General features: G+C 44.4%; 1 long non-coding RNA gene across 1 annotated transcript; it reads right to left on the bottom strand.

Annotated features, from left to right (window-relative positions):
* Positions 1-39,350: 39,350 nt before the first annotated feature.
* LOC141105334 (uncharacterized) lies at positions 39,351-52,487 on the bottom strand. Its single transcript, XR_012235575.1, has 2 exons — positions 51,767-52,487; positions 39,351-39,709 (listed from the first exon to the last, which is right to left on the bottom strand). It is a non-coding gene; the product is annotated as an uncharacterized lncRNA (long non-coding RNA).
* Positions 52,488-72,089: the final 19,602 nt, after the last annotated feature.

Raw genomic sequence — 72,089 nt, 5'->3', positions numbered from 1 at the left:
ACACAGCTGCACCCAAGACATGATCCTATTTAAATTCATCAATGCAACTGATATTATCATGAAAAATATTATTTGTAGCATTTCCAGCAACACAGCTCACCACAATGCTACAATTGTAAATGTAATTTACTGCAACACATACGTAGAGTTACATAATTAGGCTGAAAAAAGAAAAGTCCATGTAGTTCAACCAATAGAATAAAACAAACACATAAATATTTTGAAAACCTCTGTTTACAAAATCCTATACTACACCTGATCTTGAGGAAGGCAAAACTAATCCTTATAAGGCTCTGTTCGCCATAGGGCAATTTCTTATGTGATTTGAGTTGCATAGTATCACATGACAATGGAAATCATATTGTTTTCAATGGTGCCCATGCACATCAATGCAACTCAGCACAGCATGGTTTTAGAAAAGGTTGCTGTACCACTTTGGTGTGATTCCAGTGTGGTTTTGGTCCCATAAAAGATACAAACCACATCCAAGTATCCGAGTTGCACTATATAATAGCACTGAAAGTTGAATTAAAATCTGTTCTCACGCTGTGTTTAAGGCAAGTTTATACACTCTTATACACAGTGAAAGAGTGATTCACTGTGGAGGATTACCTTCAGGTGACGACAGTGTTTTTTCACCTATTTTACATTCACCTGGAAAGAGCGACCCATTGCGGAGGAGCACTCTTCAGGTGACGAAAGCGCCACCCACCCCTACACTCATATAACTTCTACTATTGGTACTCCGGTTGGAGCCCCAGCCTACACCTAAGCGTGGAACCTAACAAATATTATAAAGCATTAAACAGTTTGCTCCAGCAGTGGAAAAATAAAATCCTTCCTGATCTCCTAAGGCTTCACCCTGCCTACATTTGACGCGTTTCGCGTTTTCCCACGGCTGAGGGTCAAAACGTTCCTATCCTGAACGTGATATTTCCGCATTCAGGAGAGGGAGATTGATGCTCATTTAACCATGACAGCTCCTGAACTTTGCTAAAAGCCTATGTGTACATTGACATATAGGCTTTTATGGAGCTGAGTTTAGGAGGTTTGGCAAAAAAAATGCCAAAAGCTCCTTAACTCAAGTTTAGGAGCTGTAGTGTACATGAAGCCTTATGCTGCGTACACACGATTGGATTTTCCAACAACAAATGTTCGATGGGAATTTGTTGTCGGAAATTCCGACCACGTGTAGGCTCCATCGGACATTTTCCGTCGGAATTTATGCCAAACAAAATTTGAGATCTGGATCAAAAATTTTTCGACAACAAAATCCATTCTCGTAAATTCCCATCGTGTGTACACAATTCTGACGCACAAAGTTCCACGCATGCTCTGAATCAATTAAGAGACAGAAGTGCTGGGTCTGGTAAAACTAGCATTTATAATGGAGATAGCACATTCGTCACGATGCAAATTTTAAAATCTTTTAAATGCAGCGCATTCTCTTCTTCTTTATAATGCTAGAATAATGAAGTTGTTTTGCTGCTGATTAGGGATGAGCCGAACACCCCCCGGTTCGGTTCGCACCAGAACCTGCGAACGGACCGAAAGTTCGCACGAACGTTAGAACCCCATTGACGTCTATGGGACTCGAACGTTCGAAATCAAAAGTGCTCATTTTAAAGGCTAATTTGCATGGTATTGTCCTAAAAAGGGTTTGGGGACCCGGGTCCTACCCCAGGGGACATGTATCAATGCAAAAAAAACTTTTAAAAACGGCCGTTTTTTCGGGAGCAGTGATTTTAATGATGCTTAAAGTAAAAAAAAAAAAGTGAAATATTCCTTTAAATATCATACCTGAGGGGTGTCTATAGTATGCCTGTAAAGTGACGCGTGTTTCCCGTGTTTAGAACAGTCCCTGCACCAAATGTCATTTTTAAAGAAAAAAATCTCATTTAAAACTGCTTGCGGGTTTAATGTAATGTCGGGTCCTGGCAATATGGATGAAAATCAGTGAGACAAACGGCATGGGTACCCCCCAGTCCATTACCAGGCCCTTTGGGTCTTGTATGGATATTAAGGGGAACCCCGCACCCAAATTAAAATAAGGAAAGGTGTGGGGCCACCAGGCCCTATATACTCTGAACAGCAGTATACAGGCTGTAGGTTTGTTGTTAAGTAGAATCTCTTTGTAATTTTGAACGGGTACATTTTTAACGTGTTTAGCTCCAGCCAAAAAATCTTTTTTAAGCTTTTTGGAAAACATAGGGAAGGGTTATCACCCCTGTGACATTTGTTTTGCTGTCTTTCCTCCTCTTCAGAAGATTTCACCTCACTTTTTGTCCCAATGGATTGGAAAGCATCAGTGGAAAGGAGAGATGTTTTTCCCATATTAACTCTTACAGGAGAGAATTTCCCTTCCTAGGGGTAGATTTATTCTCACTTCCTGTTGTCTCCTTCCGTTTGCAAGTAGGAGTCGTTTGTAAGTTAGTTGTTTGAAAGTAGGGTCCTGCCCTATATACTCAGCAGAAATTTGGGCCTTAGGTGTTGCTGTGGCCACAACACTGTAAGCCCTCACAGGGCTCTGCTGTGAAATATTAGATCAAGAATTGTAATTACATGCCCCTGTTGAACAGGAGCTGAAAAATTAGGCCTTAGGCACTGGTGCTGGTGCCACAACACTGCAACCCCTCACAGACACTCTAGTTGGAATGCAGGAACGAGCCCTGCTGCAAAGTATTGCATCAAAAATTGTAATTACACGCCCCTGTTAAACAAGGGCTGAAAAATTGGGCCTTAGGCACTGGTGCTGGTGCCACAACACTGCAACCCCTCACAGACACTCTAGCTGGAATGCAGGAACGAGCCCTGCTGCAAAGTATTACATCAAAAATCGTAATTACACGCCCCTGTTAAACAGGGGCTGAAAAATTGTGCCTTAGGCACTGGTGGTGGCACCCAGAACCAAAAATGTTCTTACAAGCTATCAGCGTGATGATTGAGGAGGAAGAGGATAATTACTCAGGGATAGTCACTCAGCATCAGCATAGGCAGTCTTTGAAGGGATCTGAGATTTCAAAAAAAATTATTCGGTTACATCAGCATCAGGTGCTTGGTAGCTGGTGGTGATCCAAGACTCATTCATTTTTATGAAGGTCAGTCGATCGACCGAGTCAGTGGACAGACGCACCCTGTGATCGGTTACCACGCCTCCAGCAGCACTGAATGTGCGTTCCGAAAGAACGCTGGATGCAGGACAGGCCAGTAGCTCAATTGCATACTGTGCAAGCTCTGGCCAGTGATCCATCCTCAAGACCCAGTAACCCAGAGGATTTTCGGTGGGAAAGGTGTCCAAGTCTGATCTTGCCCCTAGGTATTCCTGCACCATGTAAAACAGACGCTGGCGATGGTTGCTGAAACCGATCATACCTTGGGGCTGCGGACCAAAAAATTGTCTGAACGCATCGGTCAGACGGCCACCTTCTCCACCGCTCCTTCTTTGACTGACCGAAGCCTCAGCAACACGTTGTCCAGAAACAGGAGTTTGTAACCTCCCAGTCTCTGGGAACGCGTTGCACAGACCTTTCTGCAAGGCCTCCCGAAGATGTTTCATCCTCTGCTCCCTCTGCGATGGCAAGATAAGGTCCGCAACCTTACCCTTGTAACGTGGATCAAGGAGGGTTGCCAGCCAGTATTGGTCCTTCTCCTTGATACCACGAATACGAGGATCCTTACGCAGGCTTTGCAGGATCAGGGAGGCCATGCAGCGTAGGTTTGCTGAGGCATTCGGTCCGGAGTCCTCTGGGTCACTAAGGACGACATGGTCCGCAGCCACCTCCTCCCAGCCACGTACAAGTCCATGTGTTTCTTGGGACTGATCCCTTAAAGACTGCTGCTGATGCTGAGTGCCAGGCTCCACCTCCATACTGACACAATCTTCCTCCTCCTCCTCCTCCTCCTCCTCCTCTTCCTCCTCGTCCTCTTCCTGTGTGATCGGCGGGCACGCAGGAACACTGTCTGGATAAAGGGGGCCTTGAGAGCTAAGGAAGTCCTCCTCTTCCTGCCTCTGTTCTGCCTCAAGTGCCCTGTCCATTATTCCACGCAGCGTGTGCTCCAACAGATGGACAAGGGGGACAGTGTCACTGATGCATGCACTGTCACTGCTCACCATCCTCGTGGCCTCCTCAAATGGTGACAGGACAGTGCATGCATCCCTGATCATGGCCCACTGGCGTGGGGAAAAAAAACCAAGCTCCCCTGACCCTGTCCTGGTGCCATAGTCGCACAGGTACTCATTGATGGCCCTCTGCTGCATGTGCAGCCGCTGCAGCATGGCCAACGTTGAGTTCCACCTGGTGGGCATGTCACAGATTAGGCGGTTCTTGGGCAGGTTAAACTCCTTTTGGAGGTCCATCAGCCGAGCACTGGCATTATATGACCGGCGGAAATGCACACAGACTTTCCTGGCCTGCCTCAGGACATCCTGTAAGCCCGGGTACCTGCCCAAGAACCGCTGCACCACCAAGTTAAGGACGTGAGCCAAACAGGGCACATGGGTCATTTGTCCCTGTCGGAGGGCAGAGAGGAGGTTGGTGCCATTGTCGCAAACCACCATTCCTGCCTTAAGTTGGCGTGGCGTCAACCACCTCTGAACCTGCCCCTGCAGAGCTGACAGAACCTCTGCCCCAGTGTGGCTCCTGTCCCCCAAGCACACCAGCTCAAGCACCGCATGGCATCTTTTGGCCTGCGTACTTGCGTAGCCCCTTGAACGACTACGGAGCACCGCTGGTTCCGAGGAAGAGGCCATGGAGGAAGAAGAAGAGGAGGGGGTGGAGGAGAGAGGTGTGTCACAATCATTAGCATTTTGGAGGCGTGGTGGCGGAACAACCTCCAACACTACTGCACCTTGTCCTGCATCCTTCCCAGCTGCCAGCAGAGTCACCCAATGCGCCGTGAAACTTAGGTAACGTCCCTGTCCATGCCTGCTGGACCATGAGTCAGCGGTAATATGCACCTTACCGCTGACCGCCCTGTCCAGCGAGGCATGGACATTGCCTTCCACATGCTGGTAGAGAGCCGGAATCGCCTTCCGTGAGAAAAAGTGGCGTTTGGGTACCTGCCACTGAGGAACCGCACATTCCACAAACTCACGGAAGGGGGCAGAGTCTACCAACTGAAAAGGCAGCAGTTGAAGTGCTAGCAATTTTGCCAAGCTAGCATTCAACCGTTGGGCATGTGGATGGCTGGGAGCAAACTTCTTTCGGCGGTGCAGCAGCTGGGGCAGGGAAATTTGCCTGGTACAATCTGACGTCGGTGTACCAAAATCAGATTGCCCACAAGTACGTGGCTGTGACACACCTAATTCTACACCTTCATTCCTCTCAGTGCAGGTCTCAGAGAGGACTGAAGGTCTAGTGGGGTTGGAAATCTCAGCTGATGAGGAGCAAGCAGAGGTCCTCTTTGTTCTTTGGTGTGGGTCTTTTAGATACGCTTGCCAACGAACTGCATGGCAGGTCAACATATGTCTGGTCAAGCATGTGGTACCCAAGCGGGAGATGTTTTGGCCACGCGAGATACGCTTGAGACATATGTTGCAAATAGCAGCGGTGCGATCTGATGCACTCGTCTCAAAAAAGGCCCACACCAAAGAACTTTTTGAATAACGCGCAGAGACTGCAGCGCCCTGCACATGTGGAGCTTTGGGGTGTGATGCAGTCAATGTGCTGCCCTTAGGCTGGCCCCTGGAGGGCATCCTGCCTCGTTGGTGATGTGCCGCCTCCTCCTCCTCCTCCTCCTCCTCTCTCCTATCAGGCACCCACGTTGAGTCAGTGACCTCATCATCCCCTCCCTCCTCATCACTGGAGCAAACCTGGCAGTATGCTGCAGCAGGGGGAGCATGACTGCCAGATTGCTGTCCTTCTTGGGCACCCCCTCTGTCCGTGCTCGTGTTACTGCCTTCATCGAGCTCAGTATCATCATCAGAGCCTTCCAAACGCTGGGCATCCTCCTGGAGCATGTACCCAATACTGTGGTCAAACAGTTCGAGGGACTCCTCAGGAGGACATGGTGGGGCTAGGGAAGGAGTCACTGATGACATTGAGCCGAGGGAAGAGGCCGCTGCTTTGCCAGTCAAAGTACCCTGGGCATGGGTGAGAGAGGATGAGGAGGATGAGGACGGCTTGGTCATCCACTCAACCAAGTCTTCCGCATGTTGCGGCTCAACATGGCCAGCTGCCAAAAAAAAGGCCAAGCGTGTCCCATGGCCACGTGCTGATGAGGATGCACCGTCTCCACGACCAGCACTAGACACAGAGCCTGCTTGCCCTCTCTTATTGGCTTGTGACTGTCTGCCTCTCCTTCTTGGCCTTCCAGACATACTAATGGCCTGTAGCTGCACTAAGCTGGGATATATATATATATATATATATATATATAAATATATATGTACTGATACTGCAGCTAGCAAAATCAACTGCCTGCCTGTAGTATGAGAACACCACCAACCTTCTACAGGTAGCTTTAGCTGAACACTGTGAGGTGGACGCACCCCACTAACTTGTAGGTTTAGCAGAACACTGTGAGCAGGACGCACTGCACTAACTGTAAATAGTCTAGCTGTCTGACTGTGGTACTAATAGGATCAAAAGAACACCAGCAATTTTCTTCAGGTAGCTGTATTTACTGTAACAAGACAAGCCTGCCTGTCAGTAAGAAGATAACAGAAACCGATCTAGCTGAACACTGTGAGCAGGACGCACCCCACTAGCTTGTAGGTTTAGCTGCTCACTGTGAGGTGGACGCACCCCACTAACTTGTAGGTTTAGCTGAACACTGTGAGCAGGACGCACCCCACTAACTTGTAGGTTTAGCAGAACACTGTGAGCAGGACGCACTGCACTAACTGTAAATAGTCTAGCTGTCTGACTGTGGTACTAATAGGATCAAAAGAACATCAGTAATTTTCTTTAAAATACTGTAACAAGACAAGCCTGCCTGTCAGTAAGAAGATAACAGGAACAGATCTAGCTGAACACTGTGAGCAGAACGCACCCCACTAGCTTGTAGGTTTAGCTGAACACTGTGAGGTGGACGCACCCCACTAACTTGTAGGTTTAGCTGAACACTGTGAGCAGGACGCACCCCACTAACTTGTAGGTTTAGCAGAACACTGTGAGCAGGACGCACTGCACTAACTGTAAATAGTCTAGCTGCCTGACTGTGGTACTAATAGGATCAAAAGAACACCAGCAATTTTCTTTAAAATATTGTAACAAGACAAGCCTGCCTGTCAGTAAGAAGATAACAGGAACGGATCTAGCTGAACACTGTGAGCAGGACGCACCCCACTAGCTTGTAGGTTTAGCTGAACACTGTGAGGTGGACGCACCCCACTAACTTGTAGGTTTAGCTGAACACTGTGAGCAGGACGCACCCCACTTACTTGTAGGTTTAGCAGAACACTGTGGGCAGGATGCACTGCACTAACTGTAAATAGTCTAGCTGCCTGACTGTGGTACTAATAGGATCAAAAGAACACCAGTAATTTTCTTTAAAATACTGTAACAAGACAAGCCTGCCTGTCAGTAAGAAGATAACAGGAACGGATCTAGCTGAACACTGTGAGCAGGACGCACTGCACTAAATGTAAATAGTCTAGCTGCCTGACTGTGGTACTAATAGGATCAAAAGAACACCAGTAATTTTCTTCAAAATACTGTAACAAGACAAGCCTGCCTGTCAGTAGGAATATAACAGGAACGGATCTAGCTGAACACTGTGAGCAGGACGCACTGCACTAAATGTAAATAGTCTAGAAGATAACAGGAACGGATCTAGCTAAACTGAATACAGTGTATATATATATATATATATGCAACACCTGGGATGCATATATATATACACAATACACTTTAAGTGCAGCTAACTGACTGACTGTCCTGCCTAATCTAGCTAACTCAAATGAAATGACACTGTCTCTCTCTCTCTCTAAGCACACCGGAACACACTGCACAGGGCCGCCGTGCAGGCGGCCTTATATAGTGTGGGGCGTGTACTAAATCCCCTGAGCCATAATTGGCCAAAGCCTCCTTGGCTTTAGCCAATTATGGCTCTCTGTTAAGGCGGCGCTGTGATCGGCCAAGCATGCGGGTCATAGTGCATGCTTGGCCAATCATCAGCAAGCAATGCACTGCGATGCCGCAGTGAATTATGGGCCGTGACGCGCCACACGAATTTGGCGCGAACGGCCCATATCGTTCGCAATTCGGCGAACGATCGAACAGCCGATGTTCGAGTCGAACATGGGTTCGACTCGAACATGAAGCTCATCCCTACTGCTGATATCCACACAGAGTTCTGACAACCTGATTTCTTTATTATTTCTCGTGAATTCATTAATATTTTTTTTTCCATCGGATCTCCATAATAAAGTTTAGAATTTTTGTTTATAGTGTTTTTTTTTATCCAGATCTCCCATTTTTTTTTATAGTGATCTCCATAATTTTCTCTTTCGTTTTCTGTCAAGTTACCACAACGCCATTATTATCTTGTATTTTTTAACCTCATGGAGACTGGTTGGTGTTGGTGTCCCTTATTAATTTGACATTGTATTTTTGAAATGTACCTGCCTATTCACAAACAAACTGTCCTTTTTGAAGTAAAACACATAGGCAAGTATTTGTGAAAAATAAATAGCCATTTATTATGGGTCATAACAAAAGGAAGAGGAAGGCAACGCTGGAGAAACTGGTGAAATTTGCGAAGCCTTTATACCCCAGGGCAGATATCAATTATTTTACAGTCAAAATTGGTAGCCTGAGGAGTCTTTATAATAGTGAGCACAATCCGGTCCAGGACTCCAAGAGATCGGGAACAGCAGCAGATGGCATATTTGTCCCCAGGCTGTGGTCTTACAACAGCCTGCGTCTTTTCTCAGACCAGACTGAACCCAGGCCATCACTCTCTTGTCTTTCTTCCATGCTTGCTTCCAGGCTGTGGCTCTGGTGTTGGAGTTGTGGCAGGAGGTGGAGGAGGAGGACCATGGTTGAACACACAAATGTGGCTTTGTCTTGTGAGTTTGCCGCTCAACCCCTTATTTAGGGATTGTAACATATCTTCCTCACATAAGAGGCAGTGGCCCTCCTCCATTTCCTGCATTTTGCAGGCTGCCATGTAGGCATAGTCCTCTGGAGCATAGGGGGGGGTTCTGAGGGCCGCAGTAGCCTTCCGAAATAGGCCAAGTGCTGCATCCTCCAGGTTACTCCTCTTCCTGGGACTTTTTTTTTGGAAGGCGGAGGAGAGGGACCTTGGATTCAGGCACGCTACTGGGCCCAGCCACCTCCTGGCTGAGACATTCTTGTGTATGAAAAAGGGACATAGTTTTAGTTTTTGATTCATCAATCACACACAATTTTCAGCTCATGACTGTTGCAAATTGAATGTTAATAAATAGAAGACTATCATTCTGACCCCAGCATTTTTCATTCTTGTCCCTATCATTTGTGGCCACTACTGTCTATTGATATATAAAACACTTTGTAAAATCAGAAATTACTGATCAATAATAACATCTAGTTAACATCATTAATTATTTGACTAGAAATATGTTGAACAGTGCTATACCTGGCTCAAGCTGGGCTCCTCCACTTCTTCCTGGGTGGAAGGCCCAGGTTGGACGTCGGAAGCCTCAGCTGAGGTGGAAGGAAGCCTTGAAGGAAGATTGGAGAGTGCTGGTCTGGCTTCAGTCTGGCCTGCCAGAAAATGCAGTCTGTCATAGTACCACAGCCTGGGTACATAGATGTCATCTGCTGCAACTCCAGATCTCTGGGAATCCTGGACCTTCTTGCGCTCCCTATTATAAGTGCTCCTCATGCCACCAATTAGGGCCTTCAAATAGGGGATGTCTGCTGCGGGGATCTGTGGCTTCACTAATTACAACAATTGATCCAGCGCTGCCTGCCTCTTTGTTTTATTGTTATAAAAGGGGTGGTTTACCTGCCACAGACAGGGCAGCTCCCTGTACATATCAAGGAATATGGGGATAAAGTCCTCATCATTGAATAGATCCATTTTCTCTGCAAGACAAAACACAGGACAAACCCTAATGTCAGGCTAAACTCTCCTAATCTTGTCCCAATATAGGCCTCAATCTATAAGCAGTATAGGCCACTGATGCACCAAATTAACATTGTACCTTCGTTCTAATGATTGATGCTTCCGATACTCCTTCCTCCGCTCACACATCGTACGCTCGTGTATTACGCTTTATATACACTGCGCATGCGTGAAACTCCGCCTGCCCCTGACGTTCTTTCTAGTCTATTACCCATCTCTTGTCTTTCGGCGCAGTGGGAGAGCACATGGCAAAGAAAGTGCAAGTGCATGAAGAGAAGAGCAGCAACGAGGAGGACGACGAAAAGGCCGGAGCCACAAACATCCCGATCCAGGAGATTTAAGGCCTCTAATATGTCCTTTGTAGAGATGGTAGAGATGGTAGAGATGGTGGAGATGGTGGAGATCTTGAAGAGGGCCGACCATAACGGGAAGCATGGACCTTACCCAAACCCAAATGTGAGGAAGGCCAAGATCATGACTAAAATTGTGAAAAGTCTGCAGGAGAATTTTGGGGTATGGCGATCCAAGGATCAACTGAGGAAATGATGGTCAGACCTCAAATTGAGGGAGCAGGATAAGTACAGAAGAATCAAGAGAGTGCTGCAAAAAAATAAGTATTTTGTCGTGTGTTCCTATTATTATTATTATGTTCGTACTGCTCCACATGCTTTTCTTTACTGTTGCACAGTTTAAAATTGCAAGTTTCAGGTTCGTGGGCACAGTAATCGTTCATAGTAAACATCATTCATTTGCCCACTAAAATACGATGTTTTTGGCAGATCCAGGTTAACTACATTTGTTCAGGCCTATTGGTATTAAAAGATGTTTGTTGTCTAGATGGGTTTGTAACTAGAATGAAATGCAAACTTGATTCAGTGTAAAGAGAGGACACTCAGCAATTGTTGACACATCTGGACGCAGGAGCATTAGTGTGGGACACCAGAACACCCTTTTTAGGGTGTCCCATACAGGTGCTCCAGTGGATACTATGGGTGTCTCCATGGGGAAAAAATGTACAAAAAAGGTAAGTATTCTAACTTTATAGAGGGAAAAAAATAATGTCTTCAGCTTGGAAGTCTGCCAAAAAAGACAATTGTACGACACTTCCAAGCAATGTTTCATTTTACTATTTATCGCATCAAAGATTAGGGATGAGCCGAACACCCCCCAGTTCGGTTCGCACCAGAACCTGCGAACGGACCAAAAATTTGCACGAACGTTAGAACCCCATTGATGTCTATGGGACTCGAACGTTCAAAATCAAAAGTGCTAATTTTAAAGGCTAATTTGCATTGTATTGTCCTAAAAAGGGTTTGGGGACCCGGGTCCTGCCCCAGGGCACATGTATCAATGCAAAAAAAACTTTTAAAAACGGCTGTTTTTTCGGGAGCAGTGATTTTAAGCATGCTTAACAGCTTCAGCCCCAGAAGATTTTACCCCCTTCCTGACCAGAGCATTTTTTGCGATTTGGCACTGCGTCATTTTAACTGACAATTGCGCGGTCGTGCGACGTGGCTCCCAAACAAAATTGACATCCTTTTTTTCCCATAAACAGAGCTTTCTTTTGGTGGTATTTGATCGCCTCTGCGATTTTTTTTTTTTGCGCTATAAACAAAATAAGAGCGACAATTTTGAAAAAAACGAATTTTTTTTACATTTTGCTATAATAAATATCCCCCAAAAATATATAAAAAAACATTTTTTTTTCCTCAGTTTAGGCTGATCGTATTCTTCTACATATTTTTGGTAAAAAAAAAATCACAATAAGCGTTTATTGATTGGTTTGCACAAAAGTTATAGCGTTTACTAAATAGGGGGTAGTTTTATGGCATTTTTATTAATATTTTTTTTTTTACTAGTAATGGCGGCGATCAGCAATTTTTATTGTGACTGAGACATTATGGCGGACATGTCGAACATTTTTGACACATTTTTGGGACCATTGTCATTTATACAGCGATCAGTGTGATTAAAAATGCACTGATTACTGTGTAAATGACACTGGCAGTGAAGGGGTTAACCACTAGGGGGCGGGGAGGGGTTAAGTGTGTCCTAGGGGAGTGATTACTAACTGTAGGGGGATGGGCTAGCAGTGTCATTACGCTGATCACAGCTCCCGATGACAGGGAGCTGTGATCAGTGACACTTGTCACTAGGCAGAACGGGGAGATGCTATTTACATCAGCATCTCCCCATTCATCCTCTCCGTGAGGCGATCGCGGGTATCCCCGCGGTGATTGAGTCCACGGGACCCGCGTCACGACTCACGGAGTTCCCGTCTGGCACGCGCGTGCGCCACCGGCGGCGCCAACGCAATGGCATGGCGGGGAATTCAAATGGACGTACAGGTACGCCCATTTGCCCAGCCGTGCCATTCTGCCGACGTACATCGCCGGTCGGGAACCGGTTAAAGTAAAAAAAAAAAAAAGTGAAATATTCCTTTAAATATCGTACCTGGGGGTATCTATAGTATGCCTGTAAAGTGGCGTGTGTTTCCCGTGCTTAGAACAGTCCCTGCACAAAATGTCATTTTTATAGGAAAAAAAGTCATTTAAAACTGCTTGCGGCTTTAATGTAATGTCGGGTCCTGGCAATATGGATGAAAATCAGTGAGACAAATGGCATGGGTACCCCCCAGTCCATTACCAGGCCCTTTGGGTCTTGTATGGATATTAAGGGGAACCCCGCACCCAAATTAAAAAAGGAAACAGCAGTATACAGGCTCTGTACTCTGAACAGCAGTATACAGGCGGTGCAAACAAGACAGGGACTGTAGGTTTGTTGTTAAGTAGAATCTGTTTGTAATTTTGAACTGGTACATTTTTAACATGTTAGCTCCAGCCAAAAAATCTATTTTAAGCTTTTTGGAAAACATAGGGAAGGGTTATCACCCCTGTGACATTTGTTTTGCTGTCTGTGCTCCTCTTCAGAAGATTTCACCTCACTTTTTTGTCCCAATGACAAATGTTTTTTGAAAATTTGGGTTTTTTTGTGAAACAAGGATTGGTGATAAAGCATCAGTGGAAAGGAGAAATGTTTTTCCCATATTAACTCTTACAGGAGAGAATTTCCCTTCCTAGGGGTAGATTTCATCTCACTTCCTGTTGTCTCCTTCCGTTTGCAAGTAGGAGTCGTTTGTAAGTTGGATGTTTGAAAGTAGGGGCCTGCCCTATATACTCAGCAGAAATTTGGGCCTTAGGTGTTGTTGTGGCCACAACACTGTAAGCCCTCACAGGGCCCTGCTATGAAATATTAGATCAAGAATTGTAATTACATGTCCCTGTTGAACAGGGGCAGAAAAATTGGGCCTTTGGTGGTGGTGCTGGTGCCACAACACTGTAAGTCCTCACTCGCTCTTGGTGGGCGCAGAAACAGTCCCTGCTGTGAAATATTAGATCAAGAATTGTAATTACATGCCCCTGTTGAACAGGGGCTGAAAAATTGGGCCTTAGGCACTGGTGCTAGTGCCACAACACTGCAACCCCTCACAGATACTCTAGTTGGAACGCAGGAACGAGCGCTGCTGCAAAGTATTGCATCAAAAATTGTAATTACACGCCCCTGTTAAACAGGGACTGAAAAATTGGGCCTTAGGCACTGGTGCTGGTGCCACAACACTGCAACCCCTCACACATACTCCAGTTGGAACGCAGAAACGAGCCCTGCTGCAAAGTATTGCATCAAAAATTGTAATAACATGCCCCTGTTAAACGGGCTGAAAAATTGGGCCTTAGGCACTGGTGGTGGCGCCCAGAACCAAAAATGTTCTTACAAGCTATCAGCATGCTCATTGAGGAGGAAGAGCATAATTACTCAGGATAGTCACTCAGCATCAGCATAGGCAGTCTTTGAAGGGATCTGAGATTTCAAAAAAAATTATTCGGTTACATCAGCATCAGGTGCTTGGTAGCTGGTGGTGATCCAAGACTGATTCATTTTTAAGAAGGTCAGTCGATCGACCGAGTCAGTGGACAGGCGCACCCTGTGATCGGTTACAAAGCCTCCAGCAGCACTGAATGTGCGTTCCGAAAGAACGCTGGATGCAGGACAGGCCAGTAGCTCAATTGCATACTGTGCAAGCTCTGGCCAGTGATCCATCATCAAGACCCAGTAACCCAGAGGATTTTCGGTGGGAAAGGTGTCCAAGTTAGATCTTGCCCCTAGGTATTCCTGCACCATGTAAAACAGACGCTGGTGATGGTTGCTGGAACCGATCATACCTTGGGGCTGCGGACAAAAAAATTGTCTGAACACACCTTCTCCACCGCTCCTTCTTTGACTGACCGAAGCCTCAGCAACATGTTGTCCGGAAACAGGAGTTTGTAACCTCCCAGTCTCTGGGAACGCGTTTCACAGACCTTTCTGCAAGGCCTCCCGAAGATGTTTCATCTTCTGCTCCCTCTGCGACAGCAGGATAAGGTCCGCAACCTTGACCTTGTAACGTGGATCAAGGAGGGTTGCCAGCCAGTATTGGTCCTTCTCCTTGATACCACGAATACGAGGATCCTTGCGCAGGCTTTGCAGGATCAGGGAGGCCATGCAGCGTAGGTTTGCTGAGGCATTCAGTCCGGAGTCCTCTGGGTCACTAAGGACAACATGATCCGCGGCCATTTCCTCCCAGCCACATACAAGTCCATGTGTTTCTTGGGACTGATCCTTTAAAGACTGCTGCTGATGCTGAGTGCCAGGCTCCACCTCCATACTGACCCAATCCTCCTCCTCCTCCTCCTCCTCTTCCTGTGTGATCGGCGGGCATGCAGGAACACTGTCTGGATAAAGGGGGCCTTGAGAGCTAAGGAAGTCCTCCTCTTCCTACCTCTGTTCTGCCTCAAGTGCCCTGTCCATTATTCCACGCAGCATGTGCTCCAACAGGTGGACAAGGGGGACAGTGTCACTGATGCATGCACTGTCACTGCTCACCATCCTCGTGACCTCCTCAAATGGTGACAGGACAGTGCATGCATCCCTGATCATGGCCCACTGGCGTGGGGAAAAAAAACAAGCTCCCTTGACCCTGTCCTGGTGCCATAGCACAGGTACTCATTGATGGCCCTCTGCTGCATGTGCAGCCACTGCAGCATGGCCAGCGTTGAGTTCCACCTGGTGGGCATGTCACAGATTAGGTGGTTCTTGGGCAGGTTAAACTCCTTTTGGAGGTCTGCCAGACAAGCGCTGGCATTATATGACCGGCGGAAATGCACACAGACTTTCCTGGCCTGCCTCAGGACATCCTGTAAGCCCAGGTACCTGCCCAAGAACCGCTGCACCACCAAGTTAAGGACGTGAGCCAAACAGGGCACATGGGTCATTTGTCCCTGTCGGAGGACAGAGAGGAGGTTGGTGCGATTGTCGCAAACCACCATTCCTGCCTTAAGTTGGCGTGGCATCAAGCACCTCTGAACCTGCCCCTGCAGAGCTGACAGAACCTTTGCCCCAATGTGGCTCCTGTCCCCCAAGCACACGAGCTCAAGCACCGCATGGCATCTTTTGGCCTGCATACTTGCGTAGCCCCTTGAACGGCTACAGAGCACTGCTGGTTCCGAGGACAAAGCACAGGAAGAGGCCATGGAAGAAGAAGAAGAGGAGGGGGTGGTGGCGGAACAACCTCCAAAACTACTGCACCTTGTCCTGCATCCTTCCCAGCTGCCAGCAGAGTCACCCAATGCACGGTGAAACTTAGGTAACGTCCCTGTCCATGCCTGCTGGACCATGAGTCAGCAGTAATATGCACCTTACCGCTGTCCGCCCTGTCCAGCGAGGCATGGACATTGCCTTCCACATACCGGTAGAGAGCCGGAATCGCCTTCCATGAGAAAAAGTGCCTGCCACTGAGGAACCGCACATGCCACAAACTCACGGAAGGGGGCAGAGTCTACCAACTGAAAAGGCAGCAGTTGAAGTGCTAGTAATTTTGCCAAGCTAGCATTCAACCGCTGGGCATGTGGATGGCTGGGAGCGAGCTTCTTTCGGTGGTGCAGCAGCTGGGGCAGGGAAATTTGCCTGGTACAATCTGACGTCAGTGTACCGAAAGCAGATTGCCCACAAGTACTTGGCTGTGACACACCTAATTCTACACCTTCTTTCCTCTCAGTGCAGGTCTCAGAGAGGACTGAAGGTATAGTGGGGTTGGAGATCTCAGCTGATGAGGAGCAAGGAGAGGTCCTCTTTGTTCTTTGGTGTGGGTCTTTTAGATACACTTGCCAACGAACTGCATGGCAGGTCAACATATGTCTGGTCAAGCATGTGGTGCCCAAGCGGGAGATGTTTTGGCCACACGAAATACGCTTGAGACATATGTTGCAAATAGCAGCAGTGCGATCTGATGCACTCGTCTCAAAAAAGGCCCACACCAAAGAACTTTTGGAATAACGCACAGAGACAGCAGCGCCCTGCACATGCGGAGCTTTGGGGAGTGATGCAGTCAGTGTGCTGCCCTTAGGCTGGCCTCTGGAGGGCATCCTACCTCGTTGGTGATGTGCCTCCTCCTCTCTCCTATCAGGCACCCATGTTAAGTCAGTGACCTCATCATCCCCTCCCTCCTCATCACTGGAGCAAACCTAGCAGTATGCTGCAGCAGGGGGAGCATGACTGCCAGATTGCTGTCCTTCTTGGGCACCCCCTCTGTCCGTGCTCACGTTACTGCCTTCATCTAGCTCAGTATCATCATCAGAGCCTTCTAAACTCTGGGCATCCTCCTGGAGATTGTACCCAACACTGTGGTTAAACAGTTCGAGGGAGGACATGGTGGGGCTAGGGAAGGAGCCACTGATTCCATTGAGCCGAGGAAAGAGGCTGATTTGCCAGACAAAGTACCCTGAGCATGGTGAGAGAGGATGAGGAGGATGAGGACGGCTTGGTCATCCACTCGACCAAGTCTTCCTCATGTTGCGGCTCAACACGGCCAGCTGCCGAAAAAAAGGCCAAGCGTGTCCCACGGCCACGTGCTGATGAGGATGCACCGTCTCCACGACCAGCACTGTTGCCTCTAGACACAGAGCCTGCTTGCCCTCTTTTATTGGCTTGTGACTGCCTCTCCTTGTTGGCCTTCCAGACATACTAATGGCCTGTAGCTGCACTAAGCTGGGATATATATATATATATATATATATATATATACATATATATATATATATCTATATATATATATCTATATATATACATATATATATAGATAGATATATATGTATCTATATATCTATATATATATATATATATATATATATATATATATATATATATATATATATATATATATATATACCTGTAGATATATATGGATATTTATGTATCTATAGATATATATAGATATATATAGATATATATACTGATACTGCAGCTAGCAAAATCAACTGCCTGCCTGTAGTATGAGAACACCACCGACCTTCTACATGTAGCTTTAGCTTAACACTGTGCAGAGCTCGCAAAAAACTAACTTGTAGCTTATTTAGCTGCCTGCGGTAGTGATAGGATCAGGAAAACACCACCAACCTTCTACAGGTAGCTTTAGGTGAACACTGTGCAGAGCTCGCACCACACTAACTTGTAGTTTTAGCTGAACACTGTGCAGAGCTCGCAAAAAACTAACTTGTAGCTTATTTAGCTGCCTGCGGTAGTGATAGGATCAGGAAAACACCACCAACCTTCTACAGGTAGCTTTAGGTGAACACTGTGCAGAGCTCGCAAAAAAATAACTTGTAGCTTATTTAGCCGCCTGCGGTAGTGATAGGATCAGGAAAACACCACCAACCTTCTCCAGGTAGCTTTAGCTGAACACTGTGCAGAGGTCGCACTACACTAACTTTTAGTTTTAGCTGCACACTGTTCAGAGGATGCACTACACTAACTTGTAGCTTTAGCTGAACACTGTGCAGAGGTCGCACTACACTAGCTTGTAGTTTTAGCTGAACACTGTGAGGAGGACGCATTACACTAACTTGTAGCTTTAGCTGAACACTGTGAGGAGGACACACTACCCTAACTTGTAGCTTTAGCTGAACACTGTGCAGAGGTCACACTAAACTAACTTGTAGCTTTAGCTGAACACTGTGAGGAGGACGCACTACCCTAACTTGTAGTTTTAGCTGAACACTGTGCAGAGGTCGCACTAAACTAACTTGTAGCTTTAACTGAACACTGTGAGGCGGACGCATTACACTAACTGTAAATAGTCTAGCTGCCTGACTGTGGTACTAATAGGATAGCTGTAAATACTGTAACAAGACAAGCCTGCCTGTCAGTAGGAAGATAACAGGAACGGATCTAGCTAAACTGAATACAGTGTATATATATATATATATATATATATATATATATACACACAACAGCTGAGATGCATATATATACACAATACACTGTAAGTGCAGCTAACTCACTGACTGTCCTGCCTAATCTAGCTAACTCAAATGAAATGACACTGTCTCGCTCTCTCTCTCTAAGCACGACGGAACACACTACACAGGGCCGCCGTGCAGGTGGTCTTATATAGTGTGGGGCGTGTTCTAAACCCCCTGAGCCATAATTGGCCAAAGCCACCCTGGCTTTGGCCAATTACAGCTCTCTCTACTGACGGCGCTGTGATTGGCCAAGCATGCGGGTCATAGTGCATGCTTGGCCAATCATCAGCCAGCAATGCAGTGATTTATGGGCCATGACGCGCCACACGCAATTCGGCGAACGGGTGAACAGACGATGTTCAAGTCGAACATGGGTTCAACTCGAACACGAAGCTCATCCCTATCAAAGATCTGTGTGCTAAGTATACCTTTTTTTTATTCACATAGGGGAGAAAAGACTCGGGACATCTGAGGTCACCAGGGACCCCCAACCTCCTAAAGAAAAGGAAATCCCCACACCACAACCATATGATGTGGAGGAAGGAGAGGTTTATGAAGTGGGCGAAATAGTGACCACAACAGGTGAGTGTCTGAGAGCACAGCAGATGTATGGCTGCATATTTATAATACATGTTGTGTTTTTTTATTTTAGGTGATGTGGATGTTGTGGAAGAAGAATCTCATTTCACAAGTGCAAGTGCACACGTCCTCATCGTGGGGGGACCATGGTGTGCAATCATGATTTACAGAAGATCAAGGAAGACATCAATGATGTGGAAAAAAGACTCAAAAACATCATTGATGTTTTAGGCAGAATCTAAAACACCCCAAAATTATTCTAGTTTGTTTGTATTTTTTGTATTTTAACACATTTTAAATATTTTTTAGAAAGCCACATTTTGAAGATGCACACAGTGTGTCAACATGTGCTGTCTGCCATTATGGGATATCAAGGTACGCGTTTTGGGGGTGCAACCCCTTCCTCGCAATTAAAGTAGATGAGAGGAAGGGGTTGCACCCCCGAAACATGTCCATTGATCTCCCATGATGGGAGCTAGCACATGTTGACCTTAGGCATGGGATCAAGAGGGAAATCCCCATTTGGAGTCTCAATTTGTGTGAATCTTCAAAATTTGGCGTTCACAGGGGTGACATCACCCCATCTGATGAAGGCAATATTAACACAGTTTGGACATACTAATGTCTGATATTGCCTTCACTTTGTCAAAATTGAACTTTGTAAGTTCCTGAGTTGTGTATTGTTTTATGGTTTTAAACATGCCTGTTTTAACACAAAAAAGGCTATTTGTACTATCAAAAAGAAAAATGTTATTACTAAAATATGTTGGTTTGTTCAAAAACCCTTTTCTAACGCACATGTGAATGTGCACAGAGTAAAAAGTTTTCTACTGAACAATGTGTGGCTTCTTCTTTCAATGCTCAAGATCATTTTTTGGACTAAGTTGGTGTTTACAATTAAATGGGGGTTATTTACTAAAGGGAAATCCACTTTGCACTTCAAGTGCACTTTCAGTGCAGTTTCAAGTGCAGTTTCATGTGCATGTTGCAGTGCACTTGGAGTGCAAAGTGGATTTTCCTTTAGTAAAAAACTCCCACAGTGCTTTAAAATTTGACACAATCATGCCATTTTTGACTCACCAAAATTCATTCATGGTGCTGAAAATGATGAATATTTTTATCGGTAATACATTAAATACATTAACAACAAAAACAAGGTGTGTGTGTAACCCACAACATAATAATATTTCGCTGAAGAAGAGATTGTCACCTCATGTATTAAATAAATTACATTTGCACTATTGAAGAAAATGGCCAAAAGGAAAAGCCCACTGGAAAACCTAGGAGACAGCTAAAAGAAACACAAGCAGTAAATCAAATGAAATCTTATTTCACTTTAACTAAAATATCTATTTTTAAAATGTTTCTTAAACATTTTCTGGCATTTCAATGGCCCCCCTACCCGCAAAGTACTCAACATACTTCTGTCTTACTTCGCGGGCGCTTTGGGGGGGCAAGCCAGGACGGCCAGCTTCAAGCGCCGTCAGGGTTTCTTGTTGAAGTCCGGCCTCAGGCCCAACTGAGGCAACATAGTTAATTGAATTTCTTCTTAAATCGTTGTGGAGAATGCAGCATGCAAGGATTATATGGTTAAGTTTATATTCCGCCATGTTGATTGCCATAAGGAATAGGCGGAACCGGCTGGCCATTATCCAAAAGCGTTCTCCACCACTCTTCTGGCTCTGGCCAGCCGGTAGTTAAAAACCCTCTGGTCCAGGGTGAGGTTCCTCATGGCTTCAAAACGGTCGGCAGGTCAGACCGAACTAATAGAAAGCACTGTGAAAAAGTCCTGAGAAGAGCGAGCTGAAAATCAGAAGCGAGCGTACAAGAACGCACTGGGAATCAAATACGTAATATAAAATACGCACTGAAAAACAACTGTGAACTGACTACATGCACTGAAAACCAGATACGAACCCACAAGCACAAACTGAAGATTAATAACGATCGGAAAAGCACAAGGCTGAAAAGCGTGAATCGTCTCTCACCAAACTTCTACTAACACGAGATTAGCAGAAGGAGCCCAAAGGGTGGCGCACTTGGTATTGAACTTCTCTTTTCTAGTGGCGTCGTACGCGTTGTACGTCAGACGTTCAGATATTCCGACAAGATTTGTGTGACCGTGTGTATGCAAGACAAGTTTGAGCCAACATCCATCGGAAAAAAAACATGGATTTTGTTGTCGGAATGTGAGATTGTGTGTACGCAGCATTAGGCTATTGGATATTCCCTGGATCGACAATCTTTTTGTAATTATTTATAAATGCTATTAGGTACACTGAAGTTTCTGAAATTCAGACATCAACTCCGAACCCTAATAATGGCTATGGGAGCTGAATGTTAAAAACAGTAATGGGCATATTCCTCTTTCAAAATGTTTTATTTTCAAAATATATAGAATACAATTCGATACATTTAATAATTGTTTTCAAGGTTCATTAAAACCAAAGCCTGGATAATGTCATATTCATAAAAATAAGCTATTGACAACAATAAACATAGTGAAAAGGCGTATTCCATAATGGCCATATTATAGGAAATAAAACAATGGATGGTCAAACAAAAGCAATTATACAAAAATCCAGTTTGGAAGGGAGCAGTGATTTTAATAATGCTTAAAGGGTGAAAATGAAAAATTCCTTTAAATAGCATGCCTGGGGAATGGCCTTAACCTGCATATGACAGCTCCTAATTGCTTTGTTCTGTTTGTAAACAAAGCACATGGGGACTCTCTATATCATTACCAGACCATTATCCTAGATGAGGGTCTGGTATAGATGATAATGAGGTTCCCCTTGCCCCCCCCCAAACACACACACAAAAAAGCCATTGGGTCCCCCCTAAATTTTAAACACGACCCATATCTGTGTACACAGCCTCACAAGCCAGGAAAGGGCAGGGGTGAGGCATCTGCCTGCCCCCCCCCGAACCATACTAGTCCACACGCCTTCAATATTTGCCTTTAGCACATGCTTTCAGCACTCCCTGCCAAAGCACCTTGTCCTCAGGTCGATAAGTAAAATGGCCTTTCCCCCCACTCTTGTCACTACCTTTCCTGGCCTGCCTTCCTGCTTGTTTGGATTAGAGTCTGGTATTGATTTTAGAGGGAAAGAAATCACCAAACCTCTGAACAGCAAAAATTTGAACCGAACCCGGAGCTCATTACTGAACTGCATCTCTAGATAAGAACAGATTAATAGTGATGAGCCAAACTGCCCTGGTATCAGTTTGTAAGTGGTTCAGTGAACTTCAAAGATGGGCCTCACTTTGCCTACTGATTCTGCTACCCCACTGCTTAGCTATTGCCAATCCCAACTTGTTCCTCAGACTCTTCCTCTTCCTGTTTTTGTAACAAGTTGCTCTTGTGTCCAGGCTCTGCCCAGTAATCAGTGGTTTCCAGCTCCACTCACCTGTCTTTAGCACCTACCCAGCCTTGTCACTCATGCCATTCTGTGCCCTTTACTCTCTGTCTCCACATTCAGAAGTGTTGGGTGGGAGAAATTAGAAAGTGGTCATGAGGATCAAAGAGTTAATCCTCAAATAAGAGGAAGAAGATTGTTGCTACTCCTCTGGCCTTGGTTTTCCTTCAGCTACCTAGTCTCCACCAGGTACAACCCCTGGCAAAAATTATGGAATCACCAGTCCCTGAGGATGTTCCTTCAGTTGTTTATTGTTGTAGAAAAAATGCAGATCACAGACAAGGCCAAAAACTAAAGGTATTTCAAATGGCAACTTTCTGGCTTTAAGAAACACTAAAAGAAATCAAGAAAAATAATTGTGGTGGCCAGTAACAGTTAGATTTATAGAACAAGCGCAGGGAATAAATTATGGAATCACTCAATTCTGAGGAAAAAATTATAGAATCATGAAAAACAAACAAACAAAATAACACTCCAACACATCACTAGTACTTTGTTGCACCACCTCTGGCTTTTATAACTGCTTGCAGTCTCTGAGGCATTTACTTAATGAGTGATAAACAGTAATCTTCATCAATCTGGCTCCAGCCTTCTCTGATTGCTGTTATCAAATTATCTTTGCAGGTTGGAGCCTTGTCATGGACCATTTTCTTTAACTTCCACCACAGATTTTCAATTGGATTGAGATCCGGACTGTTTGCAGGCCATGACATTGACCTTATGTGTCTTTCTTCAAGGAATTTTTTCACAGTTTTTGGCAAGATGCATTATCATCTTGATAAATGATTTCATCATCCCCAAACATTCTTTCAATAGATGGGATAAGAAAAGTATCCAAAATGTCAATGTAAACCTGTGCATTTATTGAAGATTTAATGACAGCCATCTCCTCGGTGCCTTTACCTGACATGCAGCCCCATATCATAATTGACTGTGGAAATTTGCATGTTTTCTTCAGACAGTCGTCTGCATAAATCTCATTGGAACGGCACCAAACAAGTTCCAGCATCATCACCTTGCCCAATGCAGATTCAAGATTCATCACTGAATATAACTTTCATCCAATCATCCACAGTCCATGATTGCCTTTCCTTAGCCCATTGTAACCTTGTTTTTTTGTGTTTAGGTCTTAGAGATGGCTTTCTTTTAGCTTTTCTGTATGTAAATCCCATTTCCTTTAGGCGGTTTCTTACAGTTCGGTCACAGATGTTGACTCCAGTTTTCTCCCATTTGTTCCTCATTTGTTTTGTTGTAGATTTTCTGTTTTCAAGGCATATTGCTTTAAGTTTTCTGTCTTGACGCTTTGATGTCTTCCTTGGTCTACCAGTATGCTTGCATTTAACCACCTTCCCATGTTGTTTGTATTTGGTCCATGTTTTAGACAAAGCCAACTGTGAACAACCAACATCTTGTGCAACACTGCGTGATGATTTACCCTCTTTACCTACATACTAACAAGCAGATTTAATCTGATGCAGGGGTTAGTGTTTGTAATGAAGATTTACAGGGTGATTCCATAATTTTTTCCTCAGAATAGAGTGATTCCATAATTTATTCCCTGCGCTTGTTCTATAAATCTAACTGTTTCTGGCCACCACAATTATTTTTCTTGATTTCTTTTAGTGTTTCTTAAAGCCAGAAAGTTGCCATTTGAAATACCTTTAGTTTTTGGCCAGGTCTGTGATCTGCTTTTTTTCTAATAAACAATAAACAACTGAAGGAACATCCTCAGGGACTGGTGATTCCATAAGTTTTGCCAGGGGTTGTATGTGATAGCATATCTCAAAGTCAAAGGTGCTCTCCTGTACTCAAAGAAACAGGGAGACTGATCCTGTCTTTGTTGCAAAAACTTAGCCATCTCCTCCCTTTCTATCAGCTTGACTCTGTACAACCTCTCCTATAGGAGGATCCATTGTCATCAATAGCAATCATTCAGCTACCTGTATACTGCAGTTTTTTGGATTGTTAAAGTGGATGTAAACCCAATGTCATCCTTTCTAAACTACTGCCATAGGGGTTATCTATAAGGATATACATGCCTCCTGCATGTATCTTAACCTGTCAAATGTCTCCCCTCTGTCTGTTATGAGAGCCAAAAAACTGCATATTCTGTGGGTGGGTCTGTTGTTTGGAGCTCGGTGGGTGGAGTCGTTATATCAGTAGACTCCCCACCCACCTCTACACTCCCCTTGTCAACATGCATTTTTCTCCTGTGTATTTCTTACACTGAACTTCTGCTATGATCTCTAACATCCAGTGAAAAGACAGGAAAGTAACCACATGACTTCAGTATGCCCAATTATCCTGAGATGTGGAACATCCAATCCTGGCAGAGCAGCAGAAGAAAGGAGTGGGAGGAAATTAAGAAATAATGCATATGTCTTAGGCTAGTGCACGAGATATGTAAATCACCTGTCACTCATAGCAAGGGGGAGTATTTGACAAAGTTTTTCTCTGTTTGTCAAGATTTATCTCACTGAACAATAAAAGAGGATTGCTCAGAGATGGATTAACTCTGTGTGGCAAGACTGGGCTCAAATGATAGTAAATCTTATACTCTATATTATGACATAAAAAAAAAAATTTTCGGGTTTACGTCCACTTTAAGGTTTTATTGCTTCAAGAAGTTCAATTTACCTCCACTTCAACCTCCAAACCACCCAGGCACCTGATTAGTCAATAGTTCCTGATCATTAATAATAGGGGTGAGCCTGATGTTTGAGTCGAACTTAAGTTTGACTCGAACATCGGGTGTTTGCCTGTTCACCGAACAGCGAATAATATGCGGTGTTCACGGCAAATTCGAAAGCTGCCGGAACATCATTAAAGTCTATGGGACACTAACATGAAAAATCAGAAGTGCTAATTTTAAAGGTTTATATGCAAGTTATTGTCATAAAAAGTGTTTGGGGACCTGGGTCCTGTCCCAGGGGACATGTATCAATGCAAAAACATTTTTTAAAAATGGACGTTTTTTCCGGAGCAGTGCTTAAAGCTGCTTAAAGTGAAACAATATTGAATATAAAATTGAAATATTCATTTAAATATTGTGCCTGGGGGTGTCTATAATATGCCTGTAAAGTGGAGCATTTTTCCCGAGTTTAGAACAGTACCACAGCAAAATGACATTTCTAAAGGAAAAATTGTCATTTAAAACTGATCGCAGCTGTAATGAATTGTCAGGTCTCAGTAATATAGATACAGATAATTGAAATAAAGAGCATGGGATCCCCCGCCTCCGTTATAGCTCAGTTATATAAGAGCTGTCACAGCGAAGACGCATAAGACGGCGGGAACCTCCCATGGAGGTGGGTCGATTGTGTTTTTTTTTTTTTTCTTTTTCGGTCCATCTGGCGACGTGATAGATGAAGATGAATGGACAAAAAAAATTTGCAGTGATACATGTCCCCTGGGACAGGACCTGGGCCCCCAAACACTTTTTATGAGAACAACTTGCATATAAGCCTTTAAAATTAGCACTTTTAATTATTCATGTTTATGTCCAATAGACTTTAGTTTAACTGTGTTCGTGTGTTCTGCCAAATTTTTTGCCTGTTTCCATGTTCTGCTGCGAACCAAACAGGAGGGTGTTTGGCTCATCCCTAATCAATAACCAAGGCCAGAGAAGTAGCAACAATCTTCCTATTCTTAGTTGAGGACCAACTCTTTGATCCTCATGACCACTTTCTAAATTCTAATTAGGTCTAATTATTGGCCAGAAATTGCTACAAATAATTTTTCAACAATTTATTCCCTTATCACTCAATAACTCCCTCTCATAGACAATGCTCTGAATAGAGATGGGCTGAACACCCCCCCCCCCGTTGGGTTCACAGCAGAAACCCGAATATGGGAAAAGTTGTAACCTGAATGGTGAACCCCACTGAAGTCTATCGGAGCCGAACAGAAAAAAATCAAATGTGCCCATTTTGACTGCTTATTTGCAAGGGGTATGGGGGTCTGAGTACTGCCCAGGGGAGATGTATCAATGCAATTTAAAAAAAAAACAATAGTTTTTTCAGGAGCAGTGATTTTAATGATGCTTAAAGTGCAACAATAAAAACAAAAAATTTGTTTAAATATAGTGCCTGGGGGTTTCCCTTAGACTAGCTGTAAAGTGGTGTATCTGTAGCATATTCAGAACATGGTGCAGCAAAAATGACGTTTCTAAAGAAAAAAAGTGGCAAATCACATTTAAAATGACTCACGGTTGCAATTGCCAGCACCCAGATATTAAGAAAAAATAAAGAAAAAAAAAACGACATGGGGTCCCACCCAAAAAAAATCCATACCAGACCCTTATCTGGGCGTGCAGTGTGGCATGTCAGGAAATGGGGGAATGAGTGAGTGCCCTCCTTACCTGAACCATACCAGGCCACATGCCCTCAACATGGGGAGGGGTACTTTGGGGCCAGGGGGACTCTGCCCCCCCTGGCCCCAAAGAATCTTGTCCCCATATTGATGGGGGCAAGGGCCTGATCCCCACAACTGTGGCCGGTGGTTGTGGGGGTCTGTGGATAGGGGGCTTATCAGAATATGAAAGCCCCATTTAACAAGGAGACCCCCAGATCCCAACACCCCCCCATGTGAATGAGTATGGGGTAAATGGTACCCCTACCCATTCAGCAAAAAAGTGTCAAAAAGTAATAAAAACACACCGTTTTTGACAATTCCTTTATTAAAAAATAAAAAAACAGTGTCCTCAATGTAAATGCATCATCAACCAGCATTCATCAGCCTGTGATGTCAGAAGGGGGCGGTGCCACCAGGTGACGTATCCGGGTAGCCCCACCCCTTACCTATATAAGAACTGTCAAACGGCTTAGCCTGCAGTAGGTGGCCAGCCTTCATGGTGGCGGAAGCGTTTTTATTTTTTCAAGTGTGGCCTGGTGATGGTGGATTTCCTTCGGGGAAAAAGCAGGGCAATTACTTCACATCAGGAAATAGAAATTTTACAGAAAGACCTGAACAAAATAATGCAGTGGGCAAATACATGGCAAATGAGGTCTAATGTGGAGAAATGTAAAGTAATGCACTTGGGGACAAAAAACATAAATGCAAACTACTCACTAGGGGGAGAACCGCTGGGAGAATCAAGCATAGAGAAAGATCTGGGGGTCCTAGTAGAAGAAAGACTGAGCAATAGCATGCAATGTCAAGCTGTAACTACCAAAGCCAGCAGGATATTACTAAGCATAAAAAAGTGATATACGCCAGAGATAAAACGATAATCCTACCACTTTATAAAACTCTGGTTAGACTACATTGTGGTTTTCACGATTTGCAGCAGTTTTCGTCCAGCTGTAATATGCCTATACCATTATGCTAATATATGCATCTTTGTTATGTATCTATGGTTATTTTTACTTTCACACCAGTCTTTTCTTGTTGTATGTCAGTTTTTTAAAAATGTAATACATGAATTTTTTTGGTAAATTTACGTTTATACACGACTTTACCTTTTTTCTTTGGGCTACTATAATCCCATTATATTGGGGGATTTTTCTTGAGTATTTCTATTAGGGATGATGGCCCATGCCCTTACAACCATACCCCCTAATCTCTATGTAACATGAAACTAATAAGGGGACTGGAAGACCTCAATGGAGGCCCCCGTGCAGTTTATTCTCGCTGGAGAAAAAAACGCTTGAGTGGACATATGATAGCGATTTACAAACAGCTCAATTGTGATTCCAGCATTAGGAAAAAACAATTCAGTCTCAAGGAGTGTAAGTGGACATGGGGCCACACAATGAGATTGGAGGAGAAGCGGTTTAACCTTAAACTGCACAGGGGGGTTTTCACTGTCAGGGCAATAAGGATGTGGAACTCTCTTCCATGATTGGTGGTGGCAGTGGGGAGTATGGATATTTTTATGAGACTCTTGGATGCGCATCTTATGCCGTGTACACACGACCAGACTTTTTGACCAAACTGGTCCGACGGATTCGATCGTGTGTGGGCTTCATCGGACCTTTTCTGATGAAAAATCTGTCCGACTTGAGAAATAGAACATGTTTCAAATCTTTCCGACAGACTCGAGTCCAATCGAAAAATCAGTTCGTCTGTATGCTAGTCCAAAGGACAAAAAAGGATGCAAGGGCAGCTATTGGCTACTGGCTATGAACTTCCTTATTCTAGTCCAGTCGTACGTCATCACGTTCAAAACTATCGGACTTTGGTGTGATCCTAGGCAAGTACGTTTAGTTGGAACTCCTTCGGAACTCCGTCGAAAAGTCCTTTGGAGTTCAGTCTGATGAAAAGTCCGGTAGTGTGTACACGGCATTAGTGAATACAACATACAGGGATATGGGAAATAATTATAGACACTGACACACGTGCACCTACACAGGTTGAACTACATGGACTATTGTCTTTATTCAATCTTACCTACTATGTAACTATGTAACATGGGGCCAAGGTGCTTTGGGGTGGGGGGGGGCAGCCCCCCTTCCCCAAAGCACCCCTCATGTTGTGGGCGTGTGGCCTGGTATGGTTCAGGAGGGGGGGGCGTTTTTTTTTAATTTTGGCATGGTGTTCCCCTCAAAATCCATACCAGACCCAAAGAGCCTGGTATGGACCACACATTTTTTTTTTTGACAACAGAAAATATATACTCAGCGCTACCTCTCTCAATCATAAATGTGCATATACTCGCATCAAATATGTGTCATATGACAACATGTGTAACAAAGTGCCAAAATAGTGCAAAAAAAGTGCATTCAATAAAGTTCAAAAGTTCAAAAAAATTGCAAAATAAGGTGCAAACAATAAAGTTCATCAAGTATGAGGTGCAGGGCTGGTGACACGTTGATGTAATCTTGGTGACTTCCTGTGCTCCCCTCCTGGATCCCCACTCACCAGATAAAGATAATAAATATGCCTGTGTATATCAAGATGGTGTCTCCTGTCCAGCAGATATGTATGTTGTACCTCAGAGAATGGAATCTCCTCTCCTTCACCACTTGATTGTTGATCCTACATACTTTACTTAGTCAAAGACGATCAGAGTAGTAATGTTTGGACAAGTGAAGAGAAGAGGGCATATAGTGTAATACTGCAAGGTTTATTAAAAGTTTAAAATCATTACACTTACATCAGAATCTTTAAAATGTGCAAAAATTGCTGCCTTGGCATCCAAACAGCCTTCACAGATTATCCTCAGCTTGACATGTTTCGCCCCTCCCATTGGGCGTCATCAGAAGCTACGTTTTTTTTTTTACTTTTTTTTTACTCAAACCCATTGATAGCTGATGACTCATCAGTTGTCAAGGATGCTGAGGCCAGCTTCCCGGCCCCTCTCCTTAACAACCAGCTTATACTGCACCTTGATTAGGCAAACTTTGCCCAATCAGGGTGCAAAATGCACTGTGCAGCATGCAGTGCATTGCAGGGTGTTCGGCGGGACGAACACCCACCGAACACCCTCCAAATTCGGGTGTTCCTTGAATGGGGCAAACAGCCAATGTTCAGCCCATAACAAAGAAGAAATACCGCGTTAATAGCCAACCAAAATAAAATGAAAAAGCGAAAAAAAAAAAGCTGCAGCTCAATTTTGCATGATATGTGCAAACACAGTACATAAGAAAGGAAAAGGAAAGCTGCGCTGCAAAAAATATTAATTAACCACTTCCCGCCCGCCCTATGGCGGATTGACGTCCGGGAAGTGGTTCTGTTATCCTGACTGGACGCATCGCGGCGATCGGTGGATCGGTGTGTCAGTCTGACACACCGCTACACCGATCTTGGTAAAGAGCCTCCGGCGGAGGCTCTTTACCACGTGATCAGCCGTGTCCAATCACGGCTGATCACGCTGTCAATAGGAAGAGCCGTTGATCGGCTCTTCCTCACTCGCGTCTGACAGACGCGAGTAGAGGAGAGCCGATCAACGGCTCTCCTGGCAGGGGGGGTCTGCGCTGATTGTTTATCAGGGCAGCCCCCCCGCAGATCACCACACTGGACCACTTAGGGATCGCCACTAGGACCACCAGGGAAGGGGCAACATGTGGATGGCCAGGTATGTACCCCATGGCCATCCACATGTGCCCAGTGTGCCAAATCTGTGCCAATCAGTGCCCACAAATGGGCACTGATTGGCACCATTATGTTGCAGTGATGCCCAGCAATGCCACCCTTAGGGGCATCACTGCAAACAAGCAGTGTCATCAGTGCCAACCATCAGTGTCCATTCGTGCCACCTGTCAGTGCCCATCAGTGCCCATCAGTGCCCATCTATCAGTGCCCATCCCTGCCCATCTGTACCAACTATCAGTGCCACCCATAAGTAACCATCAATGCCACCTACGAGTGCCCATCAATGCCACCTATGAGTGCCCATCGGTGCCACCTATCAGTGCCCATCAGTGCCGCCTATCAGTGCCCATCATCAGTGCCCGTCAGTGCCACCTCATCGGTGCCCATCAGTGCCGCCGTATCAGTGCCCGTCAGTGCAGCCATATCAGTGCCCGTCATTGAAGAAGAAAACGTACTTATTTACAAAAAGTTTTAACAGAAACAAAGAAAAACTTGTTTTTTTTCAAAATTTTCGGTCTTTTTTTATTTGTTGCGCAAAAAATAAAAACCGCAGAGGTGATCAAATACCACCAAAAGAAAGCTATATTTGTGGGAACAAAATGATAAAAAATTTGTTTGGGTACAGTGTAGCATGACCGCGCAATTGTCATTCAAATTGCGACAGCGCTGAAAGCTGAAAATTGGCCTGGGTGGAAAGGTGTCTAAGTGCCTGGTATTGAAGTGGTTAAACAAACATATTGTGACAGTCTGAGTGCCATGTGATATGGTGGTGAGTCCCCACATAAAAGGGGATACCATCAAAAAAGTCCCATAAAGAAATAACGTTCTGTGGAGTGAATCTTGATAAGCGATCCTTTTTGTGCAAAGAAAAATGATGAATAAAAACACCAGTGACAGTGAACCTCCACCTTAAAAAACGCACGCTTACCAAAAGGCAAGCAATAGCAAGCCTGTGAATTTGGATCAATAACCTGACATCAGACCAGCGCCAGCAGTGGATCGCTTGATGGTAATAAGGATATGCCAGAGGATTGGGACTCACAGAATGCACCAGCGATCCGAATTATAGGGACAAAAAGAGAAACTCTCCATAGTGTAAATCTGCATGTATCATTTATTATAAAAAGGAAGTATTGCACTTACTTCAAACAAGAGTAAAACAAACTCGTAGGAGAACGCCGGCTGGCTCGCAGACACCCATACACCAGTACACAGTACAGTCTGCACGGTGTACTGTGTACTCGTGGACAGGTGTCTGCGAGCCGGCTGGCATTCTCCTACGAGTTTGTTTTACTCTTGTTTGATGTAAGTGCAATACTTCCTTTTTATAATAAATGATACATGCGGATTTACACTATGGAGAGTTTCTCTTTTTGTCCCTATAATGCGGATCGCTGGTGCATTCTGTGAGTCCCAATCCTCTGGCATATCCTTATTACCATCAAGGGATCCACTGCTGGCGCTGGTCTGATGTCAGGTTATTGATCCCAATTCACAGGTTTGCTATTGCTTGCCTTTTGGTAAGCGTGCATTTTTTAAGGTGGAGGTTCACTGTCACTGGTGTTTTTATTCATCATTTTTCTTTGCACAAAAAGGATCGCTTATCAAGTTTTACTTCACAGAACGTTATTTCTTTATGGGACTTTTTTTGATGGTATCCCCTTTTATGTGGGGACTCACCACCATATCACATGGCACTCAGACTGTCACAATATGTTTGTTTAATTAATATTTTTTGCAGCGTAGCTTTCCTTTTCCTTTTTAATGTTCAGCCCAAACTGATGCTCAGGCCAAAACAGTTCGACCAACTTTAGCTCTGAATAAACTCCAAGAGAGGAGGAAGAATTCCTTATTCTCGTGGGGGATATTAATGTGGGCCAACACCCAGCTATTGATAATTCTGCAGGTAAATACCCACTCATGCTGGCAGCCCTGAAGCGTTTTAATAAAACAATTCTAGGCCTGCACCTGGCGGAATTCTGGAGGTCAGTGCAGGCATTAACTCAAGCCTTTAGCTACTACTTGAAGGTCCATAGGATATACTTCAGCATATACTTGCTATATATAAAATCCTAGAAAATTAATACCATAAAACAATTCATGATCTCTTACCACACACTTATGACGATACAACAACCAAACTCTGTCTATAATTTTGGTCATTGCTGCCAAATATGATGATGTCACAAACAATATATTAAAGGTTGAGGTGCTAGTGATGTTCAGTAAATCATAAAATGAATTGCAAATTTTAGTATACATAGCATAGTATAGCAAGCTAGAAAGTCCATATGTGATGATTCCCAACACCAAAATGTGATGCTTAAAAAATAAACTTCTAGTTCTTCACCACAAGTGCTCAATAGATGGGTGGCCACTTGCCAGAAAATTATGACCCCTTTTTACAGGAAGGTCAAACAGTGCTTGGAATACCAATTGATTCCACTGACAGCACAGTTACACTCCACTGGCCCCTCGAGATGAAACTAGGATGGGAAAAATGACTCCACAAGAGACATAGAGGAAGGTCTCATAGTGTAGTAATTTTATTAAGGTAAAAAATGACACCAACAAATGGTGATTACACTCACATGTTACAGTGCCGATCCAGGCACCAGGTGTAATCAGCATGTGCAAGTCGGCTAGTCCATGAAGGATGGTGTGTAGTCCGCGTCTCTCTAAGGGCAAAGCCTGAGTGGGTTGTAGGATCAGGACCTGGAATGGTGGATCCTCTACTCTCTGACTTATATTTCGCCCGGGTTGGCCTCTTCAGGAAGTGATATCACACCGCTCCTAGCTTGCTTATAAGTGAATGGGAAGGATACTATTGGTGGGACTCCTCCAAAATGGAGGAGAAGACAAATATATGATGCAAAATCTCCCTCTTGGGGATGCCAAATTGCACACACTGTCCCCACCATACAACGTAAACCAGCCCTAAATCACAATTAGTATACTAAAAAGCATTTATAAAACATTATCAACATCGCAAAATGATCAAATAATACAAAAATCCATCATAGCCAAAATCCTAACATATAAAAGAACAATACAAAATAGCACCATCTAGTGACCAGAAAGTATATATATGTATATATATATATATATATATATATATATATATATATATATATATATATATATACACACACACACAAAATGGATTTGAAATGAAACAAACAAGATGTGCTTTAACTGCAGACTTTCAGCTTTAATCTGAGGGTATTTACATCCAAATCAGGTGAATGGTGTAGGAATTACAACAGTTTGTATATGTGCTTCCCACTTTTTAAGGGACCAAAAGTAATGGGACAGATTAACAAACATCCATTTTAACTTTCACATTTTAATACTTCGTTGCAAATCCTTTGCAATCAATTACACCCTGAAGTCTGGAATGCATAGACATCACCAGACGCTGGGTTTCATCCCTAGGGATGCCCTGCCAGCCCTCTACTGCAACTGTCTTCAGTTCCTGCTTGTTCTTGGGGCATTTTCCCTTCAGTTTTGTCTTCTGCAAGTGAAATGCATGCTCAATCGGATTCAGGTCAGGTGATTGACTTGGCCATTGCATAACATTCCACTTCTTTCCCTTAAAAAACTCTTTGGTTGCTTTCTCAGTATGCTTTGGATCATTGTCCATCTGCACTGTGAAGCGCCGTCCAATGAGTTCTGAAGCATTTTGCTGAATATGAGCAGATAATATTGCCCAAAACACTTCAGAATTCATCCTGCTGCTTTTGTCAGCAGTCACATCATCAATAAATACAAGAGAACCAGTTCCATTGGCAGTCATACATGCCCACGCCAAATGCAAATAGCACACTTGAAATGAACTCTGGACCTTTTATCTGCTCCTTGTAAATGGGATACTGAGGGAATAACACACACCTGGACACGGAACAGCTGAGCAGCCAATTGTCCCATTACTTTTGGTCCCTTAAAAAGTGGGAGGCACATATACAAACTGTTGTAATTCCTACACCGTTCACCTGATTTGGATGCAAATACCCTCAAATTAAATATGAAAGTCTGCAGTTAAAGCACATCTTGTTTGTTTCATTTCAAATCCATTGTGGTGGTGTATAGAGCCAAAAATATTAGAATTGTGTCGATGTCCCAATATTTATGGACCTGACTGTATTTTATTATATCTTTTCATGTGACAACACTGAAGAAATTACACTTTGCTACAATGTAAAGCAGTGAGTGTACAGCTTGTATAACAGTGTAAATTTGCTGCCCCCTCAAAATAACTCAACACACAGCCATTAATGTCTAAACCGCTGGCAACAAAAGTGCGTGCACCCCTAAGTGAAAATGTCCAAATTGGGCCCAATTAGCCATTTTCCCTCCCTAGTGTCATGTGACTCGTTAGTGTTACAAGGTCTCAGGTGTGAATGGGGAGAAGGTGTGTTATATTTGGTGTTATCGCTCTCACTTTCTCATACTGGTCACTGGAAGCTCAACATGGCACCTCATGGCAAAGAACTCTCTGAGGATCTGAAAAAAAGAATTGTTGCTCTACATAAAGATGGCCTAGGTTATAAGAGGATTGCCAAGACCCTGAAACTGAGCTGCAGCATGGTGGTAAAGACATAGAGCCGTTTAACAGGACAGGTTCCACTCAGAACAGGCCTTGCTATGGTCGACCAAATAAGTTCAGCACATGTGCTCAGCATCATATCCAGATGTTGTCTTTGGTTAATAGACATATGAGTGCTGCCAGCAATGCTGCAGAGGTTGAAGGGGTGGGGGGTCAGCCTGTCAGTGGACCATACGCTGCACACTGCATCAAATTGGTCTGCATGGCTGTCATCCCAGAAGGAAGCCTGTTCTAAAGATGATGCACAAGAAAGCCCACAAATAGTTTTCTGAAGACAAGCAGACTAAGGACACGGATTACTGAAACCATGTCCTGTGGTCTGAGGAGACCAAGATAACCTTTTTTGGTTCAGATGTTGTCAAGTGTGTGTGGCGAAAACTAGGTGAGGAGTACAAAGACAAGTGTGTCTTGCCTACAGTCAAGCATGGTGGTGGGAGTGTCATAGTCTGGGGCTGCATGAGTGCTGCCTGCACTGGGTCTGCAATGAACTACAGTTCATTGAGGGAACCATGAATGCCAACATGTACTGTGACATACTGAAGCCGAGCATGATCCCATCCCTTTGGAGACTGGGCCACAACATGATAACGATCCTAAACACACCTCCAAGACGACCACTGCCTTGCTAAAGAAGCTGAGGGCAAAGGTGATGGACTGGCCAAGCATGTCTCCAAACCTAAACCCTATTGAGCATCTGTGGGGCATCCTCAAACGGAAGGTGAAGGAGCGCAAGGTCTCTAACATCCACCAGCTCTGTGTTGTCGTCATGGAGGAGTGGAATAGGACTCCAGTGGCAACCTGTGAAGCTCTGGTGAACTACATGCCCAAGAGGGTTAAGGCAGTACTGGAAAATAATGGAGGCCACGCAAAATATTGACACTTTGGGTCTAATTTGGACATTTTCACTTAGGGGTGTATCACTTTTGTTGCCAGTGGTTTAGACATTATTGGCTGTCTGTGGCGTTATTTTGAGGGGACAGCAAATTTATACTGTTATAAAAGCTGTACACTCACTACTTTAAATTGTAGCAAAGTGTAATTTCTTCAGTGCTGTCACATGAAAAGATATAATAAAATATTTACAAAAATGTGAGGGGTGTACTCACTTTTGTGAGATGCTGTATACATATATTTAAACTAGATGCGTGCATAAAGACATATGGGGAAAAAACCCACAAAATAAAGCCATCTAGTGGCCAATAAATAAAAGGCTAGAACACATATAAATACACATAGCAAATATGATAGCACTGGCGATGAATTACATGAAAAATTTAAATACTATAAAAAATATATAAAAAAAAAAATATGTATGTATATACAAACTAGATAAACTAAAAAAACTGGAGAAAACCAGAGAACCAGAGAAAACAACACCCTGTACCAATAATAATAAAATGAAATTAAAAAACTTTTGGTGTTGGGATGCATCACATATGGACTTTCTAGCTTGCTATATGATTAACTGAACATCACTAGCGCCCAACCTTTAATATATTGTTTGCAGATTTTGGTGACCTATTCATTCTTAAAGAGGCAGCTTATACTATGTTTGCTCATTGATTTTACAGGGCGCCATTCATTGTTTTTTATTCTTTCAAGATGATGTCACAGTTAGTTCCCCTGTAGAAGCTGCTGTATATTTGAGATTAACAAGGAGGTGTTCAAGTATATTCTCAGTATGGGGGGACATAAAGCTGTGATACACATGGAGCTTATCTTTCATTGTTTTTGCCTCAAGAAAGGAAGACGCTGAAATATTACAACTTGTTCAGGAAATCAGTACTCTGGAAAATAAACATAAAAGCCAAATATTGAAGAGTAAAATGTATAATATGGATGGTCTTTAGCTTCCTGAACATCAAAAGTTCAGATATTTTATCCACAAATTCTATGAGCAGGGCAACACATGTGGTAGAATGCTCACCGCAGGGATTAAAAAGTGACCAGACTCTAAATATGTAAACAAATGGAGCACTGTTAACAGTGGTTCCACCTCTAATATAACCCCTAATGCTGCTCAGTTTAGAGGCTTCTGCCATGATTTACAGTATATAATCTCAGACTTCCTTGCAATAGATGCCGATGGGCAGTGGAGATCCAGTATTATTATGTTATCTGCAAATGGTGAAATACTCCAAACTCTATTGCTGAACCAGACTAACCTATTACCTCCTTAGAGGTTGAACAGATGATTAAAGGACTCCCAAATAGGAAGAGTCCTGGTCTGGATGGCTACACCACTGCATACTCATACTATAAAAATAAAAACGCCTGCCACACCTCACTCTTAATTAAACTGACAGTAAATATTATCCTTATTGTCCAAAAATACAAAATAATATATACACATCCACTACTTCATTAAAGCAGAGTTCCACCCAAAAATTTAACTTCCGCTGTCCAGATTCCTTCCCCCCTCCAGTGTCACATTTGGCACCTTTCAGGGGGGATGAGCGAGCATTTACCTGTCTAATACAGGTATTTGTTCCTACTTCTGGCAAAAGATCGCCGCAGTATCCATGGTGATCTATGCCATGTCCCCTCCTCTGTCCCCCCCGCTGTCTTCTGGGAGTCACACATGTCCCAGGAGACAGCAGGGACCACTCAGAACGCGCATCGCGACTCGCGCATGTGCAGTAGGGAACCAGGCTGTGAAGCCCTAAGGCTTCACTTCCTGAATCCCTTACTAGCAATGCCGGCACCTCCACCCAGAGCTGAGGGACAGGTCAGCTTCGCGTGAGGACATCGCGGGCGCCCTGGACAGGTAAGTGTCCTTTTTTAAAAGTCAGCAGCTGCTGTATTTGTAGCTGCTGACTTTTATTTTTTTTAGGTGGAACTCCGCTTTAAGTAGTAGCCCTGTAATCTATTTTTCATTAAATTGTGTCTTACTGTGTTCTTCTGTCTCATTTTAACCTTTATGAGCTCCAGAACCCCTTTTTTCCCACTCACTTCCATGTGCTTGGAACAAGCAGTGCACGTTAGATTTTTGTATATTACAAATCTCATAGTTTATAGTCCATATTCCCTAGTCCATCTCAGGTGCAGGTAAAAGAGAGTGGCTACGTTCCTACATTTAGTGGGAGCATTAAGAACAAACAGACAATCTCTAACATGATGTTAAGTTAGATAACAGCAGCAGAAAAGAAAGATTTGGAAGAGGTTGAGAGCAATAGAAGGTACTTTTATGAGTTAAGAACACACACTTCAATAGATTTTTTTTTAAAAACAGAATTTCTTGTCACTTATTGGTCATTTCAATTCCCCCATAATGAAAGCCCTCACCCCCGCCTAAGAAAATATTTTTTTAGCACACATCACAGTAATTCCAAAAGAAAGGAAAGACCACATTCAGTGCTCAAATTATCGTACTATCTCCAAAATATGCCAACTCAAAGCATACCTTTCAGACCTAATCCATCCAGACAAGGCTGTATTCATGCTAGGGGCAAAGAAACTAAAGATAGTTCTCTCAGGGCTATGCAGATTCCTCACTGGTTAGGTACCCAAATACATCTCAGCTCTTTTCTCCTCTTCACAGATCCCAAAAAGGGATTTGATAAGGCTGAATGAATGTTCGTTGAAGAAACCCTTAAAGCCTTGGGTTTAGACCCTAACATGTTGAGCTGGATAATGGCACTTTACACTGAGCCCACAGTTAAGGTTAAATAAATGCCCAATAGGGCTTAAAGGACAAGGTAAACTATTTGTGTTGAATTTCATAGAATATTACACTTTGCCTGGGCCTGTGGGTTGAGGTACAGAAGGGAGTGGTCTGACCCAGCTAAGGTAATTCCCCTGCCCTCCTTCTGCCTGTTCACATATGTTTCATATGTCTAGAATTGGATGATTCACAGGGCCACACATGGAGATTGCCACCATCCCTTGGTAATACATAGAATACACCTCAAAAATGTGGGATTTTGTAGGCAATTAAAAAAGTGAAATTTCATATATAAAATTAATATTTATTTTACAAAAATTACATAAAAAAATCTCATGTTGACATTATAAAACATTGCATCAATGTTTTATATCGATATTATCAATATTGCACAAATGACTGTTAACCAGTGGTAGTCTCCATCTACTTGCTGTTCCCTTCACCATTGATTGTGCCGAGGAATACAGCAGAGGGGGTATCCAACGTGTTTCAAAATATACTGTTATAAATTAATCTTTTTCAGGGAATAATACCACTTCTGAAAAAACAGCTTAAATTACTGAACCATTGGTACATAATTATATGAATAAATACATGTAAATCATCATCCACGTGCACTTACAATGTGTCAGAAACCATGAACCAGACCGAGACAGAAGTACAGTAAAATCACACTTGTTTATTAATAAAAATAAAAGGTAAATAGAGTAAGCGTAGTCAAAGCATAGCCAGAGTCCGGTAACCGGATCGGGTAGTCAGCCAAGCCAGAGTTCAGTAACCAGATCGGGTAATCAGCCAAGCCAGGGTTCAGCCAGAGTTCAGTAACCAGATTGGGTAATCAGCCAGGCCAGAAGGCCAGAAGGATAAGGAGCCAGAAGGGATGTCAGCAAAGCCAGTCTTTAAACAGGAACACAGGAGATGGTTTCTTGTAATGTGACCAAGACAAAGGCAGGAATGAAGTGAGCTGGATGTCTTTAAGTAGGCGGGACTGACGAGTAGATCCACAACAGTTGGTTAACTGTGGAGAGAGAAGAGAGCTGGTAATTAGCTGACAGCTGAACGGCCAGTTCAGAGAAGGAAGGGCTGAGCCAGCCCTGACACAATGTAAAAATATGTTTAGCAGAAGCACTCCTCCAGATGGCAAGGATACCATACATCGGTCATTGACCTCTGCCAAAGAGCCACCAAATTATCAGCATCCATTGGTTGCCTGATGTGGGCTGCCCCAAAACACGATGGAAGGCTTGCACTGTAGGATAAGGGGGGGCAAGACAAAAAATGGTGATAAATCCCCGGGAAGATAATTAGTATCAATTCTAGGGGATACTGGGTCAGCTGAGTGTTGTTCCCCGAAAGGCTGGCCCAGTAATTGATACGAATTATCTTCCCGGGGATTTACCACCAAAGCATGCTCCAATTTGCTACAGCAGGGGAAAAAATTCCTTCCTAATTCCCCCGAGAGGCAATCGGATTTTTCCTGGATCAACTTTACCTATAAATGTTAGTACCCAATTATATTATGTATATTTAGGAAAGAATCCAAGCCTTTTTTTAAAACAATCTACTGAGCTTGCCACATCTGGAGGGAGTCTAGTCCACATTTTCACAGCTTTTACTGTGAAGAAACCTTTCCGCATTTGGAGATTAAATCTTTTTTCCTCTAGATGTAAAGAGTGCCCTCTTGTCCTCTGTGATGACCTTAAAGTGAATAACTCAACATCAAGTTCACTATATGGACCACTTATGTATTTGAACATGTTGATCATATCCCCCCTCAATCTCCTCTTCTCAAGCGGGAATAGATTCAGTTCCTCTAATCTTTTCTCATAGCTGAGCTCCTCCATGCCTCTTATTAGTTTGGTTGCCCTTCTCTGCACTTTCTGCAGTTCCCTGATATCCTTTTTGAGAACTGGAGCCCAAAACTGAACTGCATATTCCAGATGAGATCTAACTAATGATTGGTACAGGGGCAAGATGATATCTCTCTCTCTGGAGTCCATACCTCGCTTAATACAAAAAAGGACTTTTCTCGCTTTGGAAACCGCAGCTTGGCATTGCATGCTTTTTTTGAGGTTGTGATCTACCAAAACCCCCAGATCCTTCTCCACTATGGATTCCCTCAGTTGTACTCCTTTTAGTATGTATGATGCATGCATATTCATAGTCCCCAAGTGCATAACTCTACATTTATCCACATTAAACCTCATTTGCCACTTAGTCGCCCAATTAGACAGAGATCAGCTTGTAAATTGGAGACATCCACTGATAAGCTGTGAGACGTCAGATATATCCTATATGCGGTTAAAGGTATCACCTCTCCAAATCTCCCAGTAAAAGGATATCTATATTTCAGATGTGTGGCAATGAAGAGAGAACAGTGTATAGGGTAATACTGCTAGATTTATTTGTTAAAAGTCAACTATCATTACACTTACATCAAAGATTTAAAAACATATGCAAAAATCGCCACCTTGGCGTGCAAACAACTGTCACTAGGTCTCCTCCACTTGATGCGTTTCACCCCTCCCACTGGGTGTCTTCAGAAGCTAGGGGTGCCGTGACTGGTTACCTTTTATGTATTAAGTCCCACCTACTACACCCGATGACTCCGACTACTCTCGTTATGTGCGAAGTGTAAATTCAATCACTTCCTGTTTCCGCCAGAAGTGTTATTGCCGCCATCTGCCACCTATTGGTTTTGTTAGAGTATATGTAGTGTACTCTTTGACTTCCTATCTCCTCCCACTACACCCAACGATGTGAGTGCAGTGTGTGAAGTCACTTCCTGCTTCCGCAGGAAGTGTCAGTAATGCCATCTTGGTACTCATTGGAGCCATCAATCGATATATGTGGTGAACTTAGTCATATGTTATATACGCAGGAGGTGACCTAGTTGCCATCCCAGCACCCCTGCGGTATACATATTGTGTATCTATTTTATTAAATGATGGGCAACCACCCTCTTAATGTTCCTACATGGTGTCCCACATTAACCCAATATGTCACTATTGTCATATAATGCGCTATGCTTAACAGGTAATGTGCGATCATTACAGTAATGTTTTCCTTACGTGGTTACTGCCACAAATATATAGCAGCAACCATATAAATCCCATATTTATAATATATTACAATGAATACATTATCCCATAATAACAATTAATACATTACAGTACAAAATTAATAACATGTTAAAAACAACTCTACCACCAACAACAGATTTAAAAATTGTGTTAAAATATTAATACTAAAATTTCATTTTAATAATTACTTATAAAACAATTTACATCTAAATCTACAGTTAACCCTGACGGTGTCAATGACTGTAATTGGTATATCCATTTGGTTTTATTCTGTGAGATAGCCTGTTTCATGTTAGTGCCCCTCCAGTGTCTCTCTATTCTATCTAGCCCTTTTTGATATTATTAATGTGTTCTCGCAATCTTATTCTTAATTCTCTAGTGATTCTACCCATATATATATTTTAATATATATATTTTTGTTATAATATATTCCAAAATATATAAGGTTAATAGCTATCAAATCAAATATTTACTTTTAGCTACACCAGCAAATTTTGGACTCCAACGGGCGGTATATCATTTTAGTTTGCTCCCTCAACAACTCCGTGTATACTCTGGTTAATGTCTACATGCCAAATGTCCATCAAATCCGCTTTCTAAGGAAACTTAAATGAAAAATCGACGCTGTCCGAAAAGAAATTAATGATCTTGATTCACTAAACAAATTAAAAGCAGCTGATCACCTGAAAACTAAACTAGGCCAACTTCGTTTAGAATTAAGATCCATATTAGACCGCTTTGAGTATAACTTCTAGCATGTGATGCAGAGAAGGCATTTGATAGAATCCACTGGACATATCTAAAACTGACCCTACAGAAATTTGGGTTTCAAGGTCCTATCCTATCTGCAATAATGGCTCTCTACTCCATGTCAGGTCACCTTGAGGCTAGGTGACAGATGCACTCTGTAGGAGTCAGAAGTGCACCGCTAGGTAGTGGACCCTAGGACTGACTGCTGCTGATTGAACCCTGGGAGGTTCAGGAAGCAGGTCTACTGGATCACTGACACTGATCCCACTGGGAGCTAGAGCATAGATTCCCCAGGGCGTGGAGTCTTAGAGCCAGCAGGTGTTCACCAGAGCCTCCAGTGGTGAGGATGGACTGCACTGCAGTCTGGCTCCAGGCCACGGCCCCCAGGGTCTCACAGCTCACGCTCACGGTAGACTACAGGAGAAGAGGAAGGAGGCAGCAGGCTGGAACAACAAGGAAAGTAAGGGACAAGCCAAGGTCTGGGCCACAAGCAGACAAGGACAACAGAGTTCATGCCAAGGTTCAGGGTCACAGGCAAACAGGGATGGTCGGGGACATGCCAAAGGTCAGGGTCACGAGCAGACAGGAATAGTCGAGAACAGGCCAAAGTCGGTAACTGGAATCAGATGCAGGAAACACAGCAAGTACACACAAAAGCTAACACACAATGGTTGATCAGCACTGCTGGCTTGCAGTGCACAGGTTACTATAGGGTTCCCTGATAGGGCCTGGGGTGGGGCCATGCTTAGAGAAGAGGTTATAAAACCAGTCAGGTGAGAGTCAGCTGGTCTTTAGAGATGAACACATGGAGACAGGTAAGCTGACAAACAAACTCTATTGCATAACCATGACAGTACCCCCCTCTTATGAGGCCTCCCCCTCCCCCGCCTGTGCCCAGGCTTAAAGGGAAACTCCAGATGGAACCTCCTCAATAGACGAGGAGCAAAGACCTCAGATGCAGTGATCCAAGACCTCTCCTCAGGACCAAACCCTTTCCAATGTACGAGGTACAGAAGAATTTACGGAATCCAAAACTTGACTAACCCCGTACTTTAGATTATCCTCAGAGACCGAGGTGGGGAGAAGACGAAAGGACTTATTGAGGACTAAAGGCTTTTTAGAAATGGGTAAGGGCATGAGAAGACCATCAGAAGTCTAAGCGGGGTCCCCCAGACCCTTAAAGATGAGCTGGACATCCAACACAGGACCATCAGACTGGGTAGAAGTCAATGGATCCCTGAGGTCAGGTTGGTTAGAAGGTGACATGTTACAAGAGTTAAGCTGGATAGCTGAAACACAAACAGAATGCAGAGAGCCCTGAACAAAAGATTGAAAACCCCACCTGGCCGAATGAGGCAGTCTATCCAAAGGATGGATTGAGCCTCTTAAACAGGTTTGAACGGACATAGTAGCAGTAGGGTGAGGCCAGGTTACAGAAGGTCCTGAACAAGAAGCAGGAAGCTCACTGGGCATAGGCTGGACTGGTGCAGAGGCCGACTGAACAGCATCGCCAGGTGCAGTGACCACCAGAATTGCATCGCAGGGCGTAGCGACTGTGGAACTGGTGGACGAGTCAGTCTGGGACTGTGTCCAAGGGGGTCCAGGGACAGGCAAAGGGAAATGGCCATGCAAACTGGAGTGACTGATCGGCTCAGGTTCACAGGTGGGCTTTTCATCCAGAGTGCCACAGGACCTAGAGAGTGCCTCAGCCCGACTATTGCAGGAGACATTCCAGAAATCGCTATATGCAGCGGGAAGAGCAGAAGATACTGGAATGGTGGCAACAGGAAGTTTCTCTTTTGGGGTAACCTTGAGTAGGCAGGAGGAGGAACTCAAAGTCAAGATCTGTCCAGCAGTCCAGTCAACATGTGGAGAATGGAGCCGTAACTAAGGAAGACCTAATATGATAGGAGATGAAGCCTTAGGCAAGACAAGGAAGGATATCCACTCCTGGTGGAGTGTCCCTCCCGACATCTTAACAGGAAGGGTCTGGAAGCGGATAAGGCCCCCTGGGAGAACAGTGCCATCAATCGCCAAGACCACCAATGGCGTTGTAAGGGGCAAAAGGGTAAGTCTCATGGAAGACGCAGTTCCCCAGTCCATGAAATTGCCAGTGGCTCCCGATATGCCGAGACTGAATGAGGGGAAGCGCCAACATGAAGGAACACAGAAAGGAGAAGACGAGAAGGTGAAGGTGATATTTCAGGGTCCAATACTCCACCTTCCAGATGTATTAGCCCTGAGCGTTTTTCCGGACGAAGAGAACAAGTATCACGAAAATCACCTTTGACGCCACAGTAGAGGCCCAGAGTTCTGTGACTAGTGCGTTCTTCGGGAGATAACTTGGTCTGGCCCAGCTGCATAGGTTCCTCAGCAGGCAGGAGGTGCTCCTCGGAATGAAGAGAAGGGACATGGAGTTCAGGCTGCCTAAAGAACGGGGAGTGCTGGTGTCTTTTTTTCCAGGGCCCTCTCCTGAAAGTGAATATCGATCTGGTTACACAAAGTGATGACACCATCCAGATCAGCAGGGAGAGATCTTGCAGCAGCAGATATCGGTTGAGGTTGTTGAACCGGGGGTCCTAATGAGGCCTGAACCTGTTCAAAACGGAATGCCAAATGCTGAAGGAATCGCATCACCTGGGTCTTATGCGATTCCTGGGTCTCAAGTCTGCGAACTAAGCCCTGCAATGGATCATCTGCAGGTAGCGGCACATCAGCCGGGTCCATGGCTGATCAAACTGTCAGGTCACCTTGAGGCTAGGTGACAGATGCACTCTGTAGAAGTCAGAAGTGCACCGCTAGGTAGTGGACCCTAGGACTGACTGCTGCGGATTGAACCCTGGGAGGTTCAGGAAGCAGGTCTACTGGATCACTGACACTGATCCCACTGGGAGCTAGAGCATAGAATCCCCAGGGCGCGGAGTCTGAGAGCCAGCAGGTGTTCACCAGAGCCTCCAGTGGTGAGGATGGACTGCGCTGCAGTCTTGCTCCAGGTCGCGGCCAGCAGGGTCTCACAGCTCATGCTCACGGTAGACTATAGGAGAAGAGGAAGGAGGCAGCAGGCTGGAACAAAAAGGAAAGTAAGGGACAAGCCAAGGGCGGGGCCACAAGCAGACAAGGACAACAGAGTTCACGCCAAGGTTCAGGGTCACAGGCAAACAGGGATGGTCAGGACACGCCAAAGGTCAGGGTCACGAGCAGACAGGAATAGTCGAGAACAGGCCAAAGTCGGTAACTGGAATCAGACGCAGGAAACACAGCAAGTACACACAAAAGCTAACACACAATGGTTGATCAGCACTGCTGGCTTGCAGTGCACAGGTTAATATAGGGTTCCCTGATAGGGCCTGGGGTGGGGCCATGCTTAGAGGAGAGGTTATAAAACCAGTCAAGTGAGAGTCAGCTGGTCTTTAGAGATGAACACATGGAGACAGGTAAGCTGACAAACTCTATTGCATAACCATGACACTCCAACCCCTCAGCCCAAGGGGTTGTTCCACAATGCTATCCAACACATTCTCTTAATCAAACGGCACACGTCAGGCATGTTCTTTATCCCCACTTATCTTTAATCTCCTTATGGAACCTCGAGCACATAAGATTCGCTCTCACCCAGGCATCTCAGGGTTCAAAACCGGAAATGAGGAACATAAAATTAATTTATTTGCAGATGATGTGATCCTCATGTTATCTGACCCACACTCCTCCCTAGAAAATGTACATTCAACTCTGAAGGAATTTAGCTCCATTTCTTATTATAAGGTCAATGACTCAAAATCTTATGTTTTAGTTGATAATATCCCCCTTCTACTCAATCTACCCTTTCCAACCGTTTCCCATATATCTGGGCAGATAAATCTATTAAATACCTGGGAGTACAACTCACAGCTAATCCTAAGTCTTTATTTCAGAAAAACTTCATCCCATACCTAAAGACCCTACAATTTGAATTAACAAACCTCTCTAAATTCACACTCTCATGGATGGGGAGGCTCGCATCCTTCAAGATGCTTAAGCTCCCGCAGCTTTTTTACCTATACCAATCTCTACCTATCCCTATACCCACTTCCTACTTTCGGAAACTACAAACATTATTAAGCCGCTTCATTTGGCAAGGGAAAAAAGCGAGATGTTCCCATAGAAAGCTTATCAAACACAAATCGGCGGGAGGAATGGGTCTACCATATCTAAGGGACTACTACTTTGCCACGCTATTGGCATAATTAAAAGTGTGGTTCGCGCACAATTCACAGAGCCTATGGAAAAACATAGAATCCATACAGGTTCCGAATAGGAACCTTCACAGTTGGATTGTCAGTACTCTCCACAATCGCAACATAGATAAGCTCTTATCTCCTACCATTCTAGTGTTAAGTAGAGCCTTGAAATAAAGGACATCAACGCCAATAGAGCTGCATTCATCTTATGCATGTTTACTTCAGAATATGCACTGTACAGTGGATCACATTTCTTCAGGACAATGCGATGCAGTTTACAAGGCAGTACAGGTTTTATAGAGAATGGTTATACAGTAATCTTATGGCGGGCACAAGCCCAAAGTTACACATCACAAGTACGCATTTTACTAAGTATTTCAACACAGGTTTTGGCTAACTTTCTGGGTTACTTTGACCCAAAATATTTTAATATGACAAGTTGTTTTGACAGAAGGGAAGAATAATTGTAAGAATAATTATTTGGAAGAAGTTAATTGGCTTTTAGACAGGGACTTTCTATGTCAACATCTTTCCATATCCACATCTTCCGAGAATTGTGTCAGGTCATTGGCAGAACATTTTAATGTCAACTGGTCAGCCACATGTGTTGCAATACCAAAAGAATTCAGAAACATTTTACAGAAAAACAAGTATAATAAGAATTATCAGAAATACAAATTCATGTTGAAGAGGAACTCTGGATACACAAAAGATATGGTTCATATATTTCATATCTTCACACTAGCCTCAAGGTCGGCATTCCACCACTTGATCCTCAAAAATTCTCATAGGACCCCCCTGACCTCATTACCTATCCCACTAGACATCATTTCTCTTCTAACTCCTAACATTTTTTCAGATCTCTACTCAGCCGGAGCACTCAAAACATTCCCAGCACTCCAAAGGAGTTTAATCTATTCAAGTAGATTTTGAGTTTGAGTATTTCCAGTATATCAGAAGCGCTCACTGCCTAATTAACTCACCTGCAATATTCCAAAACATCTCTAGACTCGTTTGGAAATACTGGTCGGTTAAGAGCCCACACACTAAAGGCATATCACTTTTTTACCAATTCCTAAAAGACAAATCATCATTCATTAAAACTCAACCCCAGATTAAATGGAAACATGAGTTAGGAACATCCTTTACTGATGAACAATGGATAGCAGCCCTGAACGCACCTTCTAAAGCTACCAAATCAGCTAACCTATGGGAACTTTCATACAAAATCACCTTCAGATGGTACCGAACCTCTCATATCTTTTACACTATAAAGTCCTCCATTTCACCTTTGTGTTGGAGGGACTGCGGGTCCCATGGCACCCTTATATATATATTGAGGTCATGCAAATCAATCTGCCTACTGGTCTGATGTATTCAAACTCATTCAAAATGTCACCCAAATTCAGATACTCCCCTCACCAGAACTTGCCATTTTGAATTTAGGGATAGAAAAAATCCCCTTTCACTCAGATGTATAGTTGTTCACATTTTACTCCCATCACTCGCAATTGGTTTTCTAAAACAAGCCCTTCATGCCCAGAGGTTATAGCCCTGATGCAACTACACAGTGTCTATGAATGAATGTTTGCCTCAAGCAAAGGCCAACTCCGCTTAGCTCTTAGCGGAGTAGTCTCAGTGGTCCTTCTGGCACAGTGAAGTTTATTCTAAGATTCATTGACACGGTCAATGCAATAATATTAATACTCACGTTTTATATATACAGTATATATATATATATATATATATATATATATATATATATATATATACACACAGTATCTCACAAAAGTGAGCACACCCCTCACATTTTTGTAATTATTTTATATCTTTTCATGCGACAACACTGAAGAAATGACACTTTGCTACAATGTAAAGCAGTGAGTGTACAGCTTGTATAACAGTGTAAATTTACTGTCCCCTCAAAATAACTCAACACACAGCCATTCATGTCTAAACTGCTGGCAACAAAAGTGAGTACACCCCTGAGTGAAAATGTCCAAATTGGGCCCAAAGTGTCAATATTTTGTGTGGCCACCATTATTTTCCAGCACTGCCTTAACCCTCTTGGGCATGGAGTTCAATAAAATATTTGTAAAATACTTACAAATATGTGAGGGGTGTACTCACTTTTGTGAGATACTGTATATATATATATATGTATTGTTCTGTTTAAACCTTGATACCTTTTTTTCTTAGTATTTCCGAGAAAATTTCATTTATGGCAGAATTCATAATAATTTGTTCGCTATGACGTTATTATCACCCAGTCAGTACAATTTTATATTACCAAACATATAGTGACTTTCCTGCCCCCCCCCCCCCCCACCTCAACCTCTCTTTCTCCTTCCCATCTTTTCCATACCCCCTTCAAGTGCAACTTACCTACCCACGTGCTTGGTATGATTATAGTGTATGCTTATATTGACAACAGATTAAGGGTAACTTTGTTAAACTGACTTTCATACCAACGGGTGTACCTTGTTTACTACACTCAATATGTTTACTTCTTGTTTCTCTATTTTAGTACATGTTTTTGCTTCTACAAGAAGGTTGGGTGTGTTGTCTCCCCCTATGACACAGTTTGTGCCCATATGGGGTGTCTGGGGAGGTTGGATAATACACTTCACCTCATATTTAACAAATAATATTATCACATCGTTCACCTTGTTTCACCTTCACTCTCTCACTGGTACTCAATTAAGTGATTCTCCTAACTGACAAATAGTGTTTGCACTCTGTTCCTTGTGAAAAACTCAATAAAACAACCCATTAACTGATAAAATGCAGCCTCAATGTGCCCATCAATTGCAGCCTCACTGTGCCCATCAATTGTAGCCTCACTGTGCCCATCATATGCAACCTCACTGTGCCTGTCATATTCAGCCTCACTGTGCCAATCAGTTGCAGCCTCACTGTGCCCATCAATTGCAGCCTCAATTTGCCCATGAATTGCAGCATCACTGTGCCCATCACAGTAGGCCAATCACATCCACATTTCAAGTAAAATAAAATAAAACCACTTAACATAAGGTGTCCTCATCAGAGCCCCCTTTTACAACAGATGTCCGAATCAGAGTGCCCCTTTACAGCAGGTGCCCCCTTTACATCAGGTGTCCCAATCAGAGTCCCCCTTTACAACAGGTGTCCCCATCAGCATCCCCTATACATCAGGTGTCCTCATCAGAGTACCCCTATACATCAGGTGTCCCAATCAGAGTCCCCCTTTACAGCAGGTGCCCCTTTACACCAGGTGTCCCCATCAGCATCCCCCTATACATCAGGTGTCACCATCAGAGTCCCCCTTTACAGCAGATGTCCCCATCAGAGTCCCCCTTCACAGCAGATGTCCCCATCAGAGTCCCTCTTTACAGCATATGTCCCCATCATAGTCCCCCTTTACAGCAAGTGTCCCCATCAGAGACTCCCTTTACAGCAGATGTCCCTGTCAGGGTTCCCTTTACAGCAGATGTACCCATTAGGCCCCCTTTACATCAGATGTCACCATCAGAGTCCTCCTTTACAGCAGATGTCACAATCATAGCCCCCCTTTACATCAGATGTCACCATCAGAGCCCCCTTTAGAGCAAATGTCACCATTAGAGCCGCCCTTTACAGCAGATGTCACCATCAGAGCCCCCTTTACATCAGATGTCACCATCAGAGCCCCCCTTTACAGCAGATGTCACCATCAGAGCCCTTCTTTACAGCAGATGTCACCATCAGGGCCCCCTCTACAGCAGATGTCACCAGAGCCCCCCTTTACAGCAAATGTCACCATCAGAGCCCCCCTTTACAGCAAATGTCACAATCAGAGCCCCCCTTTACAGCAGATGTCACCATCAAAGCCCCCCTTTACAGCAGATGTCACCATATTAGCCGCCCTTTACATCAGATGTCACCATATTAGCCGCCCTTTACATCAGATGTCACCATCAGAGCCCCCCTTTACAGCAGACGTCCCCATCAGAGCCCCCTTTACAGCAGATGTCCCCATCAGTGTCCCCCTTTACAGCAGATGTCACTATCATAGCCCCCCTTTACAGCAGATGCCACCATTAGAACCCCCATTACAGCAGATGTCTCCATCAGAGTCCCCCTTTACAGCAGATGTCCCCATCAGAGCCCCCTTTAAAGAAAATGTCACCAGAGCCCCCCTTTACATCAGATTTCACCATAAGAGTCCCCCATTACAGCAGATGTCCCCATCAGAGTCCCCCTTTACAGCAGATGTCACCATCAGAACCCCCCTTTACAGTAGATGTCCCCATCAGAGCCCTCCTTTATATCAGATGTCACCATCAGAGCCCCCCCTTTACAGCAGATGTCCCCATCAGAACCCCCTTTGAAGTAAATGTCACCAGAGCCCCCCTTTACATCAGATTTCACCATAAAAGTCCCCCATTACAGCAGATGTCCCCAACAGAGTCCCACTTTACAGCAGATGTCCCTATCAGAGCCCCCCTTTACAGTAGATGTCCCCATCAGTGCCCTCCTTTATATCAGATGTCACCATCAAAGCCCACCCTTTACAGCAGATGTCCCCATCAGAGCCCCCTTTACATCAAATGTCCCCATCAGAGCCCCCATTTACATCAGATGTCACCATCAGAGCCCCCATTTACATCAGATGTCACCATCAGAGCCCCCATTTACAGCAGATGTTACCATTAGAGCCCCTTTACAGCAGATGTCCCCATCAGAGCCCCCATTTACATCAGATGTCACCATCAGAGCCCCCATTTACAGCAGATGTTACCATTAGAGCCCCCTTTACAGCAGATGTCACCATCAGAGCCCCCCTTTACAGCAGATGTCACCATCAGAGCCCCCCTTTACAGCAGATGTCACCATCAGAGCCCCCCTTTACATCAGATGTCACCATCAGAGCCCCCATTTACAGCAGATGTCACCATTAGTGCCCCCTTTACAGCAGATGTTTCCATCAGAGCCCCCTTTACAGCAGATGTCACCATCAGATTCCCCTTTACATCAGATGTCCCCCCTCTCCCCCCTTGTACTCACAGCAAGTCGCCTGCCATCTTCAGACGGCGGTATGAGTCAGAAAAACAGGAAGTCAAGGCACAGGGCGCGCCAGTCACTATTCACAGCAGGGAACAATGCTATAGAGAGAGTGTTCAGGGCACAGAACTCAGCGTCCCCAAGCTTCTAAAAGGAAGCCAATAGAGCTTCTTGTTTGCAATTACGTGATTGCAAACACATCATGCTTCCCATAGCAGCTGTTTGTCCAGCACCCTGCACACACATAAAGAGCCATTATTTTTTATTTTTTGTTTTTTTTTCAGTGACTGCAGCACGTCATGCTTCCCATACACCTGTGTGTTTGATGTCCCAAGCGCGATTAAAGGGCTAGTATTTTTTTTCTATTTTTTAAACTCTTTTTATGATGAGTAGCTTTGGGGGGGGGGGCTGGGGGCTATTGGCAGGCTGCCACTGTGTATATGGGTTTGGGGGTTTCACTCCAGGGACACTGTCACTTTGCCCTACAAAGGCAATATCCTGGGAGGTTCTTTTGTTTACTTGACATATTTAAAATGCACAGCACTTCAGATGTTTAGTCTCTAAACAAACACATGGTTGCAAATAGTGTAACTGCTACAATATGGCATCTCCTGACTTGGTATTACTATTTAATAACTTAAACACTTGCGGCTGTTTGGAATGACAGCTGAAAATGTAAAATTTGTTATTTTAGTTTTTTCTAAAACTAGGAGATTTCTATAATTGGGGGAAAGGGATAACATTTTTTTTATATACTAGCATATTAGAAAACAGGCCTGAGCCCCATAAATCTAGAGATGGAACATGGTGTCTAGTTAACTAGACTGAATGTATCTGTCAGTCACTGTTATAAAATATACCATTTCTATCCCGATCATGGAACAACTCTGTGTTATGGGAGTAATTGAGGAAAGAGCTTTCTAAGCATACAATAGTAGGGATGGTTATTAGCTAGAGTATCATTTACTTGGAAAACCTATAATTTTTGCAGCAGTGAGTAATTGAAACAAATGTCCACTGTGCCTTGTCTGTGTCTAATGTAAAGCTTGCAGTTTTTAGCTATTTTTTTGTTTGACTGTACAAGTAATCATTTGACTATTTGGATCAGTTCATATTTACTGTAATTCATTTTGTTTAAGCTAATTGCTTTTATAGCTACAAAAATTAATTGCTGCAATATAACAATTATCACGTTGTCATGGCTGCTACAGAAAAAGGAAAACTGTTTTTGACAAGTGAAAAAGGACAAAGACAGAGGACACTGTTAAATCCTTTAAAGCTGTCACAAATTCAAGATCAAAAGTAACAGAATTTAACAAAGTTTCATTTTTCTTGTTAAGATTTATTGCCTTGTTATTTGACTTTAACGTCAAGCCAACATAAAATATAGAGATATGTAAGGTAAACCATTATTTTTATGTAGAAAAATCATTAAGAGTAAATCATATAAAATAAGGCAGAGGATAATAATATAGATATCTTTGCCTGCTTAGCAGTGGCAACTTACTGTTTATATGTGCCTATATAAATGTGGTTATGTTTTCTATGTTGGAACTTATCTGTCAATATATATGAGATGAAAATCACCATCATGCCTGACTGATGAAACATGATGGCTCTGATTAGAAATATGATCAAAGAATGGTCACATCTGTCACGTCTCTTAAATGGGCATTTTCTTGGCTAACCGTAGTCCTCATGTGGAAGTAAATATGAATATCTATATAAACTGTATGGATATGAAATCAGTCGCTAATAATTGTGCAGCACATTAGTTGCGTACATTTTTTGTGTATCCCTGTCACACATTTAACAACTCACATTTGACATATTCAGAAATCAGAAAATCAGAAACAATTTTCTGCTCAGACCTCTAGTTTTTAGGCTTCTCTTATATTAAGTTGCGGATCATCAATACAGCTAAATGTAAAACATCTAGTCTCCTGATAGTTGGCCAAGTGCCTTAAACTAGAACTTCATGTAAAAATTATACTACTAATATATTTTACTAGCCAGCACTTAGCTCATTTAAACAGGAATATTTAATGCGGGTTGAAGTGTAATGTTTCTGGTTGTTTCCAGGTCACCATGCATTGCTTTGTCAGGTTTGCATTAACTGCAATCAAAGATAAAGATAAAATATGAAAGATAAAATATAATCATTTCCATGGGTTATTCAAATTTCTATATGGCCATTAAAGAGGATCTCTAGGCAGATACAATTTAAAAGACCCAAAATAATGCAACACTGTTTTGATGTATACATCCTTAAACGGTAACTACAGTTTTATTGAGGAAAACACAACAACAATACCCTCTTGGTGATCAATGCAAGAATTTTTACAAACTGTGTTGCAGATTCCTACTTTTTTCTGTTCAGAAAAAAAGTGTTTTTTTTTCACTTTCTCCTTTCTGAATTCCTGAATGTGAGGGTCTGAGCTTATTATAACTAACCAGATAAAATCAGTGTCTGCATTCCTATAAAAGTAGTTAACGCTCAGTCTAGGTTCACATCTATGCAGCTGCACTTGATGCGTTTTTCAGGCACGTTTTGCAATGCATTTTGCATTTTTAAACCCGTTATTTATGCGTTTTTGCATGCAGTTTTCATGCAGTTTGCTTTTTACGTTTTTTTTTTTTCTTTTTAAACATAATGTAAGCACACTCTATATAGCTGGTTGCTAAGGAAGGGGCTGGGAAGCTGGCCGCCGCATCCTTAACAACCGATAAGTCATCAGCTGTCAGCGGAGTTCCCCGCTGACAGCTGAATGTAAATGAAAAAAAAATTGCAGGCAAAATAAAATCACAAAAAAATGGCATGCCCCCTCCCCCCAGGTCTATACCAGGCTCTTCGGGTCTAGTATGGATTTGAAGGGGACCCCCCTTCCCCCACCATTTTTTTTTAAATGACATGGGGTCCTCCTCAAAATCTATACCAGACCCTTATTTGAGCATTGCACCCGGCAGGCCAGGAAAGGGATGAGCGATCGCCCCCTCCCCCCCTCCTGAACCATACCAGGCTGCATGCCCTCAACAATGGTTTTTCCCTCTTCAACATGGGGGGATGGATGCTTTGGGGGGGCACCTGAAGCACCTTGACCCCATGTTGATGGGGACAAGGTCCTCTTCCTTACATCCCTGGCCAGTGGTTGTTGGGGTCTGCGGTCAGAGGGCTTATCGGAATATAGAACCCCCCTTTAACAAGAGGGCCCCAAGATCACGCTCCCACTATGTGAATGGGTATTGGGTACATCGTACCCCTACCCATTCAACTCAAAAAGCAGTGAAATGTAAAAGAAAAAACAAGAGCCAGTTTTTAACAAGTCTTTTAATAAAAAATAGCTCTTAGCTGTCTTCTCCCGCTGCCGTCTCTCCTGGTGGGCGGGATATGGGGGCCCCCTTGTAAAAGGTGGCTTCCAGATTCTGATAAGCCCCCACCCCCAGACCACGACAACCACCCACAATGGTTGTCTGGAAGAGGCCCTTGTCCCTGTCAACATGGGGGCAAGGTGCTTTGGGGGTCCCCCCATGTTGAGGGCATGCGGCCAGGTATGGTTCAGGAAGGGGGCCCTCACTTGTCCCCTCCCTTTTCTGACCTGCCAGGTGGCATGCTCGGATAAGGGTCTGGTATGGATTCTGGGGGTACCCCACACCATTTAAAAAAAAATGTTGGTGGGGGGGTCCCCTCCAAATCCATACTAGACCCAAAGGGACTGGTATAGACCTGGGGAGGACCCCACACCATTTTGTTTGCGATTTTTTTTTGCCGTCAATTTTTTAATACATTCAGCTGTTAGTGGGGAACCTCGCTGACAGCTGATGACTCATTGGTTGTTAAGGACGCGATGGCCCCCTGCTTAGCAACCAGCTATAAACAGTGTTAAAATAAAAAACACAAAACACATCAAAAATCATATAACAAACACAACACTTACATTTCTGGTGCAGTTCCATTGAAGTCTATTACACGCAAAACGCAGAAAAAAAGTACCCAACCCTTTCCAAAAAGGCACCAGCCACAAAACGCATAGATGTGAATTTGTACCATAGGAAACCATGTTAAATGGACTGTAGTGCATTTCTGCAAACTGCAAAATGCCCTATAGTTACATAGTAGGTGAGGTTGAAAAAAGACACAAGTCCATCAAGTCTAACCTATGTGTGTGATTATATGTCAGTATTACATTGTATATCCCTGTATGTTGCGGTCATTCAGGTGCTTACCTAATCTTTTTTTAAACGATCGATGCTCCCCGCTAAGACCAACGCCTGTGGAAGGAAATTCCACATCCTTCCCGCTCTTACAGTAAAGAGCCCTCTACGCAGTTGAAGGTTAAACCTCTTTCCTTTTAATTTTAATGAGTGGCCACGTGTCTTGTTAAACTCCCTTCCACAAAAAAATGTTATCCCTTTTCTGGGGTCACCAGTACGGTATTTATAAATTGAAATCATATCCCCTCTCAAGCGTCTCTTCTCCAGAGAGAATATGTTCAGTGCTCGCAACCTTTCCTCATAACTAATATCTTCCAGACCCTTTATTAGCTTAGTTGCCCTTCTTTGTACTCGCTCCATTTCCAGTACATCCTTCCCGAGGACTGGTACCCAGAACTGGACAGCATACTCTAGGTGCGGCCGAACCAGAGTTTTGTAGGGCGGGAGAATTATCGTTTTATCTCTGGAGTTTATCCCCTTTTTAAGGAATGTCAATATTCTGTTTGCTTTGTTAGCAGCAGCTTGGCATTGGATGCCATTGCTGCGCCTATCATCTACTAGGACCCCCAGGTCCTTTTCCATCCTAGATTCCTCCAGAGGTTCTCCCCCCAGTGTATAGATTGCATTCATATTTTTGCCACCCAAATGCATTATTTTACATTTTTCTACATTAAACCTCATTTGCCATGTAGTTGCCCACCCCATTAATTTGTCAGATCTTTTTGCAAGGCTTCCACATCCTGCAGAGAAGTTATAGCCCTGTTTAGCTTAGTATCATCCGCAAATACAGAGATTGAACTGTTTACCCCAACCTCCAGGTCATTTATGAACAAGATAAATAGTATTGGTCCCAGCACAGAAACCTGGGGGACCTCACTACCCACCTCTGACCATTCTGAGAACTCCCCATTTATCACCACCCTCTGAACTCACCCTTGTAGCCAGTTTTCAATTCATGCACTCACCCTATGGTCCGTGACTAAAAACACAATCGGTGTGAACCTAGGGTTAGAGAGTATCTCACCCAAAATGACATTTCTATTGCAGAGGATGCTTAGAAATTAACTTGTATCTTAGCTCAAACATCTGAGAAAATCAGTCAGGCAATCACAGAAGCAGGATTCAACATTTCAGGGGGCATGCCCTTACACTTATGGATTACAAAATGCTTCTTGGTTGCCATATTGCATTTACATTTATGACAGTTTAAGAAAACTACAGCAACTTTAGATTGAAATGGAAAGGTATTTTTGTATCCCTATCACTAATTAAAACTGGTCTGCTGCTAACCAATTTGAAAACACAGTTGTATCCTCTGCAGTATTTTGATTCTTGATTTACTAATGGCAAATAGGTTTTTCACTTTATAAGGGATTTTGCCCGAGAGTTAGTGGATGTGGTAAAGTTTCACTTTGCAAAGAATACCCAATCACATGCAAGGAAAATTTAAAAAAATGCATTTCTGCTTCCATGTGGATGATGGAAGTCAGCAAAGCTATACCTCATTCACTAACCTCTAGGGCAAATTCCCTTGCAAACAACAACCTTTACAAAGTGGACAGCCAATTTTCCTTTAGTAAACCAGCCGCATTGTCTCTAGTAAATTTAGGCCTAGCCTTTCTAGGGTCCCTTATTCTTGTAGTAAAAGACATGCCTGTTTTCTTTCACTCAAGTACATTTCAGCCAATTCTGCATCATTAAAATGTCTTGCTGTTAGCCATTTTTTCACTGCTATACCATCTACAGTCTCTTTAATTCTTTAATGAGAGTTTTACAAAAAAATGACCAATGTCAGAACTGTTTTACATCAGTGAGGACAAGCAGTTGGAGCAAACTAATGACTAATTTCTAGGGAGGCACCGATACCATTTTTTCAACACCAAGTACGAGTACTGATACTTTTTTGCAGGTACTCACCGATACCGATTACCGATACCTATCGCCTAGCAAGAGGGGTGGTTTGGGAGATGGCGGGGGGTTGTTGTTTGGGAGTTAGATGACGGAGATAAGAGAGTTTTTGAAAGACATGGGGGCAGAGGTGACAGCTGGTAGAGGGAAGGAGGAGGCAACAAGCAGAAGTGACTGCAGGCATGATACAGGAGACAGCCAGAGACTGCAGGCATGGTACAGGGAGACAGCCAGAGACTGCAGGCATGGTGCAGGGAGACAGCCAGAGACTGCAAGCATGGTACAGGGAGACAGCCAGAGACTGCAGGCATGGTACAGGGATACAGCCAGAGACTGCAGACATGGTACAGGGAGACAGCCAGAAACTGCAGGCATGGTACAGGGAGACAGCCAGAGACTGCAGGCATGGTACAGGGAGACAGCCAGAGACTGCAGGCATGATACAGGGAGAGTGCCAGAGACTGCAGGCATGGTACAGAGAGAGTGCCAGAGACTGCAGGCATGGTACAGGGAGACAGCCAGAGACTGCAGGCATGGTACAGGGAAAGTGCCATAGACTGCAGGCATGGTACAAGAAGAGAGCCATAGACTGCAGGCATGGTACAGGGAGAGAGCCAGAGACTACAGGCATGGTACAGGGAGAGAGCCAGAGACTCCAGGCATGGTACAGGGAGACAGCCAGAGACTGCAGGAATGGTACAGGGAGACAGCCAGAGACTGCAGGCATGGTACAGGGAGAGAGCCCTGCTGCTGAGTGTCTTCATACAGAGCCCCCTTGTTCTCTGCCTTAGTATCCAGCCAGAGAGAGCCTGGCTCCAGTGCTCTGTGTGAACGGAAGTCAGAGCTGGAGGAGGGAGGTGTGCAACGAGGAGACACGTCTTGTAGGCTTTTAGACTGGTGGGCCTGCACCTTGCGATGCCACTGGGAGGAGGAGGCAGAGATGGCACTGTCCGGAGGGGATGAGGAGGCAGTCCTCTTCCAAGCGACGTCACTTCCGGTATCAGTTTCCGGAATCGGAGCATTTTCGCGAGTACTGATACTCGTGAAAATGGCTAGTATCGGCGCCGATACCGATACCAGTATCGGTATCGGTGTACCCCTACTAATTTCTATCTGCCAATCAAAGATGACTTATTAAAACATGGGTTTCAGCTAATAAAAAACTTTTTTTCAAAGTGAAATGAATCAGATTGGGGGTGCTGATGCTGTATGTAAGTTAACCTAACTGTAGAAGAAAAAACATAGCACAACCAAATATGTGCTGTCATTGTATGCCACTACTAAGACACTATTGACATTCCACAAGCACATTGTTTTAATTGGTGTATTTTCAACATTGCCCTTGAAGCCACATGAAAAGACCCTCTACCCACTGTATGGTATTTTTTTTAATGTTTTTGTATTGGGATATGTCCCCCATGGCAGAGCCCAGCTTTCCATGCCTTTTCTGACAGTATTTTGCCTATTACCCCTAAAAATGGCAAGGATTCAACAACAAGATTGACCCCATCCTGAAAGACATTAGTGGCTCACCAACTTCAGATTTACTGAATTTTACCAAGATTCCATTAACTGATTATGAATTGAACCTGTGCAGATTTGGCCATCAATATTGTTGCATTATAGGTTGTTAGAAATATCAATATATTTAGATAATCTGGATACAACTTACCACACATGTGACACAAATGATCTTATTTTTCCAGTGCCTTGTGTATTTTAGGCAGTGTTCAGTAAATTACTGTTTGCTGAGGAAGGGGTGGGAAGTCTGAGAATCAAGCACTGTGAATAAACAAAAGTTAAACCTGTTTTCCAGAAAGGACCACAGAGAATAATATTGTGAGGAAATACATCACTAAATCTGAGAGCAGTGGCAGAGTTAACTACGTTTTTTTTATTTACTACTGTGTGCTTCCAATTTATGTTGTTATCTTGATAAAGAACAGCTAGAAGCACTACGGTACTTATTTTTAGATATAATACTTGTAATGTTTGGGGTATTTAGCTCAAGCGATAAATGCGTTTTTAGTGCAGTGAGTCCACCTCAGACAGGCATTATAGTTAAGGGCCTGGTAGCCCACGTTTATTAAACCGAAAAACAAAAGCAAAAAGGTCCATTCAGGATTCCCACGCAGGGGTTTAACTTCATTAAGCACTCCAAAAAAATAAGGAAAACATACCAAGCCACCTGGCTCTCTTGTCAGCAGTTCCTCTGCTTGCTCTCAACAGATTTGCCAATTCTTTACAGCCCCCTGGACTCACTGGCTTCCTCAGTCTCCCCGACTCTCAAGGCTGGCCAGCCTTTCCCAGTCCCTGGGCAAAGAATCCCCTTTACATAGGCTGCAGACTCCCACAGGGCAGACCACTCTCCAGACACAGGTCTGTCTTCACACAGCAGTAGCAACAAGCTGCACACACTCCACCTTCCTCCACCCTCTGCTCTCACTAGCCCCTCGTTATATGGGCTGTGTGCACCTGGGCACACAACCTGCTGGCTCTCCATAAGACATGGACACAGGGTTAGAGATCCCATCCCTTTTCCCAGTGACAGGGACTATTACATATCCCCCCCCTTTGTTTCGATCCGGAGGGAGGAACACCAGCACCCGTCATGGTTGGGACACCTCTGTGCTGGCTGTCAGCCACGTAGGCCCAACCTTTTTTTCGGGTGCGCTTCCAGGTACGTCCCACCCTGGATCTTAACAGGGTCCTACATTTCCCTATACTCCCCCCTTGTTTCGCACCGGAGGGAGGAACACATAAACCAGTCACTAAGAATGGGACACCTCTGTGCCAGCCATTCGCTGCGTAGGCCCATTTCTTTTTCCGGGTATGTTTCCACCAGCACTTCACCTTGAACCATGGGCTCCCACTAATCTCTCTATCCCTTCCACCTTCTGGCCACGGGATCCTCCTTTTCCCTCCCACAGACCTACTCTCCTGGGACTGTTGGGGACCCATTTCCATGAAATCTGTCAGGGACTGACCCCTCTCACTACCTGACGCAACACTAACCAACAACATCTGTTTATCAGGTTCACTAACCCCTGTGTGGTTGCCCTTGGCAACCAAATCATCTGAGATCAACACCACATACTTCTGTTTAACCTCGATAGCAATGTTCCACAAGGGGTTATTTAATTCAATATTATCATCATCATCAAGACCTCTTGTCACCTGGTTTGCTAGGACAGGGTCTAGGGAGGGACCATCTACAGGCAAGCAGTTACTCCCTATGGGACATTCCCGCAGTTTCACATCGCTCCCGGTTGTCCAACACTCCAATAGCGACTGTCCTACCAACACACATTTTGCGCCACATTTTTCCACACCAATCTCTTTAACCATTTCTGTGTCCATTGGTACCTCAACCAATACCTCTGAGTTGTCCGACAGTGCTCTACAGTGCTTCTCATACACTTTTTCATTACAGTTACCAACACTGCCATTTCCTGTCAAAGTGTCTCCGGGTACCTCAAACTGCACCTCCCTGCGAGTGATGGATTGAATTCCCACTACTGCTGCGTCTTTTCCGGGCCCTTCCCTTTCACGAGGTCTAGCGGGTGAGACAGCACACGCGCCATGTACCAACCACTGCTCAGCTGCACCTCGGATCGCACCAGCAGGAATGCACCTCATCACACCAGCATACGGAGAGACTTCTACTATGTCTATCATTTCTGATTCCTTTAGCAGTTCCCCTGAACGCCTTCCGCACATAACTGTCGCTGGAAGCATTCTCGCAGAGAACTGCGAGACCACTTTCTGCAAAAGTAACCAACATTGCAGTAACCAATTTTTATCAACATTGCTTAACATCGCCTGTACCACGTGTCTCCACTGATTGGTACTACGCAGTACCAGGTCGCCCATCTGCGGTGGATACATGCAGGTATACAGCGGAAAGATTTTCACCAATTCCAACAACATCTCAGTTATTTCTAGACATGCCACATCTAAACACAGAACTCTAGGGACTTTTCCCTTACTAACGACGTGGAGGGGCTCATTTGCTAAGGCTTGAGAGGCTGAGACACTCAAAGAGACCTCCACCTCAGAGGCCACTGACAAAACTTGCGGCTCCCAATGAGCACCGCTAAATGCATGTGTCACACTCATTGTCTCATTTTCAGCAACACTGAGCCCTTCCAAGTCCCTATCCATTATCCCATCATCCTGGCACTCAACATGACTCATCTCTTTTGCTGTGGACAAAACTTCTGCTATATATGCGCCCTTTTCCGATCCTTCCGCCTGGAGGGGGTTAAGTTCTGCAACAGCCAACGCACCTGTGTCTACTGGCTTTGCAGCCTCTCCATTTGTCACAGCAGCAATAGTGTCCAGCTTACTATTACCTTCAGAAATTTCTTTCCACCACGCTATCACCTTAATGGCGAGACTATCCCAGTCTATCCTGTCTGTGCTCCAGTCATCAGCACTCTGTAGTACTGCTCCCTCTGCCCATGGAGACACAGGTGGACAGAGTGGTTTAGCAGCAGACAATCTGCACCAGTCACTGTCAACCACATCAGATTGTGATAATACATACTCCCTCATTTGAGCTATTTTCCCATTGTTTTCCACCTGAGCAGTATCAGAGCTGTCCTGGAGCCCCGCCGGCTCCAACACTGGGAGTCCTCCTGAGATTTCCTGGGACAACTCTGCTGCACTACCTGTGGTTACCATGGGAGACACCAAACCATCAACATTGTCAGTAATACACTTTTCAACATCATCATTACTTTTGAATACATCACAATAAGTACATGTATCATCAGCCATAGACATAGCAGTGTTATAAGCTTTAACAGGCTGTTTTTGGTCAGAACACACAGCACCCCATGTAACGCTCAGCACACCACCCTTCCTCTCCAAAGGCATTCTTTTGCCCACTAGGGCGGCTCCACAGTTGTCCTGGGAAACCATGTGCCTCACCACTGCGGGCTCCTGGGAGGTTTCCCTGGGCATCTCTGTAGCACCTGTCACTAGGGAACCTGGCACACAAACTGTATTGGTCACCCCTAGGTTACCACTTCCAGCACTCTGGTGGATTACACCAGGTACATACAGAGTCCAGTCTTTTTGAGTTCTTAACCTTGCTGCAGGTTGAGCTTCAACCTGTGTCTCCCCACTACTCGGGGTAGCAAACTGCAGCAAGTCCATTTTTACCACTTCTGTTGATCTCCCAGCCGGATATACGCCCACTTCACTGGGATCAGTCCCGCAAACTGCAACAGTCTTACCATAATCTGTAGCAGGTAACTCTGGCTTCATTTGAGTACGTTGTCTATCCTTTATCGCACTTTTACTGACTAACTCTCCCTGGTGGCCATGGGATGAAACTGCAGCAGCCACTTCTGACTCCTTAGCACCCCCTGCAGGCACAACAGGTACTTCCTCACTGTTGCCAGAGGTGACTGAAAATAGGTTTGCACAAAAATCTGGGCTTGCAGACAAAGACTTCTGCCCAGTAACCACATCTCCAGGCATGTTCCATAACCTGGGACAAGAAAAAATTTCATGCCCCAGTTGACCACATTCCAGGCATGGTACATTTTTACACATATCTTTAATGGGATGCCGCTCCACATCTCCACTGTATCTCCTCCTTCCGGTTAACACCCGATCCCTTGTTGCTAAGGGAGATGGCACTCTTCCAGCTGTACTTTGCTGACTCTCCCAAAAGCAGCGACTTTGCGCTCCTTGAAGCATTGTTGCTTTAAACATGCCACGATCCTCTGACGGCAATACGTTTCTCGCGTAGTCCACAGACTTGACATCACTGCCGTTGCTACGGGCAACCACATACTTGTCAAACTTCTGATAAGCCTTTTGGACACTCCTGGGACTTAAATCAGGCTTTCTAAACATTGTTGCAGACCTCTGTCTGGCCGTGTCGCCTTGTATTGGAGACTGAGACAAAGGGCACTTGGAGATAACATGCCCCCACTCTCTGCACCGAAAACAGCGCTCTTGCTTCAGAGCCTTGACAGGGCTTCCCAAATTGCATCCTCTTGTAAGCTTGGGACTTTGCACCTTAATAGCTGGCCTGCTTGCACCAGCGTTGCCAGGGGCAACAGCATGCACTTCCCCTTTAAGTGTAGCAAAAAACAGTCTGCAATGTTCTCCGGCAGGCTCAAACTCTTGCTTCATCTCTGCAGTCACTCCACCACACTTTTGCGCTTTCCAGCAAAAAATGAAGCACTGTTACTTTAAAGCAAGTTGCTTTTCACTTCATGCAAGCTTTCCTCACCTGCACAGTGCACACACAGATTGTGCTGTCTCATGCACACAAACACAGTTCATCAATTTAACTTCTGCGCAATGCAGTTTGCCTGGCTGCCACACACCGCTAGCAGCAATTCCTGAAATGACTCACTACTGGCGCAGAGACCCGGACTTCACCGTCTGTCTGCCCGCATTCGAACACCACTTGTAATGTTTGGGGTATTTAGCTCAAGCGATAAATGCGTTTTTAGTGCAGTGAGTCCACCTCAGACAGGCATTATAGTTAAGGGCCTGGTAGCCCACGTTTATTAAACCGAAAAACAAAAGCAAAAAGGTCCATTCAGGATTCCCACGCAGGGGTTTAACTTCATTAAGCACTCCAAAAAAATAAGGAAAACATACCAAGCCACCTGGCTCTCTTGTCAGCAGTTCCTCTGCTTGCTCTCAACAGATTTGCCAATTCTTTACAGCCCCCTGGACTCACTGGCTTCCTCAGTCTCCCCGACTCTCAAGGCTGGCCAGCCTTTCCCAGTCCCTGGGCAAAGAATCCCCTTTACATAGGCTGCAGACTCCCACAGGGCAGACCACTCTCCAGACACAGGTCTGTCTTCACACAGCAGTAGCAACAAGCTGCACACACTCCACCTTCCTCCACCCTCTGCTCTCACTAGCCCCTCGTTATATGGGCTGTGTGCACCTGGGCACACAACCTGCTGGCTCTCCATAAGACATGGACACAGGGTTAGAGATCCCATCCCTTTTCCCAGTGACAGGGACTATTACATACTATTGACTCTTAAAACTGACTGGTGTAGTGTGTTTGGTAGGCTGTTCCTGTGGTGATAAGCACATTCCATGTAGTATAATATCTTAGTAGCAATCCTTATTGGGACTACTATCTGTGTCAGCGGCAAGTTTGATTGCTAACTCGTGGGCAGTCAACATTTTTTTTTCCAAATTTTTTATTTAAAGAAAGGACACAAGACAAACGAAATATAACATCTCGAGATCATACATGAACAAGGTAACATACAATGGGATGAGCGAAGTCCTGTATCATGATCTACCAAATAAAGAAGTAAAAAAAAAACCTAACAGTAAATAGAGTACCGCGATCTTGACATTAGGACTGTTTCTGACCATGACCCCAGTTGGAACAGAAAGGCAACCTACTCCTAGGCTGCACTAGAACTGTCGAGAGGTTCCGCAAGTCTTGCTCCTATTTTCTGGGTTAGTAAGAGAGTAGGACTATGTAGGTCGCGGGGCACCAATAAATACCCCCTACAACCACTGTAGTCCTAGTAAAAACAGAGAGTAGAAAGTGGAGAGAAGAGATGAAAAAAAAAGGGAAAGCGTGAAAGGGGGACGGGAGGGAAGGGGGAAGAAGAGCGTAGGGAAGAGGGATGTGGGACAACCATGGCACACCGAGGCAGCACGCGCGCCCCCCCCGCGAATCGAAGAACAGGGTGGCAAAGTCATTCAACCTCATTAGACTTATATACCTGTATATCATAGTAGAACTATATTAATCAGTCAGTCGCATTCCTCCCCAAAAGTGTCTGACCTTCATCTGAAAAGAAGAAAACATTCCAAATGGACCATTTCTTGGTAAAGCGTTCATTTTGGTGGCGGGCTGAGAGGATTAGATCCTCCATTTTTTTGATTTCTTCTACTTTCCTAATCCATAAACTAATAGGGGGAGATTGTGTGGATTTCCAGTACAAGGGGATGCAGGCTTTCGCTGCGTCAAGCAAATGAGGTATTAATGATCGTTTGTATGCTTTCTGAGATTTGTCAGATGCGTGCAACAGAAATAGGGCTGGGTCTGCCTGAACTGGGTATTCAGTGAACTTCTGCAACGTCTGTTGGACAGTTTTCCAAAACCCCTCCAACAGAGGGCAAGACCAGAAAATGTGGAGAATCGTTCCACATTCTCTCTGACATCTCCAGCACTGATCCGTGACACCGGGGAATATCTTTTGTAACTTTGCCGGAGTGTTGTACCACCTGGTAATTATTTTATAGTTAGTCTCTTGTGTTTTCGAGCAGATTGAAGATTTAAAAGTGAATTGGAGGATGTTTTGTTTTTGTCGTGTTGAAAAGGTGCAGTGTAGGTCCCTTTCCCATTTATCCAGGCAACGAAGTGGATGACCATCTAATGGGGAAATCAGCAATTGATAGATGGCCGATAGCATATGGGACACAGCACCCTCTTCTGAGCAGTATGTCTCTAGGGTGGTTAGATTCTGGTCAAGGCTACTTGGGAGAGGTAGTGATTTAAGAAAATGGCTAAGCTGATGTGCTCTCCAAAAATCTAAATGGAAGGGACCGTCCATATCCATGAGTTCTGTCCGTGACGGCCATCTACCATTAGTCATAAAATGGGAGGCTTGGAAGTGACCTGCTGCTCTCATTACCCGGAAGACAGGGTCTGTATAACCGGGGGCAAACTCTGGGTTTCCCAATACCGGATGAAGAGGAGACCTTAATGACACCAGGTCTGCACGCGCAAAGAGAGTCGAGCATATTTGTGTGGTAGTACCTATTAGCGGATGGTTTCTTACGTCTCTTGGTAGAGAATTATGACACCAAGGAGCTCTGTTTAGTGGTATCTCGCATTGAGTCTGTTCTAGATTAGTCCATAATTTTGTGGATTGGTGTCGGTTCTAGTCGACTAGTCTTGTTAGGTGAATTGCTTGGTGATACTTACGAAGGTCTGGGACTGCCAGTCCCCCATATTGCTTAGGTAACATAATCTGTCATCTATTCAGTCGAGGTCTTTTATGGGCCCAAATGAAGTCGAAAAATACCGCTCTGACTTGATCAAAATAGCTAGAGGAAATCTGGATCGGGAGTGCTTGGAGAAGATAGAGGAATTTAGGCAGGATGCACATCTTAATAATATTGCATCTTCCGAACCACGAATGAAGACCCGTTTGCCATTTGGTAAGGAGAGCTCTAACTTTGGTCAGCAAAGGGGAGAAATTCAGAGGGAAGAGCTGTGAGAATTTGGTGGGGATATATGTACCGAGGTATTTCAAGGCAGAGGTTGTCCATCTAAATTTGAAACTGGATTGGAGGACTGTGAGGTGTTGTGTGGGAATTCCTATGCTCATAGCTTCAGACTTAGTGAAATTAATCTTCAGGTTTGAAAGATCACCATACGTTTTAAATTCTTTGAGGAGGTTTGGAAGAGAGATCAGTGGGTTGGTGAGAGAGAACAACATATCATCCGCATACGCGGCAATTTTCTGTTGTGAGTCTCCCATATCCACCCCAGAGATGTCCGGATTGGCTCTCACGGTACGCAGAAAAGGTTCCAACGACAGGGCGAAAAGGAGTGGGGAGAGGGGGCATCCCTGGCGTGTTCCGTTGTTGATTTCAAAGGAATCTGACAGTATCCCATTGGCCCGGACACGTGCTGAGGGGACCCCATATAACGATTTAATCCAGCCTAACATGTTACTGCCAAGGCCTATGTGTTTCAGGATAGCTATCATAAACTGCCAATTCACCCTGTCGAAGGCCTTCTCCGCGTCCGTGCTTAAAATAATACAGGGAATTTTTTCCTTATTGACCACATGTAGGAGGTTCAGAACTTTAGTTGTGTTGTCCCTAGCCTCCCTAGTTGGGACAAAACCAACTTGGTCTAAGTGGATCAAGGAGGGGAGGTGGGATTGGATCCTAGTAGAGAGTATTTTGGTAAAAATGTTCAAATCAGTATTTAGGAGAGAAATTGGTCTATAACTCCCGCACAGGGATGGATCTTTCCCTTCCTTAGGGATCACTGTGATGTGTGCCGACAGAGAGTCACGGGGGAAGTTTATATCGGGGCCTATATAGTTGAAAAATTTATGCATGAGTTGCACAAGGGAGGGGAGTAGTGTTTTAAAGTATTGTGCGGTAAGTCCGTCCGGTCCTGGGGCTTTCCCTAGCTTAGACGTCTTAACTGCTAATTGTATCTCCTCTTTGGAGATTGGTTCGTCAAGTAGATCCCCTGTTTCACCTGAGAGTTTGGGCATGCCTGAGTTAGTGAGATATTCTTCAATTCGAGAGAGCTGGGGAGCTGGAGTTTGCAGGTTGTAGAGAGACGCATAGAACTCCTTAAATTCTCCGACTATGTTGCGGGGGAGTGAGGTCTTCTGGCCTTTAGAGGTCCTAATATGCGGTATATAATTAGCTAATACTTGCTCTCTTAGTGACCTGGCCAGAAGTTTGCCACACTTGTTACCTGACTCATATGATATCCGGCGACAAATCTGAATCGCGGCTTTAGCTCTAAATTGCATTAGATCGGTAATTTTGTTACGAAGTGTCAAGATTTCGGCCTCTAGAGATTGGCTCTGGGCATGTTTGTGTCGGGCTTTGGCAAGGCTCAGTTGATTTAAGAGCGAAGCCAACTGCTCCGTACGTTGTTTCTTTATGCGTGAACCATGCTTGATAAGGACACCCCGGATCACAGCCTTATGGGCTTCCCAGACGATGCCGGGGTTGCTATCAGGGGTATCATTACTTTGGAAGTAAAAGTCCAGCTCCCTAACTACATCTCGAAGTACCTCTTTGTCTTGTAGGAGGCTCTCATTTAATCTCCAGGTTCTTGTTTTGGAGGTAAAGATGTCAGTCAGGGCATAGGTCAATAGAACAGGGGCATGGTCAGACCATGTAATAGAGCCAATGGAGGTCTCTCTCTAATAGCGTGTAGTTGGGAATGGGGGATCAGGGAGTAGTCGATTCTCGAGTATTGTTTGTGTGATGTTGAATAAAAGGTGTAGTCCCTTTCAGTGGGATGGATGAGTCTCCAGGCATCAATTAGCTGAGCTTTATGTAGAGTATGCGCAATGCGTTTCCTAACACAGGGGGTGATTGAGGAATGCCCCACTGATGTGTCTTCTGATGGGATCAGTGGTACATTGAAATCACCTCCCAGTATTGTCTGGCCTTTGGCAAATTCTAGCAGGGTGTCAATCACTTTGGAGATAAACTGATCCTGCCCACTGTTCGGAACATAAACATTAACAAGGGTCACCTCTACTCCTCCGATTGTTCCTCTAAGGAACAGATAGCGTCCCTCTGGGTCAGCCCTCATGTCCTCTAAGATCCATGGGACGGAGCGGGAGATAAGAATGGAAACCCCTCGAGATTTGCTATTCCGGTTAGTGGAGTGATATACCTTCGGGAAGAATTTGTTTTGCAACAAAGGAAAATTATTTTCCTTAAAATGTGTCTCCTGAATGAACGCCAGGTCAGTCTTCAGTCGGTGTAAATCTTGAAATAACATACACCTTTTTTCCGGAACGTTTAGGCCTCTCGCAATAAGCGAGAGCACGCGTACCGCCTCCATGACCCGGGGCCCACTTAAAAAAGAAGGGAGGGGCGGGAGGGAAGGGAGGTAAAGAAGGGGGAGGGGGGAAGCGGAAGACTAGTAGGTAGGGGAAAGCAGGAGGGAGGAAGGTGATAGCAGAAGGAGAGAGAGGAGAAAAGAACAGCAGACAGAAATATATGTACAAGCACCCCAAAAAGGTATTGTAGTACTAAGTTTAGAGAGCTAAGACGCTCACCAGAGCAATTCTGGTTATCGAGCGCAGACCTAGATGGGGTTGTAGAAAGCAATGACCAGCGAGAAGCTCACTGACCTTCCCCCTGACCCGCGTTATAACATATCATATAAAGAAAGAAATATATATGATGACGGTGAATACAGAGAGGCATACCGGTCTAATTCAAGGAAGGAAATTTAAGACATATTTAAGCTATGGCAGTGCGACATAAATCTAGCATTTACCCGTCTTAATAAGGAACCATTAACTTGTGCTCCTACACATCTCAAATAAGGAACAGTTAAAACACAAAAGAAAATTAATAACTACAACCAAAATATGGATTCCATCTACCCCCTATGTGTGCTAGGTACGAGTAGGTAATTTCTAGTTGTTACTAGTTGCTCACTATTGGGTTTATCAGAGTGTTGCGAGGATGGTTACCACCATATGACTGTGGGGACACCAGAGTTACATAAGTGTAAACTGTCAGGTCACATGTTAAGCGAAGATGTGTGCAGCACCGTGGGTATTCCTGTCCCTCCTCCTTTTAATGGTGTGTAAAAAAAAAAAAAAAAATGAATCTATCCTCCTAGTGTGTATATCTCCCATGGAGTTCTAGGCTCACACAACAGGGATGTCTCCCCCCCCACAAGACGAATGTCCCGGTAAGCGGGGGGAGACAGCCCACCCCGGCAATCACTTGCCATATGCCATCTCATATCTTCTGTGATAGGTAGAGACACACACATAAACACTCACTTATAAACACTCCATAGGGTCTTTGATTCCCAACCGATATGGCAAGACAGAGTGAGTTTAACACGCATGGCGGGGAGGTAAGGGAGACCCACCAGGTAAAGTGAGGGAAATCATATCTACAGGAGGTGCCTAACTTTATATCCTCTCAAGGATCTGGGATTCTCTCTAGTGAGCATAGAATCAATCTCCTTAGTTTTCGGTCTCAGTAAACCTCCTCAATGGCAGTCAGTAAGATGCTCCAAAATGACAGAATGTCAACTGAGCTCAAAGTTCCACGATAGGTGTAAAGCACAAGACATTATGTCCAGGCACTGGTACAGTGTGTATAGGACTCACCTGAAACAACAGTGATATTGAAGTTTCCAACACATCTGACCGTGCATACCTCCTGGCTTCAAGCTGGGTCCAGCGTGTCTCCAAATCCCCAGCACCGCGGTCGCTGCTCACTTTTAAAGTACCGCCGCTTGTTATCGGAGTGAACACATGCACCGCGGTAAAGGCAGAGTCAGGAAGTGAGGTATGTTTGCCTCTGAGTGAGATCGTAGACCTCTCTGATGTGGTAAGGAAAAGGAAAAATGCCTCAAGCCCGCCTAAAGTAGGGGGTGACAGAATCCAATACTCAGAACTAACAAAATCAGATGCGTGTGGAGAACACAATGGAGGAGCTCACCGAAACATAGCTCATGATTCCCGGGTACCTTCAGCGGAAGGAGAGCGTGCTCTTCTTCTGTTCCGTTGTCGGCGAGGAGGTTGAGGGTATTGTTGAGCAGAGGATCCTGGGTGGCCTGAGGTACGAGGCAGGATGGTCAGCCAGTTCTGCACATGTATGGGTTCTACTCCCAGGAAGGCAAAGAAGGCTGGTAGGTCTGCGGGTGTACGCAGCGTGAAGGCAGCATTCATTTTGCGAAAACTGACCGCCAGGGGGTATCCCCAACGATATGTGCAGTCCTGTCTCCTGGACAAGTCCAGAAGGGGTCTTAGCATGGCCCTTCTTTGTAACGTGGCTCTGGAAAGATAAGAACCTTAATTGTGGCACCATCAAATTCTACGGTCCCATGCTCCCAGGCCCTGCGCAGAACAAGCTCTTTTTGGTTATAATGATGTATCCTGCACAGCACATCCCTTGGTCTGGCAGGGTCGGTCGATTTAGGTCCCAAGGTTCTGTGTACCCGGTCCATTTCCATGGACGGTGGGGAAGGGCCCAGAATGACCTGAAAAATAGCTGTCACAGTAGCTGCCAGGTCCTCCGCGCCGGTTGCCTCCGGGATGCCCCGTAGCCGAAGGTTATTGCGTCGGCTATGGTCTTCAAGATCTTCTAAATGAAGTTGCAGGTCGATTGCCGTGGATAGTTCCAGTGCCTCGATTCTGTGCGTTAAAGACGAGATCGTAGCCTCCCCCGAGTCAACCCTGTCTGTGAGGGCATGCAGGTCTGATCTCACTTCCTGGATGTCCCTACTGTGTGCCTCTTCAATGCGGAGGATGAGGCCTTCAATGTCTGCTTTGGTTGGGAGGGATTGCAGGATAGCTCGGATATCGTCCGGCATGTCCCTCGACTTAGGAGAGGTGTCAGCCATGGTTATGGGACTGATAATGGAAGTCTCTGAGGCTGAGTCTGTATTATCAGACGGTAAAGTAGATCTCAGTGAGTCCAGAGCACTATCTACCGTTAGGCTGCGGAC

This window comes from Aquarana catesbeiana, linkage group LG08 (genome assembly GCF_042186555.1).
Source record: "Aquarana catesbeiana isolate 2022-GZ linkage group LG08, ASM4218655v1, whole genome shotgun sequence".
Taxonomy (NCBI): domain Eukaryota; kingdom Metazoa; phylum Chordata; class Amphibia; order Anura; family Ranidae; genus Aquarana; species Aquarana catesbeiana.
This window is presented reverse-complemented; position numbering and strand designations above follow the sequence as displayed.